Genomic DNA, 71524 nt, shown 5'->3' on the forward strand with positions numbered 1-71524 from the left:
AGTGTCACAGCAAGAAATCAAATCCTGACTACAAACTTAGTTGTAGAGAAGAGCTGAAACTGCTGCTTGACAGAGGGCAGGATTCAGCCACAGTCATATCCAGCTGCTGGTTTCTTTCACTGCCCTTCACCAGCTCCTAGGAAATGCTGCTCCTAGCCAAGACCTTGATTGCCTTCTTAAGGACTGTATTTTAAAATATTGTATATTCTTTGTGCTAAAATCTAATCAGCTAAACAGCCAAACACTTCTCAAGAAGAGGGTGAGTTTACGTATGCATCCCTGAGCTTTTCTTTTTGTTTAAAGATAATATTCTTACTTGAATAAAAGTCTACTGTAAACAAGGGAAATTCAAAAATCTCTAAAATCAAGGTTTAATTTTCAGTTACTGCAGACTAAGATTTTTTTCTTCAGTAAAAGACAAAATGCTTCAGTCAGGGGCTCTGTCTCAGCCTGATGTTGCTTTGCACCTTCAGCATTTATTTTCCCTTATGCATGTGTCAGTGCCAAGAAAAAGTTTTACCAAATAGTGAATGATGCCTTACATTATATTGAGGTTAACTTTAGTGTATTTTTTGTTGATGATTAAGACTGCCTGACCTTGTTGTCTGTTGTTCTTTCCAAAAGGAATATATCCATCGTGTTGGTAGGACTGCCCGAGGAATAAATGGAAGAGGACATGCTCTGCTCATCTTACGACCAGAAGAACTGGGCTTCCTTCGTTATCTTAAACAAGCCAGGGTAAACTTCTGTACAGTTTTTAAAGGCAGAACCTGTTGGTTTGGTTTGGTTTGGTTTTTCAAAGATCTGTTTCATTTTATTTAATCCAAAAGAAGCACAGTCTTCTTTTAAACGTAATCATTTTAACAGAACTGCACAGAGCTGCTTGGTTGCTGTCCTTATGGGCTTGTTTTGTGACTTTTAACTAAAGTGATTTAACTTCTAAAGCAAAAGTGGTAAAAAATGGTGTCATACTGAGTGTCTCTATTACTCTGGCTTAAAGGAAGTGATAATACTGTCATATTGATGTAAAGGTACTTTACAGATACAGCTGTGGTGTTAAAAAAATCTTATCTAGCAGATTGTTTTCTATTTTTCCTTGGTCTTAAACACATTCACTATATTTACACAGTGTAAATCATGTTGATACTTCATTTTTTCTTATGTTTATAAGGTACCACTAAGTGAATTTGAATTTTCTTGGTCAAAAATCTCAGACATCCAGTCTCAGGTATGACATGTTTTTACTCTTCAACTACTCTGAATATCTTTTTTATAATTTGCATGGAGAATGTTGCAGTCTATAATGACTGCAACTCAAAAATATGTTTGCTTCTTTAGGAATATTAATATTTAAGCCCATATGTATTTTTAATTAGCTGGTGTTAATAAAGCCCAACATCAGCTAAACTTCTTTTGTGCTCCTGTGCTACAAAAACAGCCAAGGAACACAGAGTTGAGTGGAATAGCATAGCTAATTCTGAAGATGTGAATTTCTATTGTTGATTACTTATGTGAATCATCATTTTGATAAGAGTTCTGTAAAGCTTCTTTGCAGTAATTTGAATTTAAAATAGCAAGTATAGGAAGCAGTGAAGACAGTCCTTACAGAGAGAGGTTCCTAATTAAGCATAATCAGGAAGAAGTGGTGCTTAATGTTTCTTATTTTTAGAATGCTGAATTAAAGTACGTTAAACATCAAATGAAACACTGGGATCTAATGAGTATTGGGAACTTGGCCCACATCAAATAAAATGTCTTAGTCTGATGTATCTCCATTTTTGGTTTAGAATTAATACTGCTGATGTCACAGTGCACTGGCACCATAATACATCAGACTGTGCATGGAATTGCATGGGATCACACAGTTCAGGTGTCAGGCTGGCTGTTCTCATACACAGGGTTTCATGGTGTGGCTGCACGTGTATTGTCCTTGATTTACTTGTTTGGGACAACTCAGTGTAATATTTCTGTAAATTTTCATATTGCTGAGGCTTTGTTTGTATTGTAAGTCAGCTTCAGGATTTTTTGTCTCTGTACTTGTTTATAAAAGTGTTTTTTACACCTGAATGTGCACTTTGATGTCACAGGGCAGTTTTGCTGTAGTAAAGAGTGAATGTCATTGCCACTCATACAGTAAAAAATGTCTGAATATAATGTATAGACTTTTAACAGCTATAATTGTTTATGTCTCTTACGGTTTTATTTTCCCCTCACCAGCTGGAAAAACTGATAGAGAAGAACTACTTCCTTCACAAGTCAGCCCAGGAGGCTTACAAAGCTTATATCAGAGCTTACGACTCCCATTCTCTGAAGCAGATCTATGATGTCAATAATTTGGATCTTCCAAAAGTCTGCCTTTCGTTTGGTTTTAAAGTTCCTCCATTTGTTGACCTCAGTATCCTTTTACTGCAGTGTTTCAAAGCTGAATTTCTGCATTATAAATGTTCAGTGCAACTTGCTGAAGTCCTATGGTACCTCAAGTTCTGCTGTTTTGTTGTTGGGGTTGGAGTTTTTCTGCTAATAATCATGAAGAGGGAACCATGCTCCAACAGTATTTAATCAAAGAAAATGTAAATACTGCAGATAATATAACTGCAGAAATGGCTACAAACATCTCTTTTAGCACATGTCCATGGTGTACAGGCTTCAATTGCTGTTGGGCGGATTCTGGAATGCATCCATGTTCCAAAGTATTGTTCTCCTCCATAGAAAATTATTTTCATTGAAATATACTTGCTTAAGTTTCATAGTCATGGAATAGTGCCATAGAGAGGCAAGAGCAGGAACCAGGAGACTGTATCTAAATTGCTGTCAAACCTGACAGTGAATGGAATTTGAAGCAGTAGTGCATTGGATAGTTTAATTGGACAGCTGGAGGAATATTTAGAACCACAAGCACAAGGTTCTGGGTTTCTCTGTAATTAGGCAGCTCAGCTTTTTCTCTATTTTTTCTCACATCAATAACCCTTAGTAAACCCAAAATGCAATATTTCAAATTACTCCTTTTTAAGTTCTTTAACCAATGAAATTTCAGATGTGAACAGCAACCATGGCAGAAGACTACAGAAAAGAGGTGGAGGTGGGGGATTTGGCTACCAGAAATCAAAGAATGTCCACAAAGCAAAAATCTTCAAACACATCAGCAAGAAACCTGACAATCGGCAGTTTTCTCGTTAATTCTGGTCATGAAAATGCCTTGGGGCCTTGGAGTAGCTTACCTTGATCAAAACCATCTGGCAGTTACTTCCAAGTTAAACAGCTCCTTTCCCATTTTTAGGTCTCTTTAAGGATTTTTTCTCTTCTGAGAACATCTTTAATTTCTCACCTCATGAAGACTTTTCAGAACTGAAGGCTAAAGGAGAATATGGCCAGGGAATTTTGCCATACTGGTTGTAAGGGAGAAGATAATTTAAATTACCTGAAGTCAATACTACAGAGATTTTTATTAAGGAAAGGGAGAATACCTTTAGGTTTTATAGAAGAATTTGCTTTACATTTACCCTTCTTTCTATGCATACCTCTGAAAATTGTTAGAGTGGACAACAGAAGGACATTGTGAGATAAAAAGGTTTTGCTCACAGGAATCATTGCAAGGGGTTTTAATGCTACAGAACTATGCTTTGGCCATCGAATATGCTGAAGAATATAAGGAGATTCCTTTAGAACTGAACCATGGATGAATAATTAAGGCTGTATGAGCTTGTGAATAATTTCAGACATGGTATCTGTATAACAAGTACAGTGTCCAAAATAAAAGAAATATCTTACATCAGGTCTGGTGCATGATTAATTAATACTGCTTAAATGTGATACAATGGTAACACTATACTGAAATATTTGGTTTTCCTTCATGTCCAATTTAAATCTGAATTTATTAATCTGGGGACATCTAGTGTACTCTGCAAAGAATTAAGGAAAGCAGATTACATAAATTAAAGCACTCAACCAAGGTATTTTCTAAAGATGCTTCATAACCTTGATGCAGTGAGAAGTTCTGCAGTTGTATCTTGTAAATTACAAAAGTGAATTGCTTTCAAGTCTTGGTATATCAGATCAGCAGTGAGCAAAGTTAAAGACACTGCCACAGGACTGGGGAGGTGGAGAGACTCAATAAGTGAAAAAGTGAAATGACTTATAAATATACTAGAAGGGAAGGAGGAATATAAAAACTGAAATGGAAGAGGGTGGAATACACATTGCAGACAGGAAAAAATGTGGAGGCTTCAGTACAAGAAGAGTACATAAGTTAGGTAAAAGATTAATTGTATTACACATTATTTCCATCTCTCTGCCATTGTAGCAGTAGGTAACTGCTCTTAAGAGACTACAGTGGTGGTGAGAAGTGTTCAAAAAGTGTTCCTGTGTCAAGGAAAGACTAACATGTCACAAAATCCAGAAATGTGGGCCATCTGTGATTACCATAAAACAGCTTATTTCTTGGGTCTTCTGAGGTAGCATGTCAGATTTGAAACTGATACATTGAAATATTTTTTAAAAAATAAGTGGACTTCCTTTTCATCCTTGAGGAAAGCAGATGGGGATAAATAATAGGACCTTTCTGTTTCTAGTACTTTCACCATTCAGATTGGAGCATTGTCTGGTTTTGCCTCTTATGAAATGGCTGACTTTTAGACCCCAATGGGCTTTTAAGATTTTTAATGTCAAAATAATTTTGTTACTAGAATTTGAATGTTTTGTGCTTCTAAGCTTGCAATGAAATAGCAAAATCTTCTCTGAAGTGTAAGTAGTGCCAAATATGATGCCTGTCTCATTGAGTTCTAATCTGTGATTCTGGGTTTTCTTAAAAATTTATAAATAATAGATGTCAAACTAATTTCCATGTCATTAATTTAATTTAAATTTCATTAATAGCACCTCTTAGGAGCTCTGAGATCTACATCATACAGTTTAAGGCTTATGTTTATACCTGCCAGCTGTGCAGTTACTGTATGGGAATTATCTTTCATTAAAGCAAAAGAAACGCTGAGGGACTCATTAGATGAACTGCACAATTAATTACTGGGAAAGAGATGTAAGCAAAGCTGCAGTAAAGCACTGTGAAGATCAGTGTGGTTATGTGGGTGCAAGCAGTGGCTGCAGTAGTGTGGACTATTGGTTTGGAACAGGAAAAATTTGGGATATGGAGTCAGTGTGACCATCTGTCTGACCACGTGCTCATGACCAGAACTCGTTGGGCTTAAAAGTGCATGAAAATTCTGCCACTTCTAAAGTCTGATACATGGAAAACTGACAAAGAGGCTGCCCATCTCCTCCCTGTGATATTTGGGTTGTATTTTCCTAATTTTCTAATACAAAGAAATCTTTGACACAAACTTCTGTAGGAGATGGAAGGACTGGATGGTATTGCTCTAAAGTCATAGTAGCTTACACTGAAGAAAAGTTAATGTTACTACTTAAACAAAGATGTGTAATGGCTCCACCCTGCCTGTAGTAGCTACAAAGTCAGCTCTAATTTCCTGATTAAGCAGACGAGAAATTCATTAGCTGGGACGAAGTGGGAATCAAAATCTTCCTGTCTTGTGCAGATGCAATTACCTTTTGCTTTGTTTATGAAATTGTAAATAACAAAGTTTCTGATGAAATAGCTATGTATTGGGCAGCATCTATTCCACCATGGTATTGCAGGAAGTGCAAAAGATTGTCAAACTGGAAACCTAAGGTTTCCTTTGCAGCTTCCCCTGTTATCAATCTTGTGAGCAGTTAATAGACCTCAGCCATCAGGCTCTCAAGGCTTGTCTCATAACAGTGACCAATTGCTTGGGGACTAATATCGTGTGCCTTGAGAAATTGCTTTCTTCCTCTGAGAACCTTGACAAAGAAATTGGACTCTTTAAACCACTTAAGGGGGTGATCAAAACTGTCCTGCTTGAACTGGAAGATGTTTTTGACAGTTCCTGGAACAGGCCCATAAAGGAGCACTCTGGCACCGAGTTACTGCTCATAATTGTGAAAAATCTTGTCATGATCCAAGTTTCCTGTGCCGTAAAGCTGCTGAGTTACAGACAAGCACAACACTGGTCAGAAAGCGTTGCCATCAAATTTTTCAGGGTGAATGTCACAGGTAGAAGGCACCTTTATTGACACTGTAGAGCAAGAGTAGTTGAGAACTGAGTAAGATATTATCTACTGAGGTCTGCTGTAAATAAGAAGTATGTTTATATTTTGGCAGTAATCAGCCTTTCTGTTTGATGTATGACTTGACAACTCAATTTAAGTAAGCTACCAAAGCTCTGATAATTTGCTTTCAAGCCAGTGACTTGAAGCTCAGGAAAAGCAACTCACAGGAAGGGTGAAAAGGGCTATGTGGTTTTTAAAAATAACATTTTAGTAGAGGACCCACTGTGAAGGAAGACATGGTGCTGACACGATACCGCACAGGTAAACTTTTGGTTTTAGTTCTACCACTGCCCTGCTTAGGAGATCATTGTCCAGTCACTTCAAGTGCCCAAAACTTAAAAGGGATTTTACAGAAAAAATGAAAACAGCCAGAAAAGAGCCAGTTATTAGCCCTTGAAAGGTGGGTCGGTTGTTGGGCTTGGTTGTTTTTTTTCAAATTAATGCTGAAAGAAGCCTATAATCAAGCATACAGAATGAAATCTATCACTGCTCCTGGTTTTTGCTCTATTAGCTTGATTTTCTCAGGATTTTAGCTGACAGGAGAATTCATGCAATGCTTACAGAGGCTTTTGTTTGTCTGATGCTTTTAGATTTATAGAAGATGTTGAGCCCTGACAATAAGAATCCAGCTTCTTGAGCTGGAATTCTCTTAGCTGCTAAAAAATCTGCTGGCTTGCATCAAAGTCATAAATACCATGATGTTGCTTCTGTCAAATCTCTTTATTGCACAGCCACGTGGGGAAGAGATTACTTTTGGTTTTTCCTCTTAGCCACCACAGTAAAGTTTTGATATGGAGTTGTGAGGAGAGGTAAAGATGCCATTAGGAGAAGGGAAGACAAATGGAAAGTCAGGGTCCTGTCTAGAAGCACATTCACTTTGCTATATGGGTGTCATCCAGCTTAAGAACTACATTCACTTTTCAAAAAAAACCCCAAAACTTTAGCATACTCCTCAATAGCAGTCCATCTTCCCAGACACTTTTGTAAGCTGCAACACTGAAAAACATAACCATCTACTGTTTTTTTCCCAGTTGGAGAGAAATCAAAGAAAAAAGAAAAAAAAAAAAAGGAAAATTGTAGGCTCTGCAAAATCTTGTATAACAGTTACAAAACTTCCAAACTCTCCTCTCTATTCTGACTATCACTTAAAGATGTTGAGACACCCAGGGCTTTCTGGGCTCCTCTATGAGTGGTTGCACCTGTGAATGTTTTTATTATTAATAAAATCAATACTACCTGGCATCTATATGGTACCTAGATTCTCCATCACATTTTCAATCGTAAAAGTATGGAACCAGCTGTCAAAGGACTTTGGAAGGTTTGTTTTTTGTCTTGAGCTGAAATTTTGCATATATTTATTAAATTAATTGTAGGATTTATAAAACTGATTTTTCTTAAAAATACTTTAAATAGGAGGCTGATTTTCTACTGAAGAGGATGGAATAAAACTGCATCTGCTGGAACCTTTTTTAGCACTTTTGAATCTAAAACAAAAAACGGAAGATATGTAAAGAGTCAAGTTCAGTGTAGTCCTTTTATTAATGGTCTAAAAATAATCTGCCTCCAATGGATAAAAACAAACTTCTGGAAAATGTAACATTACATTTTATATATTTGCTATAAAAATATGGCATCACTTCACAAAATGGGCTGGAATTCTGTTATATCTGGATGAATCATCACCCTCCAGAGCTTTTACTAAGCTGTGTGGTGTCGTTGTCAGTGCTTGGAGATGGTGCTGTGACAAAGCTGGCCTGGGCAGCTGCTCCCTGGGGAGGACAAACACCTCCTCAGCACAGCTGAGCAAAGGGGAGCTTGGACACGAATTACAAGGATGCAGGGAGGGTTAAGCCAAGGTGAGAACTTTCAGACTGACAGAAATAGTATCACAAGTCTGAATCTGAAAAGAGGCAGTTAAAGACAGTCCTGAAGTGATGTTTGGTAAAGTGATGAGGACTAGGAAATATGTTTTGCAATTCTTCACCTTTGTCACAAGTCCTTTTCTCAGCAATTCTGAGGTCAACAAGAAAAAGTGAGAACAGATGCAAAGGAATATGTAAAGTATTTAGACTTACAAGAGATTGCTATTTTCCACCCTTTTGTGTTTTGCATCCCTTAGACTTCTCAAAAGTGCCACAAAGTACCAGACATCCAGATGGAAATACGACATTCTCTTGTATTCACTGTTGATTTTATTGTCCATCTCCAAGCCCTTGGTCACATTGGATTGCTTATTTTAAGAGCAATGAAATGGTTGGAGGGAGCCCTGAGGAAACATGGCAGGAAAGGGCTGTGAAGAGAAGAGGGTGTCCCGTAGCCTCATGGGGTCCATGGGGAGAAGGGGGTGTCTCGTCACCACCTGGGTGTGTGGGGACACAGACTATTGCTGCCTACTCGGTCCTGGTGAGGCCACATCTGAGCACTGTGTCCAAATCGGGGCTCCTCCGTACGAGAAAGGCAAGGAGCTGCTGGAGAGGGTCCAGCAGAGGCCGCAAAGGTCATGAGGGGTCTGGAGCATCTCTCTTACGAGGAGAGAATGCGAGAGATGGGCCTGTGTAGTCTGGAGAAGACAAGGCAGAGAGGGGATCTCATTAATGCACATTCAGATGTCAAAGACAGGTGCCAACAGGATCGTGCCGGACTCTTTTCAGTGGTGCCCCAGCGACAGGACAAGGAGTAATGGCCATAAACTAAAATACAAGGAGTTTAACCTCAACGTGAGGTAGAACTTCTTTACACTGACGGTGGCAGCGCACTAAAAGCTGCTCAGGGAGGGCGGGCGTGGAGTCTCCCTCTTCGGAGACATTCCAAACCCGCCTGGACGTGTTCCTGTGACACCTGCCCGAGGCGACCCTGCCTGGGCAGGGCGCTGGGACGGGACAATCTCCAGAGGTCCCTTCCCGCCCCGGCAGCCCCGAGATCCCGCGGGCAGCAGCCGGGGAGGCGGCGCCTCCCGCCGCCCCACACGGCCCGGCCGCGCCGCCGCCCCCGAGGCGGCCGCTGGGGCGGGGCGGCAGCGGCGGTGCCGCCCGCCCTAGCTGCCCGTGCCGGAGCCTCTCTGCGGTCCCGCCGTGTCTCCCACCCTTTTCCAGCCTGCCTCCCTTCTCCAGCCGCCCGGGATGGGCGTGCGGAGCGGCGGGCGCGGGCGGGAGCCGCGGGCAGCGCTGGGGCGGCGGCACATGGTGGGCAGCCGCTGAGCGGAGGCGCGTCCCGGTGTGGGGCTCCCGCTCGCCGGCAGCGGGGCTGGGGACGGTGCCGTTGGCCTGGGAAGGGGCAGCGGTGAGGGGTCGAGCCCTGACACCGGCCATGGCGGAGACTCTGAGCTCCTGCTCCCCACGGGGCCAGTGCCAGCCCAGCATGGGCGCCAATACCTCGTCTGCCAACGTGGACGCCAACGCCTCCTCCTCGGTGGTGGGCGGCAGCGCGTGGAGGGGCAGGGAGCCCTTCTCCATCTTCACCATCCTCATCCTCACCCTGCTGGTGCTCCTGACCGTGGCCACCTTCCTCTGGAACCTGCTGGTGCTGGCGACCATCCTGCGAGTGAAGGCCTTCCACCGGGTGCCCCACAACCTGGTGGCCTCCACGGCGGTGTCGGACGCGCTGGTGGCGGCCCTGGTGATGCCGCTGAGCCTGGTGAAGGAGCTGTCGGCCGGGCGGCGGTGGCGGCTGGGCCGGCAGCTGTGCCTCGTGTGGGTGTGCTTCGACATGCTGTGCTGCACGGCCAGCATCTGGAACGTGACGGCCATCGCCCTGGACCGCTACTGGTCCGTCACCCGGCAGCTGCAGTACACGCTGCTCGCCCGCCGCCGCGTCTCCAACGTGATGATCGCTCTCACCTGGCTGCTGTCCGCCGCCATCTCCCTCGCCCCGCTCCTGGGCTGGGGCGAGACCTACAGCCCCGAGCAGGAGCGCTGCCAGCTCCGCCAGGACCCGTCCTACACCATCGTCTCCACGGGCGGGGCGTTCTACCTGCCCCTCTGCGTCGTGCTCTTCGTCTACTGGAAGATCTACAAGGCGTCCAGGTTGCACATGGGGGCCCGCAGGAGGAACGCCGTGGTGCCCCTGCCCGAGGCTGCCCAGGTAAGGCTGGGCAAGGGGAGGGAGCCACCGCTGCTCCCCCAGGCGCTGCCATCCTGCTTCTCCTCGGCTCCGGCCCTCAGCCCTGCCATGGAGGGCTCGGCACAGTGAGAAGGCTGCAGAGTGCCCTGGGGCTCCCGTGTGAGTTTGGCTTTGTCGCAGACCGGACGGGAGCAGTAATTAGCCAGTCAAAAAGTGCAGCTCCTGGAGAAGAGCTTTATTCTCATTTTTTCCTTTTGTGTTATAAGAGTAAGGGACAAGTGCATTCACTGCCAGTCGGGAGAGACATTTGAAAATTGTCTCTTTGTTCAGAATTTGCCATTCCTTTTTTTTTTTTCTTTTCTTCTCTATATTTCTTCTCGTGTTGGTGGGGTAAAAAAAGACATAAACAGATCCCCAGGTCCTGTACCGAGATAAATTTGCATTTATCTACCAGCACCGACTTTGTGTGTCTGAATACATTCTGGTAGGCAAATTAGGCACTATTCACAATATAAATTTATATATATTGATGTGCTTGGGCTATTTTTCTTGAATGCTGCTCACTGCATAGTGTTGAAGCAATGAGCAATCGTTTCTGGTTTAAAATTACCTGCTGGCTTCAAAACCATGTTCTCCTTATCCCAAAGTGTCTGTAATCCTGCAGTGCCCTAGCCATCTGGGAGGTTTCGTTCATTTTGGGGACACACTTTGCTGACAGGAAAGCTGTGTCCCTTCAGAAGGGTTGGGGTTGGCTCCTTGTGCTCCCTAAGTCAGGCGCTCTGCATGATGCTGCTGTCGCCCATTCCATGTCTCCACTGTGCTTGGCTGTGCTCTCTGTAAACTTTCCCTGCTTTCTGTCACATTCACTCCTGCCAGTCTTTATGTTCTTGTGAATGCATGTTGCACTTCCTAAGCTCAGTCCCTTCCCAGTAGCCAAAGATGAGCTGTGTGGATGTTAGAGAGCATTTCTGTTCCATTTGGGTTAATCCTGCAGAGCCTCATTCCCCTGCAAAATCCTATCTTTGATTTGCAGGCAAGGAAGCTCATTATTATGGTCACAAGTAAGAGTCTGTAGGCTGTGTCCCCAGATGCTTGCAAGAGAAGCACTGGTATAATTGCATTATTGCACTGGCATAATTGCATAATTGCACTGGCAATTATGTGTGATTAGACTCGCAGATTTGGATCATAATGTCCTGAAGCTACTTCTAATATATATTGATTTATGAAGGTTATCTTCTATGAAAAAGCAAAAAATTTGTTAGAACAGTAGAGGATGTCTCCTCTAGTGGCATTTTTTTCCCTACAATCTTCAGCCCCTAGTTTGCACCAAATTTCTTCCAAATTGTTTTAAGTATGATGAAAGTATTGCTTGGAGTTAATATATAATCTCTTTAAGCACAAAAGCCAGCTGATTATTTGTATTTTGCATACTCTATCTTTTACGTACACACATACCCATACAGGACTAGTCTGGAATCTAAAATTCCGGGAAGTGAAATGAGCTGAGGCATTGGTGCTCAAGCCAGTGGAGAGACACATCACATGACAGTTTTAGCAAGACAGAGTCTGGCTGCAAATTGTCATAGTTCTGTCTGCAGGAGGCCCTGCCTGGGCCCAGCAGGGCTGCCAGGTGAGTGCTTTTTGTCATGCAATGTCTGGGGGCTGGTTTAGGCTGCTCTGACAAAAGGGCTCTGTCACAGTGAGCTACACACCCAGTTTGGAGGGGTTACTGCAATACCAGCAGATGCTCAAGCCAATAGATCTTTCTCATTGTTGTGATTGACATATTAACCGTGACTGACTTCTCCTAACAGAGATTCTTGAGTCTGCAATTGGTGTGTAGTGGCAACCTCCTCTGTTGCCCCAGCAGCTCCGTTTGCTGACTTCTGTGATTCAGATGCAAACTTCGCTCCTCACCTGAAGGAAGAGCTGATGCTGCACACCTGTACATTATATGAACTCGTGGATCAAGCATGCTGGCATTCAGGATGCATTTCTTGTTTTCTTTCTAAATTAAGATACTGAGATTTACTCACCGAGTGTTACCCTGATCCTTTTTTAAGCTTGTGGTAGTAGGATCCATCGCTTTCACAGGAAGAGTAGCAGTTCCCCAGTGAGTTCTGGAGGGGAATCTTCACACATATCACTACTGTTCTTTGGCAAGAACCCTGTTGTTTTTTTAACACACAAACACAAAGGTAACATTGCCAAGCTTTGCTTCTTTGCATGCAGGGGTGATCAGACTCTCAGCATCAGCTCTGTCCTCTCTGATGGGGCAAATTCTGTTCTGCCTCTCATGGTTTACCCATCAGCTCATTCTTTCCCTTTCTTTCTCCCTTGATGTCTCTCCTCCCACTATTTTCTTCCATCTCTGTTCTCAGAGAATGCTCGCCTGTCATGCTCACCCTGGCAACATTTGCCTTCTGTCATTGTGACTCTGGATGTGAATTCCCCTCTGCATCTATGTCAGTCCTCACTCCAGGTGCCCTGCACCAGTTGATCTGAGAAATATTAGCAGGGTTTTTTTGGCACATGATGCCAAAGGCTGGCAGTGCTTCCCGGTCTGGAGGTGAGCAATAATAGCAATGATCCCTGCTGGGAGAGACGTCTGTGTTGCACTCAGGAATGAGCTGTCAGGTAGTGCTGGACTGGAACTGCACAGCAGGGCTGCACTTGGTGGCCTGAGGTACAACCAGCTGGTTAATTCTGGCAAGTCTAAGGACAGAAAAGGTCTGAGTTCATAGCACTCAAATGCCAATAGGGATGTCTTGGAAAAACCAGTGCACCAAGTTGAGCAGTGAGGGTGATACCTTGATGTTTGTCAGGCACCAAAGTGCTTTGCAGGTTGCATATAAATATATATATATATAAATATAATGGTTTGGTTGTTTTCCCAGAGAAAGAGCATTCCTTTCAAACTGGGAGTTGGCATATATACCTTATGTTCCTACACTCTTACAGAGCTGCAGAATAGAATAGGTACAAAATAACTATTCTGAGTCATTCTTTGGTTAAAATTTTACTTGTGTTTTTGAAAAATACTTTTCAAAACCTTTGAAAAAATTCAGGTGAGGGAGATGGATGTGAAACATCTGAGATGCTCCTGGTTTTAATGAAAACTTGGTTCTTGCTTTCCTTTGAAATAAAATAATTGCCACATTGGGATCCTAAATTAAGCTGGTGCTTTTAATTTTTTGTTTGCCAATTATGAAACTCCCAGAAAAGTGAATTCTGCAGGCAACACTGACGTGGGAACCCTCATTAAAAACCTAGTGACATATCATCGCTGACAGAGCTATGTTCTGTCACACCTGGTTGACAGCAGGCAATAATTCTCTTTCCAAACAGTCCAATTGAAATAAATGAGACTGCTTGAAAACCAGCAGATACTTCTGGATAGTGCCCTTTTAAATCAATGAAATCACTTGTAGCATAGGGGATAGCCCAGCAAAACCAAGGATGATGGGATCTGAATGTGTGCATAATTTACATGTAGCAACTGCAAAATCAGGTTTAAATGTTCATGTGAGGAGTTAAAAATCAAGTTCTATTGATGATTGGTGGAGGTTTTGTTGGGTTTTTTAATTTTTTTTTAATTTCTCCCCTCTCAAAATACTTATATAGTGTATAAAAGCATTAGGCATGATCCAAAGCTTAGTTTTGTGAGAGTCCTTCCCATTTTGGATAACATCAGGCCCCAGAGCTCCAGAGGTGCTGTGCTGTTCTGCACCTTGGCCCATTCAGCTTCTCCAATTCACTTAACCAAGTCAGGACAATGTGGGAGAAAGAAACAGATTCTTCTTTTCTGAAGGGGTCATGGGCCTTTTGTTTCCAGACCCATCTCTTCTACTTGTACAGAGGTACCCATAAGAAATAAAGTTCAGCTGTCCAGAAGAGGTGCAAAAAATGTCCAGAAAAGAGTGAGGCAGGAAGCAAAGTGGAGTGGGTAGTGATTTCCTGAGAGAAATACAGTTAGTCCTGCTTACAGCAGAAGAAATTCCTGGGAGAGAAAGCAGGTGTTCTTCTCCCTGTCAAATGAACTGTTTGTCATGTTGGTGGAGCATCCAAGGCAGTGTAGACATTTCTCTGTTTTGATCCTTTGTTGTGCATTTAGCTTCTTGTGCTCTTGTTCAAAGAGCAAGAAGTGTGCCAGGGCTGCACTGAGGCAGTAATGACCTTTGCTGAACCACACTGTGATAGGCAAAGCTCTAAATTTGTGGTGCTAAGCCAGACTTGACTGATGTTTATCATTACTGTTGTTTTGTTATTGCAGGCCCTGCAGGTGCAGGACAGGCACGCACAGAGCACCTGCCACGAAGGAACAGTAACAACAATCATTAAAGCTGTAAGGAACATTGTAAATCAAGGGATTTTGTCAGAAGCTCCTTGGTGGCATGTTTTCTATGACATTCTAGGAACACAGGAACTGGGAACATACAGCTCTAGGAACATGTATCCATTTAGGAGTAGTAATTTACTGGGGACAGACAAACAAGAGAAGAGGCATTGAACTGTAATTGCTTATCAGTGTACAGAAGAATAAATTCTGGAATTAAAACCAAACTCCTTTGTACTGTAGAAGGATTTGTACTTGAGCTCATTTCCTTAATTTACTTTTTATTAGTCTCACAGAACAGCAGTCATCTCTGCAGTTCTCACAGCCCATTGTCCTGGAAATAGCTGATTTTATGAGTTCAGAACCAAATTCTGGCCTCAGAGGAGCAGTCCTTTCATGCCAGCTATTTCCCCAGTGCTCCTGACTTGCAGCTCCTGGAGCAGTGCCTGGGCAGATGGAAGGAAATCTGTGCCCGAGGCAGTGTGCTGCTAGACACCGAGTGAGAGCAGTGTGCAGCACTGCAGAGATGACTCCAGCAAAACCCAAGACATCTCCATGGACTGCTCTAATTTACAGTCTGTGACCCCCTCTTCTGTCACAGCCTGCTTGCTAGTGCTCATCAGTAAGCCCAAAATGGAGGCAAAGGTTCTATACTTGTCCTTTGTTCTGTGTGCTATGGGGATAAAGGTCAGCTGTTGTGACTTACACTGGAAACTGGAGTCATGAAAAGCCTCTCGGGCTGGCACTGGGAACTGCAGATTTGATACAGTTAGAGCTGCATTTAGTTCTAGCAAGTAATTTACAAAACATACCGTGATCTAGTTTCACTTGCTGTTTTGTTTTCAGAAGCCTGACCTAAAAACCAGGGAAGTTTGTAAAAACTCCTCTTCGGTAGGAGCTTGACCTGGTTCATTGTGGAAAACACCTGAGGACTAAGGTATCTTCTAGCAAAGGAAATGAAATAACCTTTTCTCACAATATGTAATTAAGTGATAAAAGGGTCACTGCTAGTAAATTTGCAGTCAGAAGTAGTGAGAAGGCTCTGATTTGATTTTGTGATTTGATGATGGCACACAGCAAGCTCTATCTTCTGAGCAAGAGTTGAAGGTTTAATACAGTACTAAACTGTGCCTGATGCGTGTGAGGAAGTCCTTTGTGTGGCTGCTCCCAAGAGGCACTTACATAACTGTTCCTCAGGGCTAAGACATAATCGTTCAGGGTTGCTTGTCACAGATTTGTCCTCATGTCATACATTCATCCCTTTTTGCAGAGTGTGATTAAGGACGTGCAGAGCAAGTCCTTCTGCAGACAAATGGTGTGCTCCTTGCTACATGAGGGGTGTCCCATTTTAATTGTCAGAACAGATGTGATTTTCATTTTCCTCTGTTATTTGCCTTTGCCCATAATCTGCTGCTCTTACATTCTGCAGCCCCATCTCATGTCTGAAGGTGCAGACAGGGATATCCATCCTGAAGAGTGATTGTTCAGGCACTGCCAGTGCTTCACTGTCTGAATTGCTGTGCTCATACTGAATAGAGGCCCTCCTTCTATTACAAGGTAGCACATGAATGTGCAATATGTAGCTAATTTAACAATGGCCCATATTTGGAGTCCCTGTGAATTATCACTCAGGCAAATTTTGCAGCCTTAAACTGTTGGTTTTATTGCACTCCCTTCATAACTGTAGTGCCTAGAAGAACTTTAATATCACAGACACTTCAATCTTCAGATTAAAATCTCTGGGGAGTGTCTTCATCTGGTCAGACTCAAAGCACACAAATAACTTCTGCCCAGCATCTGTTTGTCTCAGAGCACTGTGCTGTACTCACTGCAGAGGTGAATGCCTTGCCCTTAGTGAGAGGAGACAAGCAGCACTGTTGACAGCCTGGAGTAGCTGAAATTTTTTCTTCTCTCATATAACCTCTACTGAAGCCAGAGTTTGAACTGAAGGTCAGTTGAAATGGTGTTTTTCTGGCAATGGTGTACTTTTTGAGAAAGTACAGAATCACAGAATGGTTGGAATTGGAAGGGACCTCTGGCGATCATCCAGTCCAAGCCCCGCTGAAGCAGTCAGCTAGACTGGGTCTAAAGGCCATGTAGCAGCACGAGTCTGGTGCAGCGATAGGCAGCAGACACAGGCCTTTGTTAGCCTGCCTTAACAACCTCATTTCCCCCTAGGTATGAAGGCATCCAGTACAATAAACTGAAAAAGAGTCCCACAGCACACATGGCACCAGGTACTCCTTATTTAGCTCTGTTTGTCAGTTACACTTGGCAGCTTTTCCAGTGTAATGAGTTTGGCACTCTGGGGCATTTTCTTTCTTTTAGCATGGAAGGAATGAAGTTCAGGCCTTTTGTGGTAGGTACACAGATGTTGTGCTGTCATTTAAAAGTAATACTTCACTCAAACAAACTGTCTTGGTAAGAAACTGTGTTTGCTTTTGTTTGAGGTGAAGGAAGCTTCCCAGGAACCACAGATGGTGTTTACAGCTCGTCATGCAGCTATCACTTTCCAGACAGACGGAGAAACATGGAGAGAACAGAAAGAGAAAAAGGCAGCTCTGATGGTTGGCATCTTAATTGGAGTTTTTGTACTGTGCTGGATCCCTTTCTTCATCACGGAATTAATAAGTCCCCTCTGTTCCTGCAACATCCCACCCATCTGGAAAAGCATCTTTCTTTGGCTTGGCTACTCAAATTCTTTCTTTAATCCTCTCATTTATACAGCATTTAACAAGAATTACAACAATGCCTTCAAGAACCTTTTTGTAAAGCAAAGATAAAAGGGGACACAGAGGAGAAAATTATTATTGCATAATAGGAAACATGCCTGTGCTATGTACAGTCTTCATGCACAAGAGCTACTTGAGGGGATTTAGGAGCAGTGAAAAAGAAGATGGAAGATGTCTGGATATAAACCTGCTGGGAGTTTACACTTCCCCTTTAGAAATACATACGTGCTACACCAGTGTTTGGCAAAGAAGGTGGAAGCAGGGAATGCCTCCCGTCTGCTCTTCAATCACCGCAGGCTGAGGTGTGCCAGCGAAGCGCTGTGTGTCCGCTGTGTGTCCGGTGCCGCGGCTGTCACACCCAGCACGGCTGATCGCGCCCACCCAGCCCGGGGCCGTGCTGCAGCTCTCCTCATTAGCAGAGGCACCGGTGGGAGCTGCTAACTGAGCAATACTGACATGTTTGTGATATGGGCAGGATGCTGGCTTCGGGTTTGAGATTTATTTGGAAGGGAATAAACGTGCTGTAGTCAATCCATTCCTTGAGATGATGTGAAGCTGAAGTGGATGGTCATGCAGCTCACAAACACCCTGCCAGGACTGAGGGGCTGTGTGCTCTGTAAGCAGCAGGCCTTGATGGGCAGGCTTGGTCAAACGACTGTGTCCCCTGGGCTTAAGTGAAACTTAAGAGGCAAGTATAGAATTACTCAGAGCCCCTGAGAATGTGTTCTCACTGCTTGCACAGGAGGATCTAGTGAGGATTTTTCACTTGTGTTGTCCTCTCTCACTCTGCCAGGCTCAGACTCTCCCTGTTTTATGAAAGCCAGGTGAGCTCAAGATAGACACCAACACCTCCAAGTGAAGGGGGACTGTGTGCATGGTTATTTCATGCTACCATAAAACTGAGCAGGCATCTGGGTTACAAACACCCAGCGGGATGTCCAGTCACACCAGGTGTGCTGGCAGCAACATGTGGCTGCTTGGCAGTGGTAGGTGAGTGCCTGAACCGTGTCTAGGGCCCTTGCACCATAAATGTGCTCATCACCCAACCTGGGTGAAGTCCACAATTTGTCAGCTGTCATCAACTTCCTCCTACCTTAACAAAGGTGTTGATGCCATCAGGTCTAAGTGACTCCCCAAGACCCAAAGAGACTCAAACCCAAGCCTTAAATAATTTTCCCAAGATCTTACAAACATTCCTGACTCAACGATATATGCATAAATAATCTATTTCCTTTCCTTGCATAGTGCCAAGTCCAAGTCCATCTTGCTCCATATTTGTTTCTCTGGTGGGTTTTACTTCCTCCTCTGCTCTGAGTGGGAGAGCTGACAGCATCTCTTGAGTATTTCTAGCATGGCAGATTTTTACTGACACAGAGTCCCAGGAAGCTTAAGGGAGCTTGGCTGCATCTCAGGAGCACAGTGTATGGTGAGGTCAGGCAGTGCTGTACCTCACGCCTGCAGTGATGTGACAGTCCGGTGTGACCTGTGCCCACAGCCACCTGTGTGTCTTGCATTCCTGCAGAGGATGCTTCCCTCAATTTCAGTGGGAATCAGAAGTTTTAATAACCTAGAATTTCAAAGAGTTGTTAGACAGTGACTCAGACTTAAATGCTGATTTAAATAACTTTCCCTTGTGACTCTCAACTTGTCTGCATATGGAATAGCTACCATTCAAACCAGGCTTTGGAGGCTTAATTAAACCAGAAGGAAGGCACATATGTAAGAGACTGAATGTTATTAAATCCTGCAGCCTCATTGAGAACCACTGACAAATTTTTCAAGTCAATTGATTTTTTTCATGTAAGAGAGTCACTGCTGTAAAACCTTTAAAATCCAAACAGATGACATGGAAGGAGGAAATGCAGAGGTCATCTTGAGCTGGTGTTGAAAAGCATACACATCTTCTGCATGTGGTACCCCTGAAGTTTCTAATAATCGTGTTTTGGACAAATTTTAGTGCCTGTACTCCCTCAGCCTGCTAAGCCAAACCATTACTCTCACACAAATCCAATGCCAACGCTGGTGCCCTGGCCCATCCCAGTCTGGCTGCAGGAGCTGCAGTGATCTCCAGCTGCACATTCCAACTGACTGGAGCAGCACCTGGCTCCAGTTCCAGGAGCAACACAGGCTGTGCAGGCACCTTCTACTATGGCTTGGCCTCTGGAACTTGGGAGAACACCACAGAGCTGCAAGGCCCCTGTGCAGTTCCTGCAGCTGCACATGTGCAGGGCATGGCTGCAGACACTGACCTGCAGCAGAGTGCCTTCAGCAAGTGGGAGAGCAGCAGCAGGACACTGACACAGCTCTCCTCCTCCTCAAGGATGGATTTAGCTGCCTTAGGAGGCAAGGCTGGGGCTCTGGAATTGTGTTGTGAGGAGTTTTGAAAATAAGCAGCCAGTGCTCTGCCCACCCAAGCATCTGTGCCAGCAGCGAGTGTTACAGTGACGGGCTCACACAGCGGCCTCCGTATGCGCCCAGAGGCAAGGAGAAGCAAGCAGAGCTTTCATTTCACTGCAGTGGCTTTAGACAGCGCTCAACAAAATCAGCTTCTCACACTAGCTCTAAATGCAGACTGCATTTAGAAGAGTGGCAGCACAGATTCAGGATTTAAAATTCTGGTTTTAAACAGCTTATTGTGGGGCAAAGAAAATATGTTATTGGTGGTTGTTGCCTAGGCTGCTGGATGCTCCCATATGAACTAAGATTAATGACACAGTATCTTGACTAGCCAAACAGAAAAAAAAATCAAATATTCTAAAGGGACATCATTTGGCACAGCTTAGCTGTTATGTATTTGTTTCCCCAACAGAAGCTGCCAGTTTGGAGTACACCAATCATCTCTGCTTGTAAGCAGTGGACTACTACTAATTTTAAACTTTATTTCCTGACATTGAATTTACTCCTAGGAAAATTTACTGAAGCCTATTGCTCAGCAGAAGGGCATTGTTGCATCCTGCAGCAAGGCTCTGCACTTCCTGCATCAGCTGCACTGTGGGAGCCCAGACTGTGCAGAAGTGAAAGGGCTTTGGAAGATGAATGTGAGCAGACAATGCTAATAACCCTAATAAAGAAATTAGGTTTCCTGTAAATGTTACTTTACAAGCCTTACAAGGTAACACCAAATGAGTTCAGGGCAAGACCTTTCTCTTTCAACAAGGAAATCCAGCAATACTGAAGAAAAATTCTGAGAATGTCTCAGTTCCTCACTTGCAACCACCTGAGATGCAGAATTAAGGCAGATTTTCCTTGCTGCTGGTTCCTCCCCAGGTATGAGGAGAAATGGCACCCAAGAGCCTGTGCCAGAAAGCAAGGAACTGTTTTCACACCCTCTCCAGCCTACCTTCTCCTTTTCACATGGGCCTCACACCAAAGGTAGTGGCCATCTGCCCTGGGTTCCATCTACAGCAGACTGTCAGTTATCATCTGGACTCTGATTTATACTTTGTGAGCAATAACTGCATTCTACAAACCTCAGATTTATATCTTAGTCAAAATCACAAGCTCCTAGTCAGAGCAAGGTATCTCACATTTTTGTATTCCTTGTGGACCTTTCCAGGTTACTGTGTTTGTAGCAGGTAAACATAAATTTTAACATTATACTGAACAAATAATCACATCACTTATTCTTACATGCAAGTTCATTATTTATCCTACCTAGGAAATTTTGCTTGATGCTAAAAATGATAAATCCCAAAATGATTAAAATGATAAATTCCAAACTGAAATGCCCATTCAAGTTATTTTTTTAGAGTTGCATGGTACACAAACACAGCACAGCTTGAATTCCCAAGCAGGTCTCCTTGGTGCCAAAGCTTAGTTATTCAGTTTACAGTTTTTATAGAGGGCAAAGTTTGTGGACAAAAATAATGCCTCCTAACATCAAAGCTGACTACAGAAAGTCTGCAAGCAGCACTCGATGCAGGTTTTCTTCTTTGAAGGAATGCTGAATCTAAATCTTTCCTTCTTTGAAGGGACTTGGAATCTGATTTTGCCTTCATTATTTTGCTAGCCCTGGGCAGATTGACTTTTTGAACAGAAGCAAGAGGAGCAGCCCAGATCTATTGCCTCACTAACCAGTGTGGGGGAGCAGGGTTCCAGCTGGCTCAGTGGGAAGGTTTTCTTTCTGCGTGTGCTGAAGGAACAGGACGTCACAAACACAGTGACTCATTTGACTGTGGACACAATTCATCTTTTAATGCACTTGTAATGCAGGAGCCTGGGAAAGCTTCTGAGGCAAGTTCCACCTTAAAAAACACAATATCAGAATGTCACTGGATTCCAAACATTCTTTATTTTATATCTGCTGCCACAGACAGTAATCGAACAGCGCTGTCATCAGTGTCAGTGGGAAAAAGGAACACAGGTCTTCTTCTGCTGAAGATGTCATGTACATTAAGAAGTCAGTCCAAAATCCTGGTGTTAAGTACAAAAAGCAACTGTTTGAATTATAAAATACTGTATATACAGATATAAAAATGTCTCAGAAAGTGTCCCACAAAGTTTCTGAACTTTCAAGAGCAAATCTTCAACAGGGTAAGTAGGTTGTTGTCTTCAAAGGTGAGCATCAGTTCATTAGAGCAGAATGTCTCAGTCTTTATCTTCCTATATTACAGGTCACAGACTCTGATTTTCATCCCAGCCAGGGATAACGTGGTGATCCTAGTATTAAGGTGTTTTTTGCCTGGAGCTATTAATTTAACAAGCACACTCTCTATATATAAAAATGAAATTTCAAAGAAATTTATACAACAGCTAGACTTTATAAAAATATAGATCTATAATTTTACACCAGGAATTATCCAAGTTTTCATTTTCTTAGCCATTAGAAATTAATTGTTATCCTTTGTAATCCTATATATGGCTAGAGTATAAACTAAAATAATGTGAAGTTATTAGCTGGAAAAGCAAGTTTGAAGAATCTTATTCTGTGGGGTTTTTTTGGGCCAAAATTAACAAACTACTGCATTCTGCAGTGCTTATCCTGTGGGGTGGTGGATATGCTACACAGTACATGTAAACTTATTCCAGAATTTTCACCTAATTCAGTGTTAAAACCCAAATAAAAAACATTCCCACTGTCCTTACAGTAGGAAAAAAAAGTCAAACCCAAATAAATAAAATTAGACAGTATTTCTGTTTTGCTGTACTGTGTTAACTCTTTACTGTGTAGTGGAGGCAATAATGAATAACACAGCCATGTGATGAGGGAATGTAAACTGAACACATACTGGAAAAAACAGACTATTACAGCTGTGTGTATATATATTTTTTATATATATCTATATATATACATCTACATTGCAGTTATAACTGTCACCTCACAAGAGAGATTCAATGGACTGAACAATCTTCTATAAATTTCCCCAGCTGGAGTTCTTCAGGAAGAACTGGCTTTCAGCTTGGACAGCAGCATTTCATTCTTACGGCATTCCTGTTAACAGAGAGCAAACAAGTAAGCGGGAATTGCTCTTAACTCTGCTACCTGTATCTCCACAACAGAACCAAACCCTTTCTTTCATTTTGAAACATCTCCAAAATCCAAATCAACCTGGAGTGAGTGATGACTTGAAGATAATTCTGGTTCTTCCATAATGTTACTCAAGGGCAATATTCATTAAACTTTATGACATGCAAGCCAGAAGGAACACTGCTTGACCACCCATCTGAAGCTTTTACATGTAGCTAAAGCAAATTCAGCTTTTTACTTATAAGTAGAATAAATCTGAAATGGAGATTACTTGTAGGTGAACTGGAACTTCACAGGACAGTTTGCAAAAGAGTCAGTGCTCAGGGAACAACTCTCAGTCAGGAAATATAGGTACACCTGTGCTCAGTACCACAACCATAACTTTTTTATTTTTAAGAGTAGCAGAGTTGAGCAGAAATTCCCTCACATGGCAAGGGAAGAAAAATAGATAAAAAACCTAACAATAAATCTACCTAAATTCTGCAAGTAGGATGTAAAATTCTGCATGTCAGACAAGCAGCTGAACAGCCCCTGTCATTCTGCTAGAGTATGCTGTCTGAAACAGGAAGGAACTGTCTCAGAACAGAGCAGGAATAATTACACAAAGATGTTTTTCCTCGAACATATGAAGCCAAATGACAATTTTGCCTGCAGCATTCCTTCTCATTCATTCATTCTCATGGAGACAGCAAGTAACAGAAGCCCATGATGATTAAAAACTTGGGAAAGGCTGAATCAATGAAGTATTATCCAGTGCTTTCACAGTCATTAGGCAACAAGGCTGGTTCCTGAAGATTAATGACCAAGACCCTGCATTTCCTCCTTACTCACACACATTTCCACACCCGTCTTTGCTCCAATAACTAACTGCTCACAGACCTTCAAGAGATTACACTTGAAAACCTAAATACACCACTTGCTTGATAACCTCTCCCTGTAACATGGAGAGGTGCCAATCTAGCAGTGAAAGAACTCCCAGAATCAAATTCAGAGTCCAAGATTCACATGGAGAAAACAACCAAGGTACATCATGAACATGGTGTGATAAGCATCATATCAGGAAATCTTGTGCATATATTAATGCACAAGTCACATCAAAATGGGTCACTGAACAGGACAGTTGAACATAGCAAAAGTGTTCATACCTCTTTAAATTCTTTCACTGTTTTGAAGTAAAGCCTCTGTTTCTCTAGAAGCTCTAAGTATTCATCATTCAACTGGTCTCTTCTCATTTTGTTTTCTTGCTTCTTCTTTTCCATCTGTTGGTATGCAGGAAGGGTAAGAGATCATATGTATGTGATACACATGGACATACTGCATAAGGAACATCTCTCTATAACACACAAGGGGAGACCGATACTTCATAAATGATACCCCTGGCTCGTCTTGAAATGCAATGAACATTTAGGTCAGCTCTTAAAAGCCTAATGCTGAAGTCTCAGTAGCAGTGGCACTATAGGTGCAACTGAGACAAGGGCACATGATGGTTGGGACTCTGAGGTGCTGCTGACTCTCTTCAGCAGCAGAAAGCAGCTTCAGTCAGCTCCCACAGTCTGAGGAACTGTGCCTGAGTGCAGGTCTGACTGCACCCACACAGTCCAAATGGAAGAGTTCTCACTGATTTCAGTGGCATTCAGCTGTCTCAGGCATTTAAATCACTACACTGCCAGCAATGAAGTAGAGGGGTATAAGATTCCTGTCAGGACAGAGGTGTTAGAACACCTCTGTCATACTCTATTCATTGGCAGTTGGTGGTGAGAAGTTTCTGACGAATGTGAAAAGAAATAATACTTTTTAGTTGCTTGCTTAATTTGCACCTCATGTAATGGACAATAATTGTGCATAGAAAGATCTAAGAGGCTTTGCTGAGATAATTCCCAGGTTCTAGCAAAGAAAGTGAGAGCAGTCAGACCTTCATTCGATTCTGTTTGATGCCTTCTACAATCTGCTCCATCTGCCGCAAAAACTGCTCCCGAGATCCGGACGATGCCATGGCTCTGGAAAGAAGAAAATGGAACACCTGACAGGGATGTGGGACACTGTGTCCCAGCTGCTGCTGTCTTGCACATCTACCCATGTCCAAAGTTCTCATTTTTTAGTGTTCTGTGTAAAAAATCATCCTTTTAATCACTGACAGAGCAGCTCTTCAGCTGGTGTAAGCTACCAAAGAGATGAGCACAGAGAGAGCTGAGAGCCCATCACAGGTGTGCTCCTATCAGCTCAAGTCTGTTCCTTGCTCTCATGTGCTGTACAGAAATCAACTGCTAGTAACTAAATAAAAACATAATTTTTTTAAGAAAACCTCTGTTGTGAATAGTAAGAAGGTGACTAGAGGTCTAGGAGAACAGCAAATGTACGATTTCACACTATAACAGGGAAAGCCCAGAAGTCATTTTAGACCTCAAAATCATTAGAGAAAAATAAACACTGGCTGATTCAAAGACTGATCTTTGACCATGAACTTCCAAGGCAACCACAATTTTACACAGACTCCACAATATATCAAAATCTCCAAATACAGAGGTAGTTTATAATAAACATGTCTAAAATATGTCCCAGTCTAATGTTTTGTACATAATGTACTAACCACAATTCCACAAAAAGGAGGAAAAGATCTGAATTAACGCCAGGAAAATTATAACTGAATTTCCACATCTAAAGAGTCAGATATTAAAAACATATGCTGGCTATAAAAGTTAGGTAATTCCAAGGTCTGTGATTCCCCAAACTGGATTAAACAGAGTTAATAAACTATTCTATAAATCAGTTTATGACTATAAAATCTTCTAAGAAATTTTTTAGTCTCTACAACTGGTGCCCACTCCCATTTGTCCAACCAACTCTACCACTCTTTGCAACTATTACGAGATAAGAACCATAACTTACTGGTGGAAGTTGTCATGGATAGAATTCAGTAAGTTAACCTGCGAGTTGGAAAAAAATGATGAAAATACACATTTGTCTTTTCTGGTAATGAGTTTTCACAGACAACAAGATTAATTTTATTTTAGAAAATGTTATTATATAGATTATCCCCTCAAAAGCAGACAGATGTACAAAAATCACCATGAATTTTCTTTCAGAAGGTAAACCACAATCCTTTTGATTTAGTAAAATCTATCCCACTGGTTGAATGACAGAAGCAGAAGTGTTGGACCACAACTGATATTTTTAATTTTACTGGCACTCAATTATACCACTGAGAGTTTTCCAGCATGATGCCTTCCCAATCTAAAGCAGTAATTTAAAATGGCCTGTACATGTGTTCAACATGTGTTGGAATTTGACATAAAAGCAGATGCTGGTCCAGTGTTCAGCAGTGACTGTTGACATGTGCACAAGCACATCACAAATAAACAAGAAAAAACCACTTTTGCCTTTGAGATGGGAACCACTCAACAGATTCTATTTCCACACAAGGGCTCTGGAGACTTCAAGCAGTGCAGGAGCAGCAGGTGAATTCCTGCACTGCTCTATTGTGCAGATGAGGTTTACAGATTCTCTACCAGCCACGCATCATTACTCACTTTGCTTAAGTGTATCTTACTGGGTGCTAAAAGGTGAACTCTTAAAAAAAGTACAGAATGGCATTTCAGAGGTGTGGTTTCTCTTACAAGACAGTAACATTGCACTGAATGAAGACAAAAATAGACATTTATAACAGCATCCCAGGAATATTTTGCTGCTTGTATAAATTCCCCCAACTAATAAAACTATATGGAATACATCCTATGTAACTGCCTTTGATTTTTTTCCCATTTTTTACATATTGCTGAGAGCATTAAAATTCAACAACTGGAAATTAATGTGATCCTTTCTCTCAGCCTTGAATACATCTTTTAAGTCTCCTGTGGTTAAGCCTTCCAAGCAGTTTCTCCTTTTGATGAGTACTTGAAGAGTTCTGCACTAAGCAAACCCAAGGGCTGCAAACAGAATCACCTGCCCCACTGCCACAGAAAGCTGAACTCATCTCTCCTAAATCTAAAATCCTCCACCTGAACAAGATAGCAATAAGCAGGCATGGCAGAATCTGCAGGTGTTCCTGACCTTCCCTTGGAAAATTCAAACATTCTGAACAGACTCCCAAGCAGCCAAGGTGCTTAAGAATTCCTGTAATTTACAGCAGTGAAATTATTGCATTACTCATCAATATTTGCCATGTTCACATCCCTGCCTCAAGATACTTCCACTAAGCCTGTGCTTGAGAACATAATTACAATTTATACATATTTATATACACTCAAGGCAGGAAAAGTAACCCTGCCCTGCAGGGAAGAGTGTGGATGTGTTACACTACAGTGAAATCAGCATACACACCCTAAAATTGAAAAATATGAAAAAAAAATTATTTTAAAGCCTTTTAAAAAAATGCATCTTTCTCAAAATAGGGTTAAATATGAGCCATGATCACAGAGACCTTTAATGTCAGAAGTAAAACCCTCATAGCCAAAATTCAACTGTTCTTGACAACAACAATTCTTACTATTGTTGTTTTAAAGCAATGATGCTCAGTGTGTTTTACAAAAGGACTGGTTAGGGGAGGAAAAAGGGGGAAAAAATCTCCCCAAAACCCAGGAACAAGACAAAGTGCAAGCATATTCCAGAAATATTTGTGAAGCACCGATGCCAAAGATATGTTTTATACACTATTAGACAATATTTACTAGCTGAAACCTTGATTCTAATTTTAAATGCATCTCAAGGAAAAACACAAAGATATTATACATTTAACTAAGTTAAGATGGCATCAGAAAACATTCAGAATTCCCCCTGTGAACCCCCCAAAGACATTGAATTATTTTGGCCAGAGTACTCCCAGTTTATACAACAGTGAAGTAAATCTGTTCTAAATTCTGTTTCTATATTCTCTATAATCTGCTTTTTATGCCCAATTTCAAAATCAGTCTCTCTATAATTTTTAAATTTTCAGGTTTCCCCTCAAAAAAAACCAAATCAAAAATAAAACAAAACCCCCAACAAATAAATCTGTATCAAATGCTAATGTAGGGGAGAAGTTATAGTAATGTTAAGTAATAGAGCTTGTACTTCATGCAGTTTTTTAAATATGGTATATGACTTTTCTAAATGAAAACTACCTAACATGCATTAGAATCAGCTGCTTAAGGGAAGGAAATTGGTGCTCATGATCTCCAAAAACAGGATGTGAAAGGGCACTGAAAAAGTGTCTTTACATAGTCAGAAATTTGACCACTGCTTGTCTCACAAACTAGAAATATATCTAAATAATGCAAAACTCACTAATCTGTTCTTATTTTATTAGAACAAACAGAGAAACCTGAGGTATCAAAACATTTTGTATTTTGAAAGTAAAGTTGTAATTTTTATTTCTTCTTGCTCCCTCCTATTTCTCCATCTTTACTGAAATCAGACACTTGTGATTGCAAAAAAAGACTGAAATCACTCAGTTATGCCCAAGAAAGAAGTGAACTCTACATAGATGGGAAAGAGGAGGGAAAAAAAACATTCTTTCATGAAAACTACTCTTCTGACTCAGTAAAATCACCAGCAAATTAAGTGTAGGGAGCTCAGACCCTAAGAACTAAATCTGATGTTGCTAACAGCAGCTTAAATTTGCTGTCCAAAGTTACTGACTATCGTCTATGTTGATAATAAAAGCTACTGACTAAAAAGAGAGAAAAGGGTAATTTGGTGCTGTGATTACAGGTATTTGCTGATCAAATGTTACTCAAGTTTTGAGAGCACAGTGTTTAAACATGCTGTACTAACAGCAATTCCTTTACAACACTGACCATTGCCCTTCCAAGATTACAAATATTCTTATGAATCAGTTGAGTTGTTCCATCTTTGTTTACAAAGACCAGTAAGTCTGCTCTGACAGGACTGAATATAGTGAAAGCCAAGCAAAAACTTTTTATTTCCTTCCCCAAAGACTGAATACTTAGAAAATAGTAATAACATTTTCTTACCTCCTTCTCCAAATATACTTTCTTATCATCCAGTGTATTATAAAGAGTAAAAAACTGCTTTGTTTCTTTGTGAGTTGCTGAGACTGCAAACAAAAAAAAAAGGGGGTTAGAATAATAAAAGAATATGAGGTAAAATGGAATCTGTAAAAATACTCTGTAGGCTTTATATAACATTTTCCACTATCAATAATGGAACTCACTTGCTAACACACAGGCAGAGGGAACATCCTTCCAGAGTTTCTCTCAGCAGGGTTTCCAGCTATCATCTTTTGTAAGAACAACACAGCTCAGTGTCTAAATTAAGCCCCAGCTGCTGCCAGTTCTTTCTGCCAACCCACGTTGGCACCATCAGCTGCCTGTCTGTGCTTCCTTCCCAAGCTTTACCCTGACACCACCCAGGCAGCTGTGCTGCTCACAGTGGCCTTGCCTGTGGTGTTGGAGGGGCACAGGCTCGACAGGGAAGAACAGATCATTTTGGTAATACTGTGTGGAAAAAAAGTGCATTAGACTATAAATGTCAAGCTACACATGTGCAAGATCCCCAACAAAGCTTTTCCTGTTTTAGAGTCTTTTTATCTTATAATCTATGTGTGGTGATAGAATTAAATACTACTTTCTGGTTTAGGTGGTTACAGCAGATGTTGGTCAGAGCTCAGCTGGGAAGGCAAGGCTCAGACAAGCCTTCCCTTTGGGCCTACAAGATGATACTCAAATCTGCTGAGTCTTACTCTAGTCTTTAGTTCTTCCATGCCTAAGAAAATCCAATATATTTGTGACTCCTGAGGAAAGAGTTCAACAGGCAGCAAAAGTAGTTCTGGCTAGAAACCACAAGCTGGAAAAAATGTATGGGTTAAAAATGATAAACCTTGGTGAAATCTTACTCATTAGTCTGGGATTTGCAGAACTGCTGCCAAATGAAAGAGGTCTTTCCCAAACCATTTCCTTCATGCAACTCCTTCTGTTCTTCCAGCAGCTCTGGTCACATGTCTTTCATGAGTGGATTCCACAAAACAACTCGGAAAACCTTTCAAGATTTCACCTGTGTTGGAAAGTTGTGCCAACTTACGGAGCCTTATGGGCACACACCAGAACCCATGGAGGGTAAAAAAAAGGGAGAAGAGGAAGAGGGAACCAATTGGTTCATTGATTCCCTTAAACATTTTCAATGAAGAGGTTCAGTTAGGTCAAAACCAAAACACTAAATATTGTAACTGAAAAGGATTCTGGTACAAAAACCACAAAATCACTAAGGTTTGAAATTAGTGCTGAAGATTGTCCTGTCTAACCCCTTGAAGCAAAGTTCAACAAAAACATGTTTTGGCAACTGAAGGTCACCTGAATCTGGCTAAATGAAAAGCCTCTAAGTACCTCTAAAAACACAACAATTCACAGAAAAACTGCCTAGAGATTTCCAGCTCATTTCTCTAGAAGCTTAGCCCATGCAATGCGGGTTCCCAACCATGACTGAGCAGTGATATCCTGAGATACTACTCATACTTTGTACTTTAGAAAACAAAGTCCCATAAAATTCAAAGCATCTTAAATCTGCACAAGTCTCTTTGATGCTAGTCTCTCTGTACTTCAGATATAAAGGAAGCTTCATCTTTTGAGCAGGTAGCTCTGACCAGACATGACAGAGAATTAGACATGACAGAGAATGTGCAGAAAATTTAAGGAAAAACAACAAAGCTCTTTATAGCTGGACTTGATTAAATAAACTGCATGGGACAGCAAAGAGGGGGGAAGAAGTACTGGACTTGTACTCACATCTATTCCATGTATTTAGACAATACACGTGGAGAACAGCACAGAACTGTGCCACTGGAGATGTCTCACCAGGGCAGGGGATTTGGATCCCGCTCAGATAACCAGTTTGGAGCTGCTCGCCCTTCCAGAGCTTGCTTCACACATATATTTAATAAATGCAGAATACCTCTGAATCATTAGCTAGGCTTTCTTATGCTAACACGTAAGTTAGTTAAATATACACCAGCAAGCATACTGGTCTGTTATCAGTTTAGTGGAACAACTTTGAAATTTTATTCCATTTTCACCTTTTCCCATTTTATAATTTCTGACCATAACAACTAAAGACAATTTGTATTCTGCTCCTACCAAGATATTGCAGGATTGTGTTAATAAAAGATGAAGGAAACCAATCCCTTCAAGAGGCTGTTTTTACTTTGTAGTTCTCGACATAGTTTGGTTCAGAACCAGTTGTGTCATGTCAATGGAAACAATAAAAGCAATCTAATGGCACGGTAAATTAATTAAACACGATCCAAACTTACAGCAATCTCATTTGTAAATGGTGAATTAAGGACTTTCAGAACATACTGGCCATTAACCTAAATGACAGAACCTGCTGCAGACAAAATTTAGTCCAGAGATCTTGTGCATTGAGTTGCACCCTCAGGAGTATTCTTCAAGCCCAGCTTATAAAACCCTGAAAATGTGATGTGTAACATGAATACCAAAAACCTTTAAAATACCACCAAAGTAGTAGGTGCTGTTGTTACATGCCATATGCTTAAAATGCAACTGCCCTCCTTTCAGGGCTTTAGCCTTCAGCAGGATGGTCCTGCTTGATATACATACCCTGACTGTAAAGTTCAATAAATCTCTTCTGATACTGTGTGAGCTCAGCTCGGCTGGGTACTTCATCAATCTTGCGTTGTAAAATGGCTATTTCTCTGTTTCTTCGTGCCTGAATAGAAAGTTAGGAGGGGAGAAAACAAAGCCTCTTCTTGTTCTCTTCTTAAAATGGATGAAGCCCCCCCAGCAACACTTTGTTATTAAATAATTGATTTTAAAAACAAAAAGCTTTGGCTGAGGATCAATTTTTTTTTTTTTGCAATTGATTTGTGACAAGAAGACTTGTTAAAATTAGAACAACAAAACAAAGTATTAGAAGTTACAAGATAAGACAAACACCAACAATTTTGTACATGTAAGGACACAAAGAGTAACTCACCAGTAGCAGGCGAATCTTCTGAAGTTTCTCTTTCTCAGCTTTGTACTGCTCTTCTATAATCTTATTTGGCTCCTGGAAGATGAGGACCCAAAACAATTGTGTATTACAGTAGCATACGAGAGCTGCAGTGCAAAAATGGGCACATTGGGTTTGTTTTCTGGTTTTGCCTATCTTAGGCTCCCACAATAACCACCATTCATTCTTTGGGGCTTTTTTAAATGATAATTCTTTACGTGTATTAAAAGCCTGACATCATTTACTCTAAACAAGAGCATTTAGATGGTTTTTAACTTTTGATATTTTAGTTTTTAAGAGTTATCAATAGCTTTTGCACTGTTTTACAACAGTCACACTTTAAATTAAGATAAAAATTCAAAGATTTCCAGTACCCCTTGTCTGAGTGCTTATACTTTGATTCAGTGGTGGGGTGAAATAAACAAGGCACCTGAACAAAACATAAACCCTCTGACATGTGCTCTAAACTTCCTGCAGTGTGGGCTTCAAGGTAACTTTTTCTTGCTAAAAAATTTAAGATTTCAGTTTGCATTTTAATTTTTTTCATGCTGTGTTGAGGAGGACAGAGCAGCATCATGGAAGTTGTAATCTGCCTTGTTCCAGAGGCATGAATGCATCAAATGTTTATCCACTGAAAATAAAGTGATTGAAGCATTTCCTTTTCTGTTCATTCATTATTCATTGCCATCAGCCTGGATGCACTTGTGTTAAAGTCTAACTTCTGACAGCTGCTCACTGCACGCAGTGCACCAAGCCACTGAAAGCTTGTGCTTTCATCCTTCAGATAACCCCACTTCTAAGAAAAAAACAACCAAACCAGACATTCTTTCTGAGGAAGACATGTTTCTGTCAGAGATATGCTTTTAGCACAACACCCAGAGATTCTTCTCTGGTACTACAAAGAAAGAAGTAAAAGGTACAAAAGCATCTACAAGCAGAGCCCCATGGAAAAGAACAGATAATGCTGTTACTGTTTGCAGCCTCCTGTATTTCTAGGATTATTAGCCTGAACTGTTGCTTTACAGAGCTTTTTAAATATTCCAGCAGATACTTTAAGGCTTACAAGAATGTCCCAGAAATCAGAAAGACTTAAACAAACATTCCAAAATGCAATTTGAAAATAAGAAATTAGACTTTTGCTATTACCTGTTCCTCCCCATTTTCCGCTGCTTCGGCTTTCAAATTCTCAATATTTTGTTGTAGTCTCTCCATTTCTTCCTTTAAAAGAAACAAAAGTTGATTTTTTTTTTAAAACTAAGACCTCTTCTCTTAAGAGGGTAGGGAAGGATCTTGACAACACAACTAACAAAATTTCAGAGCTGACCACACACATAATATTTAAATTTGGAAGATTAAATAGCATTCCCTGCTTAGGGGTAAGGCAGCCATTAATATTCATTACATTAAACTGTCTGCTTTTATGAAACATGGGAACAGATTCATTCCTTACTTGCAAATATACCAGATCCAGCTAAGACAACTAATGAGTGACATGGAAATGAAACAGAAGAAGCAAAGCAACATTACAACTGTTTGACATGGGAAAATGATGTATGGCATTTGGAGAAATGAATGAACCAAAAGTTCCTTGCAATGGAGTGTCCAGTACAGTCCTTGAGAGCTTTTCCAAGGAGTACGTATGGGAAAACAAGGTTCTATACTCAGTCTAGGCCTTAGAACACTATTTATTCTTTTCATTCTATTAAATTCCATCCACTCCTGTTTGAACAGAAGGAGATGGAAACACTTCTCTCTGATGCAATCTCTGGGCAATCCATAAACACAGCAGTAGCAGGACACCAAACACAGCATTTAAGCAGTGAAACTCAAACATGCTCTGAGGACTGCAATAGCTCCATCCTGTTCCTGTCTCCTTTGGTGGCTTGCTCCAAAGGTGAGGCCTTGCTGACCCCTCCTGTTTGGCCCCCCTCAGGTCACTGCTGGCTGCATGAGCCAGGCAGAGATGACCCATGGCAGGCTGTGACAGCACAGCTGGATGTCCAGCACAGCTGGGTGTCCAGCACAGCGCAGCCCCACACGTTGATTTTAGCAGAATGGGAGCGGGAGGGAGAGGAGCCACAAGAGCCACAGCTCTGACCAGGTTAAGGCAGGTGTGCTGTCTAGGACCTGCCCTGTATTAAGGAAGCCACACCAGCTCAGACTCTTCCTCACTCCTCCCTGCTCCAGGGGTGCTAATATTCACTATAAACCTGGAGTCAGCAGTACCTGGGGGTGTGGGACAGACGACAGACAGGGACACAAAGCACAACAACACACCAGGAAAGTGCTTTTTTACCAAGTTTTAAATGACTCCTTCTAGGAGACACTGGAACTTACCCTACAATGTGCTTTGAACTCTTGCTCCTGGCTTTTTAGGTTTTCATTCATGGCCACCAGTGCTCGCAGACTCTGTAATATGCTAAATTTGAAGATCCAGTAAATTATGTTATATCTTTAGTTTCTAATTTAAACAGATCAAGAATTAACATATATTAAAACAAGCTTAGTTCTAAATAAATTTACAATAAAACCTGGGTAAATTAAAAACCCAAATATCAGCACTGATATACCAAGGTCAAAATAAAGATGGAGTGTTACATGGAATATTCTGATGACTTTGTTATGTTTTAACCTCATTACTGTGAAAGTTTTGAGAGACTTCTGTTTAATTTATGTGAGATGAAGGCTTCAAATATGAACAAAATAAATCAAGAAGGCCTCATCTACTTGTCAGATGTGTCTAGGGTTCTTCTGCTTTAAAAACCTACAATTATTTTGAACTACAGACTGACACTTTTCATTCTGACTGAATCCTATTGCAATATTTCCCACTCTCTGGAAAGCAAGCTGGAGAATAATTTAATTTTTAAATTTTAGCTAGTTGTTAAGGTTGACAAACCAAGAAACACTGGATGATTCATTTAAAAAACATTATTTTTCAGAATTTCAAAGGTAACAAAGGAAGAAACTTACCTAGAATCTGCTTGGGATTCTATTGTTTCTAAGGCTGCCAATTCCTTGTCCAGCTTTTCACTGTAACTCTTAACCTAAGGGTTACAATTAATAATAAATTGATACTAAATTGAGTAAAAATAAATTGACTGTCCCACACCATGAAATCAGTGACTTAAGCTGGCAAACACCTTCACTGTTTAATACATGCCTTCACAAACAATTTCTCAAAAAAGTTTCAGCTACAAACAGCACAGAAAAAAACCAAAGATTACCTCTGTTAATGTGTTTTTTGCTTTGGTACATTTTGCCTGCAGATCAGCACATTTAGCTTGCAACTGTTACAAAAGAGAAAAAAAAGAGTTGGATGCTATATTCACACTAATTACACCTGTAATGGAGAACAGAGAATATTTGAGCTGTTCATAATGGTTGTCTGTCAAACAGCAGGCCAAGCATAGCAAACACTGTCTTTTCCTGTCAGCTACTCCTGCAACTGAGTGCAAGAATTCTGACTGAATATTTAATTACTAATAGCAAACATTTACCACCTGATCCTTTAGGTGTATAAAGTCCCAGAATAAACAACAGCTTTTACAAAATAGAGGCCAACAGAAGGGTGACTTATTGGACAGAATCTCTTCTAAACTGCTCAAACTTTTCTAGTCTGGTTGTACTGGCCTAGTTTCACACCAGGCTAAGAATGAGTCCCATTTTATACTTCTCCAAATAAATCAGGGCAGTTCAAGACTTGCACAGAGGCACCATGGCACCAAACCACAGACACTTCCACACCAAATAACCAAGCTGCTTTGTTTTCTTCTGTGTAACTATGAAACGTCTAATAAGCGAGCAAAATATTATAAACAAATATTAGATCTTTCATTTGTCAATTAATTTACAGTGGCTGATTTTAGAAGAACATCCTTCTTTAAATTCCCTTTGATTTAAGGTAACATTGCAAATAGTAACAACAAAAATAGGACATGGTTTACTAAAGTGGAACAAAAGTGAGCAAACAAAAAATGCACATGTAGCTCAGTTCCACTTCCTTTCATGTTGCTTTAGTTTGCTGTTCACAACACAGAGCTGTGACTTAATGCTCCACTCTTCCCTTTCCACAGCCATATTTATAAAAATAAAGCTTTTTCATTGTTTTTCATAATTTTTCACAAATAAATTTTATTCTAACTAACTAAAAAAATTTAAGTCTGCAGTCCACATCTCATGAAAACTGACATGAATTGTTAGTTTTGAGAAATCTTGCCAAAACTTACTGCAGTATTGAAGCCAGAACTCTATAAATATTTTTTAAAAGACAGAGTTCTTGACTGTCACTGCTTTTGGCAAGTGGTAAATAAAATTCAGCCAGGAAATTCTTACTTTAGTACAGTGATAAAAGGATTATATTTGGCTTACAGCTGTCAGTACATTTTTTCCCCATATAAAAACAGCACTGAGATTGTTATGTACTGAAAACAAGCTGCACAGAATTAAAGGGCCCTCAATTGTTAAAATGCAAGGCATGATCCTCCCTAAAATTAAGGCTGAGCTAACTGCCCCCAAGAACACAATCTGTTCTCACAATCCAAGGGCAATACAAGCAGAGAAATCAGTGTTCAGCATGACAAATTGCTGGTGAAGAAGATAGCTTGCAGGTATTTTCTGGATGGCAAAAACTTTGTGATCAACCACTTTTATCAATGTTTTCTTCTTTACTACACACACAATACTTACCTCTTCGAGGAGTTTGGTTTTTTGCAGAATCTGTTTGTTGAGGGATGCCACCTTCCTTCTGTGCTGCTGGGCAGCTCCAAGCCTTTCCGGTCGCTCCTCAGCAGAAAGCTCAGATTGCTGAAAAACCAATAACAACAGCTTTTTGGACCTCACAGCATTGTTTTCTGCTTCTTCAGAAGCTCAGGAAATACCAAAGTGGGACACACTTATGATATTCCTTATCAAGAACTGTGTCCCACTGTCCAGAAGAATGACTGACTGACTTACCTCACAGCAAAATATGGAAGCAGCTGAAATACTGAATTATATTCCAAAATTTACAAATAAAGTAAGCTAAAAAAGTCAGATGCCCTGGAACAAGTGGAAAATACTACAGTACACTAGAAGATAAGACAATTTTTTTTTGCATCAGCATTATGGTTAAACCTGGTAGAGTTCTTCAATGGAAAAAATACAAGCATACTAAAAAACACCTTAAGCCGTGGTATTCCCTGAACTTCTTGAATCAGAGATGTTCCACACCCCAACAAGTAGCTCCAGAATTTTCAGAAGCCTTGAACACAATAGTGTATTCTGAAATAGAGGCTTGGATGCATCTCTAGCTGAATGACAATGATATACTCAGTGTGGTAGATGCATTTACCACTCTGGGTTTTTTTGTGTGTGCACATGTACTGCTGACACCAGCCTTTGAGAACTACTCCATCCAGCATGCATTGCCAAGAGTGTCTCATAAATGCATAACAGACAGCAATCTGGATCCAGTCTCCTCTTCTCTCTGAATTGTGAAAGCAAAGCTGACAGAAACATTCTTTATCAAACATAACATTTAGAATAGAAATTGTTATTTGCAGTAGACAAAAGAATCATTAAAAACCAGCGAGATCTTGATCTGTAAGGGATTATTTGCCTAAAAATTATTTGTACCTATTGGAAGTCTTTACTTTGATACTTATATCCATCTGTTTTTGTAATTTGCTTCATGCACTCAGACTTTTTTTTCACTTAATCCATTTTCCAATATTTCACTAGAAAACCAGTTAATTTTCAAGTACCTCAAATGCTAATTTATAGTCTGTCAAAGCCTTCAATACTAAGTGTTTTTTGAATAATTACCAAATGTTGACAACTGCTACAATGCATAATCAGCTAAAATGCTACAAGAAGTGTAATATACTCTTCACTCATATTTGCTCCTCATTTCACTCCAGGCAGATGGGTAAGCAGCTTAATTTTAAATTAAAATAAGAGGCAAAGCCTGCCTTCCTCCTCCACATTTTCTATGTAATTTATTGAAGAGCAGCTTAATGATCTGTTATGTTTTTACATCCACAGCAAGAAAAGACCAATTCTGATGGCTTAACCCAACAATTCAGAGGCTTTCTTCGCTTTTGTTGTTAGGAAAGGAAGAAATGCCTCTAAGCAACACCTGTGACCCTGAACTACTCAACAAATACACACTCAGTCTTATTTATTCTTCTCATTATTTAGTCAAATTACATTCCTTCATCATGTTATGCATTCCAAAACCTTATCCTTCTCACCACCACATTTAGCCTCTCACATGCATAAGATACAAATGGAGAAAAATGGAAATGCAAGAGAAAGAAACATGAGCTAAACCAGTCTGAGACTAATGTTTGTAGAAATAGTAAAAATTCATGTAGTACAGCTTTGGCATAAAAAAGTGAATCATATTTCAAGAAGTGAACTTTACATCTTGCTTTTTGAAAATGGGAGAATCATCACTACTGTCTCTGACTGTTTAAAGATGATCAATTTGCTACTCATTAATATTTTTCTGTCAGTATTTTCAGAAGGTGAGGAATGACACTACAATCCTTCCTCCAGTTCACTCAGCAGGTTAACATGGCAGCAGAATGGAGGGGCAAATGCAGAAAATTCTAAGCATTGATCTTCTGCAAAAATGCCTTTTGCAAGAAAGATCCCTCCCATAGCAACATCAGACCTAGAATTTGCCTTGTCAGGTATCTTTACTGGGCTTGTGGATTCTATTAAGACTCTGGTAAACAAATAAGCACTATTGTGTTTCTCAGGCTATGTACAATTACCAGGGGCTATTGAATTATATCCAAACATTGCTGATGCTTGGATAAACTCTTTGATAACATCCTTAATTCTTTTCCTGGTGCATGCATACGTGCACAGAAATTCTATTTTTTTAATCACATCCCATAGATTTGAAAAGTGATCTATTTTTGGTTTGACTTGAATCAGTTCTTACTTTTCAGAGTATTAATCACTGCTCTACTATAATAGTCAAGGTCCTGCTCTCTTCTCTCAGAACAGAAGAAATGTAACATTGAAATATGACCCTTGGGCTTCTGTTCTTCCAATCTTTTATAATGAAGAAAGGCCAAGAATTTGCTGTTGAGCTATAGGGTTTATCTCCAAAATGGGAAAGCTCCATACCTCAAATGTGTCAACAAAAAGGAAGAAATATGAGAAGACTATTGGACAAGTAAGAGCGACCTATAACTCATATCTGGCAGTGATGTATTGGATGCATTAATTGCTTGAAGAGTCAGATTTTCTTTTCACATTACTGCAAAAAAACAATCACAGCTGAACACAGTAACTGGAGCAAACACACACATTTAATTGCTTTGACTTCTCAAAGCAACAAAGGTTTGGGTTTGACGAGATGAGATTCAAAACTTGAGATCCAGGGCATGACTGAGAACTGGAGTCCAGTGCAAACATCTGGAAATCTGAATGAAGGAGGCCTAGACTTTTCTCTGAGCAGGCCCACAGAACTGTATTTCTGCGCTTAACACCGAACATTTTAAAGCATATCAAGAATTTAGGCCTCTAGTTTGAACAGATAGAACTTAGGCCCCTCTTCCTCCATGAAAGCATTCAGGCAGGCGCTTAAACCCAAATTAGTCCAAATACAATTTAGGGATATGTACTATCACACCAAAAGCCTGGGTATGTTTAAGCCTCTTTAAAGTACTTTCCTGAATTCTGGCTGTGCTGCTGCCCACAGCATGTATTAAAGTGTGTTTCAAGAGAATCATGGCAATGAAGTTGGCAGCTTAAAGCCTAAATTAAAAAGCTATCAAACACCACATGGTTAAACCCACTCAGGTAACACACTTACCTTCTCAGCATATTCAGACACAATTTGCTTGATCTCATCTGACTGGAGCCCAACAATCTGGCCAACTGTGCTGGCTGTCAGTTTGCCCTGCAATTGTATCAAGAAAATGCTTGGAATTGCCTGTACTTTTACATGACAATATCCAATAAGTTCTAATTGTAAACAGAAATTAGTAAAATGAGTAATAATCTCCAATCATAAGAAAAGTCCAGGAAACATTCCACCCGCCAAACATAATTTTGCTGATAGAAATTTCTCACTTAAATCTTTTTAGCAAATTTTTCTTCATATTTCAGAAACTTTTTATTCTTTATACTGAATTTTGCATTTGCTTAATAAACCTCTAAGCACGCAGGCATGTGCAAGAATTCACCTTTAAACTGCATGCATGTATAAAACCAGTTTTCAAACAGACCTGAATTCTACAATGGATTTCAGCACAAAGCGTGTCAGTCAGCTCTGAGACAAGACTAATTATTACCTTTTTTTCATGACTCCAGCATAAACAGAAATAATGTTTAACAACTGAAATTATTTCCAGTCCTTTCACCCAGAAATCAAAGAACAGACTACAAGTTCCACTATATCGTTAAATACAATTAATTAAGAAGATACCTATCCAGTATTTCCTGTGGCTTAGACTAATGTTGTTGTATTTATAAGTGCTTTGAAAAGAACCTTGAAAGGCACAGTTTTCCAGCACTCTCCTCAGTAATCTTCTGAATAGCTTCACAAGATGAATAAAGTAAGATAGTGCATCTTGGGTAGCTGCAGAGTGATGTCTTTCCCCTGAAATTCTTGTGGAAACCATTTGAACGAGGCATTTATTTATATTGTCATGATCATTTCAAGGTAAATGATGAACTAATTAGCCTTGTAAAAATTTATTGTCTTCCTAATTCAACCATTTTTATGCACTCTCCTTATGAAAATTTAAACACAGTCATTCCATGACTTCAGACCTGAATCAGGAGTCTGATTTTAAGAATAATGACCACAATCAACCATAATTTAAACAAAGCTGTATCAGTTTTAAATGCTACTGACCTCTTCTGTTGCCATTGCAGCCATTCCAGTCATCAGAGTTTTAATGCGAAGCTACAGCAAAATATGAAGAATTATACACAACAATTTAACTCATATTATTTAGCTATTTTTCTGCCAGGGACACACACATATAATTAGTATCATATAATGGGTATTTTAAAATATGTAATAGGGCCCTAAATCTATGAAAAGAAGAGGCAGTTAAAGTTACCAAATTTAAAGTTACCAATTTAAAGTAAACTTTCACTCTGACTATTCAGCTCCCATTGTCAACCAAAACTCAATCTTTTAAACAAATGCTCAGATTCAAGGGAAACAAAAGTCTTTGGATGTTAAACATCAGCAAGCATTAATTTTGTGCATCAATTTCAGGCTCTGTATTCTCCTGTAAGAAGCAACTCTCACTTCAACTAACCATGGAAATTTTCCTTCTTTTGGAGAATGACTGGGCAGTGAAATTGCTGCTCTGACCCCAGGTTGATAACTCCCATGCCTACTGTGTCTGGGGCTCACCTCTTCAGCAGCCTGAAGGTCATCTTCATCACAAGGCTCAGCTTTCCCTGCTGCTGCAAGCCCAGGAGGTAGCACTGCTTTTTTATCTTCAGCCTTTTAAAGAAAAATTAAGACATTATTATAACTAGTTCCAATATTCCAAGGTGTTAAGAAAGACATCAAGGAGAAAAATGGAATGTAGCTGTTCTGTTTAAAAGACTACATTTCAGCTACTGGAACATCCTCACCCTCCAAATCATGCCAGCTGAAATGTAAGCCTTCCTGATTTCTCACAAGTATTCCACCTGTGTCTCTGGCTTCCTATGGACTTATCTGGTCTGAAGACTCCTTATTCCACAGCCTTCTGAGAGCTGCCAGCCTCAGGAGACAACCCAGAATATGATGCCTACTACACAGGACAAGACTGATTTTTTGATTTTTTTTTTTTTAATAAATCGTTTTTGTAACTTAATATTGGTGTAACAAACATACAACATAAAAATTGCAAACATGCCTGGTTCAGTTAGAAGAATTTATACCACTGTAATAAAGAGAACTGGGGACAGCCAGACTCAATTTCTAGGTCACCCTACCACACCACTAACATACTTCACTGTCCACTTCTGCCTTACTGGAGGCTCAGCTGCCACAGCAGTCACGATGAACATCTAATATACAATAACCCAAAGGCAACAGAATTTTTAAAGAAACAAAATAAACTCTATAAACATGACTAGTGGTTACTCTGAGGGGAAAACAGGCATGCCTAGATTGGGAAATATCTCCATTTATAAAGACTTAAATGTGACATTTGTATGTGAAATATTGAGATAATGAAGAAGAGCAACTTTAATCTACTCAATGTATTGCTGGGTCCATGATGTGTTTAATGCATTATCTTCATTATCTTTGTCTGTAATAAAAACTTGTAGTCAAATTAATATCTGCATTGAAATCACAAAACTGCAGGCACCCTGCATTTTATGGACATTTTAAGATCCCATAATCATCAAAAGCATAGCAAGGATGCTAATTTTCAAGGAGGACAATGATTTATTTATAATTTTACTTATTTATAGGTTTCTCTATCACATTAAACAAAGTGTTTTGTAATAAATGTCTATAATATTTCTTACCAAATTTAATGTTTTTTGAAAAGAAAGACCCTTTAATGATCACATCATGGAACACTCAGTTAAAAGATACTAAACAGACAAAATATGTCACTACCTAACAGTAAAAGTCAAACCAAAACAAACACAATGCCCAAACCCTCTTTCTTCTAAACAAAAAATAAGTTTGCAAAATATGATCCGTGAGCAGAGATGAAGGAAATCCTTTAAAAAGTGTAAGCAATTCCACCTTTCATGGCATGCAGATTTTTAGTTCCAGTTAACCATTTTTAAAATCTGTTAATAGTGGACGTTATAGCTGTTTATTCTGCTGTATTCTTTTAAGATTTCACAGTAACCAACACTTCAACAATGCAGTTCTTCACACAATTTGAATATTTTAAATTAGTATATTTTTACCTGTTCTGTTTTTCCTGCTTGTCTGCTAAATCCATATCTCCTAAAAGAACAATAGTAATATAAAGGAAAAATACTGTTGTTTATGACTTCCACAAATACATTAAGTTTTTATCAATTTTCAGCATAAGATATGCACCAAGGGCCAGGATTAAATTAGTTTTGAAATGTTTCAAGCAAACTAAATAAGCAGGTACTGAAGCATATTTATAGAATGGTTTCAGATCCATCATCCAAATATTCCATATTCCTTCCATCAACATTTGCACATCTTGACTTTCCATAAAATACTGTCATGGAAAGTTCATGAGAGGAAAAGGTAACACCCTCTTCCCATTTGAAAGTTAATCCTGAGCTATTACACTACAGTCCATGTTACTGTTAAAAGGAAAGAACTCAAAACAGTGAGACAAAAAAAATCAAAAAATCTGTGGCTTTGGGGGAAAAGAAGCCCCAGAAGATACAAAATGGAATTCAGATGTAATCTGAACTTGTTAAGTATTAAGAGCTCAGACAGCAGACAAGATGTCCTTGCCACTAAACTGTGAAAAGAAAATTGGAAATAGAAACTAGAAATAGAAGCTCTGTAACTTCATTTTTATGTGTTTGGAGAGCTCAGTAAACCAGAGGGACTTTCAGAGATAATGGAAAGGTGAATGCCTTGGTAACTTTGTCTCCAAATGAAAGTTTTTAGGAAAGTGAGAAGACAAAACATTCAACCATGATGCAGCCTCCTCATGCAGCAACCACATGAGAATGAGAAAAAGAAGCAACAGCAACTGCAGGTCCTTTTTCACCAAATTTTCAGTGGATTGCTTGCAAAAACCTAATATTGATTGACACGCACTACCTGGAAGGATGATGCATTTAAGCCATTTTAATAAAAAACTGGTATGTTAAAAAAACACACCCTAGAAGGAGCATAAAACCTGGTCTCCCATTGTACAAAATATGGCTCACAAATATGAGGAATGTCCAGTCCCCAGAGAATTTACAGGGTAAGGAAACAAAATCTGAAACCAAACAGGAGTAAATCCAAAATGGCTCAATTCTGAAGTAGTAGGAAAAACTCTACCACAATCCAAATTTTATCTGTACTGCTTGTAATACACACTATAAAACCCAGAGAGAGCTAAATGAAGCTTCTCACCTGCCATATTCCAGAAGTGTAGCGTGAACCTTTGATTCCTCATCCAGCAGTTCCTCAGCTCCTGTCTGACGTTTGTATTTTCTCTGGGGTTTGTAAACCTCCTGCGAGACAGTGAATGAGTTCAGGGTTTGTAAAAGGGTTTTCTAAAATAAATGAGGAATTGTCAGCTAAAGCGTTTGTTTTCCAACTCAATATACTTACCCAAATAAACATCCTTCACTTGCTCTTTTTGGAATTACATTATACAACCTTACTGAATTAATTTCTAAGAAATTTGCTATAGAAATTGTCTAAGTTTAAATAAAAATCATAAATTACTATTTAACATGAAACGATGTCTCAACCATCTCCTCTGTCATGTTTGAAAGAAGAGTAAAAAGTAACATACACAACATCTGTTAAAATGATTTGGCTAATGCCAGTGTCTAGAAATGTTACCTTCTCTGTGAGTTAATTCTATTTTTAAACTCTGATTAGATAATTAAATGCAATTATTATCTATTCAATGATCACAGGTTATAATGGAATTAAACCAGATTTTATTACAATTTAAGGAAAAAAATGTCTCAAGAAGTTTGATAGTAAAATGACTTTAATCTCCTGCTATCCAAGTGTAATGCAATAGCTCAACAACAGCCCACCAAATAAAACAAAAATTCACAATTACTATTTTGTGCTGATAGAGCTGCTTCCAATTTAAAAACAAAAGGGAGAACATTTATTTTTAATCTGGCTTTCCATACTACACAAACTATTATATTCAACAAACAATTCCTGCACCATAACACTTCTGAAATGGCTTTCCATCTTTTTCAAAGATGTAATCCCAAAGTGGAGATTTCAAACAAGTACAAATTGACAATATTCCTTGGCAAGCTTCTCCTGAATTTCTAAGTTGCCCTTTACAATTTTTACTTCATTTATAGTCTTAATTTCTGTCATCTTTGCTTGCAGCTATTCAGCTTGCTACATTTTTGACTGTCACATGAAAAAGCTTTTTATGACCAGGGATCTCCCACTAAATGCACACATCTAAAAAAGGTAATGTAAGTCATAAAAATAATTCCAGCTTTATGATGACATTCTATTTTATACCTGTGCTACATGAAGCGTAGGCATCACACCATAAACATTAGTCTTGGCAGCAGGTAATTGAGTGGTTGAAGAAAACCACTGCAAGATAACCTCAATTCACCAGCCAGTCACCCTTCAGCAGCAGTAGTCCTTATTCCAATGACCATCACTGATATTTAACATTCCCTTTTCCAACATTTAGATCATGACCTTGAATCTTAGGGTAGAACCTTTCCCCTTGAGGAAAAAGGGTTGGTCCTAAGATCAGTTACAATACTGAATTGACACAACTGACTAATCTTTCACACCTGCTGACCCTCCTTTAGGAGAGTGGATTTCTCTTCCAATTCCAGTGCACAATGATTCAAAGGTGACCTGCAAAAGAACCTTCATCTAATGGCCACCTTCTCCTCCTTCCAGTTCCTATGGATAGATAGGAAAGCTTGTGCACATTCTGCCTTGAAAAATTCATCCTGTGTGCTCTAGACTGCACTCATGCATAAATGTCTTAGGAGATCTCATGAACTAATCTTTCATTAAGAAAAGCAGGTGCCAGCTGTAGAAGACATGATTCTGAGAGAGCTCATCTATTTAAGGAAAAGATGTTCGGCTAATAACACTCCAAGTAATGATGAACAAAAGTAAAAAAATTATGTACCATGAAGTTGCACCTGCAAACTAGAGGTCTGTGAGACAGAGTAGTAGACAGAATACAAATTAATAGAATATAAACACTAAACCCTGCAAACACTTCCGGTTCTCAGTAACCAAAGGCAACCCTTCATCACTGTTAATTAAATATCCTCTTTATTTTTATAAACTACACTGAAAATTTTAGGTACTGGTGTCCCATAACAGTATTGTGATTATTTTGTTTCTGTCTCTTCAGTGACAAGGTCAAGATCAGCCACTTGGATACAGACTCTTTAGTGCTACTTAAAGACAATGCAGGTAAAAGGCAGACTTGAAAAATCAGGACAATTATTCTGAAAATTGAAAATAAGCAGATGAGCTTCATGTGCCACTTGATAGAACATACTTTTGGAATTTGCTTTCTCACACAGGTTAGCATTGTCTCTCAGTTTGAAGGGCTATCCAGATGCATAAATGATGCAATGATACCTATGCAGAGGGTGAGCTAATATGTAAAACAAAATACATGTCTCACTGGAAAGGCAAGTGTTTCTAGTTAAAGACTCATTGTAAGTCTGCTAATAATTAAAAAACCCAATCAAATCATGGGGAACAACACTTTAGAAACTGTAACTGAAATTTCCAAAACAAGGACAATTATTCAAATAGATTAACAAAGGCATTACATTGGTCATCACCTGGAGACTTTCATTGCAATGTTATTCTACAAACACATGCTGTAATTCAACCACATATAGCAGGCTCAGCAGCACTCAGGTTATTTGTACAGAACAACAACTACCTCCTTCCAAAACCGACGAAAGAGTAAGGTGACTTGTCTGAGAGTAAGGTGACTTGTCTGGACCGTTACACAGCCTCTCATGTGGCTCCTTACACCAGCACTGAGCACCTCCACCTAGGCATGAAGAGCTCAGGGTGCCTGGCTAGAGCTGTCTGAAAAAACTGATTTTCTCAAGAGAGCAGGGTTTCACTTTCTATTGAAGAGCCTTGAAAACGTCCCATTCAAAGCAAACCTAGATTTCTCCTCTCTTGTCAAATGCTGGCCTGGAATTTATCAAGATGGTCCAAAAACCCCCAAAGCAGCAGCAAACTACTGTGAGTCAGAAATGGTGAATTGATGATCCCAAGCAAAGAGGGAAATTAGAAAGCAAGGACAGAAACTCCGGTTGCCAGCCAAACAGCTGAATTCAGGTATGAGAGTGAGAGAGCCCAGGTATTTTACTATTTTACCTCTCTGTAGCATTCATGAACAAGCTTTCAAAAAATAAATACAAACAGTTTATCCATGAGTTAGAAGATTTGCATGTGACCAGGGAGAACACAGGTGAGACCACCTTTCCCAACCAACATCTGCTACTTGAAGAAAACATTTCTGAAGTAGGGTGTGTACTTTCACTGCTAATTACAAGAAGTGAAAAAGTCAAGTTCTGAAATGCAGATAATTGAGATCATCACCATATTAACTGATTTCAAGACAAACAGCACAACTGCCGATAGCTTCAAACACACATTTAAGTCTGCTGAAGGTTTAATAGTCTGCAAGCTACCCTGTGACTTTTGTTTGATAGTGTAGGGTTCCACACAGCCCAAGCAGGCAGTGGATATGGTTTATCTACTCATACACTGCATGCCTATGAATCTGATATCAATACTGGCATTTGAGACCTGTCTCAAGAATGAAGATCAACATGTAACTTAATTGGGATCTTCTCGTGAGAAAACCCAATCAACCCAGAATGAACCACCTCCATTTCATTACTAAAACCACTCACCGGCCGTAAAAAAAGAAATCTAACATACTTACAAAGATATCAGTAACTGTTTTGAGTGCTTTCTCTTTTCTTTGCATGAATTCATCATCCTGAAAGACATTAGTGGAGATAATTAAAAATACCAGAAATGCAGACTAAATGTCAAACATTCTAAAGATCCTGTGAAACAAAGCTGCCAAACAGTTTCTGAGTTGCCCAATGATTTGGTGAAATGTTAGTGATTTGCTGTAACAAGAAAAGTACTTGCTTCTGCCTTCAGATGGGAGATAGATCATCAAAACTGTGTCCAGATCAGCAGCCTGGCTGCTCTCTGCTCATGCAGTACCTGACACAAAAGCAGTCCCAGCCCACTACTGGGATCTCCAATCTTTAATACACTATTAAGAAATGAAGCTGGGACAGACTTGATGTGGAAAAGAGACATTTCTTCTACTGTTTAGTTTCTAAGCATTAAAGATAATAATTAAAAAAAATCAAAATCAAAACCACCCCAAGTTAATAAAATCTATGTATTCCAATACTAGGGACATCTGCCTTTAATCCTGTTACTAAGGGACAAAACTTGGATTCTAGATGTTAAAAATGGAATTGCCATGTGATATGTATGAACAGAACTGATAGCTTTGCACTACAGGCACATATCCAAGCTCATTCAATCTCTCCTCCTCTACCAAAGAAACTTCATATCATTGCTGAAGAACAGTTCAATTACTGAATGAAATTTTTTACAAATCTAGTTTTCAAGAACAAATTTTGGGGTTTGGATGCAGGAAGACAAGAGCTCCCTTTCAGCACTCTGAAAGAAACCCCAAATTATAGAGTATTAACAACATATCAGTTCTCAATTAACTACATTAGCTTCTCCACAGCATGCTGTGTGTTTCTGAACAGCTAGAATGGCACAAAAATACCAAATACTGCAGAAAACTAAGGCAATCATTAGGCAAAAGTTAGCCAGAATCTACAAATGCCTCGTTTTTTCCCAGATATATTTGTAGGGAATTCCTTTATGACCCATTCATAAAACAATTGCAAGAGCAACTCTGGCAAAGTGTGCAGGTTTTCAGAGCTGTGAGGCTGGTACTGCAACTGAACATCTGACATATTATAACAGAAAGAAGAACTGCCTTGATCTTACCTCTGGCAGTCTGTGAGTTTTTTGAAACTGTGATATAGAGTAAGAACGGACATAATCTCCCATTTCTTCCCTTGTTTCTATTGCACGTTTCACCAGCCACTGAAAATAAATTGTATTAGCTGAAAACAAAAAAATAATAGCAGCAAGCACCAAACTACAGCCTAATTTTTTAATACATGATAAAAGCTAAAAGCACATTTTTAAGCACAGAAACAAGAGCATGTGATTTATTTGTAAACATGGCAACTCTTTGGCCTAATCCTAACAAAATGTGTCAGTATTTGCTACTTTATAAACATTTCCTTTTCTTCTGTGCATATGTTTCTTCTATGAAATTCTCCTACTATAGATCACTCACTGGTTTAAAAGACTACAGCTCCAGCAGGAACAGACATATCTTCAAGCCTATGAAGTGTTCATGAAGAACCCATGCCTGTGCAAGACAAAAGGCTTCTTCTGACATTTATAAGACCACACAAAAAGCCACAAAATACTGAAGTACATTCTAAACAATGTTGGAGAAGATAAATCTTGCAGGCTGTCAACAGCCTGTGCAGGAGGTCACAAAAGAGTTGAGATCAATTGTGGGATCCAAGTTTGAACCAACAACTGTTTCCTGTGCTATAACCATGAACCCCTGGAAAGTGAGTGGAACATGATGACAACAAGAGATCAAAATGAAGACTGTTAATTACCAAGCACATCTCAACACAAGACTGTGTACATACTTTTGCCTGCGATCATATGCACAATTTATTAGGAAGAACAACAATATTTCTGCCCAACGGAATATTTGTTAGATTTTTTTAAATCTTTTTTTTAAAGTTCTGCTACAGTCTATGGCAGTGAGCCAACTCAGCCTAATTTCTTCCTGTAGGGAAGGATTCATCTAAATTCCTGCACTGTGCAAGAGCTAATGGGACACAATGCCAGACTTAAGAGCAAGCATTTGTAGTATTTGAAAACTGATTTGAAATTTACAGATACCAAGTGGAATCTTGATTTTAACAGGGCATTGAATAAAGTACATGATTCCTGCATGGTGTAGTCAGCATTTTATATTTTGCATAGTCTTTTTCAGAACACAGTATTCTGGTGACACCAATAAGTTTTCTTCAAAGTCTTGGCTAGGATGAAATGAGGAACCTGCAGTATATGGAACAGGCAGAACTTCACAGGGACCCGACAGAAAGCCACAATTTTTAAACCAAGATCCTCTCCATACCAAAAACTAAGCCCATCAAAAAAGACTTGTATGGGTCATCTCTACCACCTACTGGCCAGCCACAAATACTGCTCTTGGAGAAACCTAGAAGTAGATTTCCTCCCTGTTTGGAATTAATATTTCTCCTTTCCAGAAGTAATATCCCAAACCTGGATTTGGGATAAAGCAGGTGAGAGAAAAGAACACCTAGAGCTATTGCTCTTCCTAGGAGGAGGAACATATTTCCTATGAAAGAGGCCTAGTGTTGCCATCCAGTGACCAGGGCAAGAAACTCACTTGGGCTGAATTTTTTTTTTCCTGTGCAGGAAATGAGGGTTCAGAAGAAAGAATTCACACTAGCAAGATACAAACTTTTCACTTTAAGCAGCATCATCACAGCCTGAAAGCTGTGTAAGAGTAGCACACACCACAGAATGTTTTGTGGGGATTGCAGTTAAGTGTGGTTTTCCTTAGGAGCCTCCAACGAGAAGATAACAGGAAAGAGCACCAGGAAGTTTTCCCCACTTCTTACAGACTGAAATTTAGATTATTCTTACTTGCTAAATTCCTTTACAAGCATGAGGTAAGGAGATATTTAATGGAAAAGAACTTAACAATCTTAATTTTCCCTATCTGTCAAAGATACCTTTCTGTGTGTAGATGAAAGGAAAATCAAAAAATGATAACAACATGCCAAGGATTCTCAAAATACCACATGTAACTGGAATACATCAAGTGTTAGCTTAAATCTTTAAACTTAAGAACGAGGCACGTGGTGAGTTAGTGGTGCTCAACAAATACACAGTAAGAGGATCACTTGACAGAGCACAGTTTTTAAGTTATAGGAAATAAGGATGAATTATGCTTAAAGAAATTACCCCAGTGGCTTTTGCCTTATTCATACCCTTCTGATTCAAGGTCTATCTGCATAACTTGCTCCATAAGCTTAAACACAGACTGTAAGGTATTTGTTCTATTTCCTAGTCTGCCAAAGCAGACTATCAGATTCCACAAGAAGATTAAACTTAGGTTTCTTTAAGCAGGCATTCCACAATAGGCACAATCTGACTCCATTGCAAAGAATTCAGAGAGTTTGTTTTGTTTACTTTCTAAACGTGGATCAAACAATACTTAAAAATTCTATCATCCAAAATGTCACTTCATTCTTTAAATGCATTCATTCAAGCTACTTCTCTGTGCTTATTTATTCCAAAGTTAAATAAAGAGCCAAACAATAATTCTAAGCTTTGTTCAATTTTTTATGCAAGTTTTATGAACTTTTTCAGCAAAGTATCAATACACCATGAAATTATTACCTGTACAACAGGAAATATATGAATGAAATCCAGTCCCTGGATCTGATGTGGTTCCAAACGATGTGGACACTTCATTTTTGGTAACACTGACACAATTTTTTCAGTTAAGGCACTATTATAAAAACAACAAAAAGACAGATGTATATTTTCTACAATTTTCTTTTGTAAATTACAGATTATTTTTGCAAACACAGTAGTTCAAAGGTTCCCTCTAGTAACTTCCACTATATATAATGAAAAGAAATCAAACTCATTTACGAAACTGCTTTCACAGGCACTATTTATATCATCAGTCTGTGAAGAGGTGATTAAGCCCCACTTACAGGCTCCTACCTTGGAAATTCATTTAAGTACTACAGAAAATTTCAAGATCTGCATGTCTGGACAGATAAAATATCCATATAAAATACACCCACAAACATCTTTGCATGTTATAGGGTACACCCAACATGAAGAGACAGTAGCTTTAAGAACAGTTACATTAAGTAAGAGATGTGCACTCCAAGGAAGTCCAGAAGCAAATATAAGGACATAAAACTTTATTTAGCAGAACTCTCAAATATTGATGTTACTCCTGAAACTTTTTGAATTTAAATACATACTGCACTTAAAAGCTAAATACACACTTCACATACTTTTCAAGTGACTAAAACTGAATTTGCTGGCAGCAATCTCATTCTAGAGCTCAGTAAGTGAAAGGATTACCCTGCCACAAGGGATCCATCTGCAAGAAATTCATCCTGTTTCCACTGAATACCTAATTTTAAGGCAAGAATTTTTTTTGCTGTCAATGTTGGCAAGTACAATTTTAAAGCAGGTGTAACTACCGAGAAAGAAAACTTTACTTGGAAAACCAAAGCTATTTCCCCATGAAGGAAAAAAATGAACTGGTCCAGTACTGACCTCACTGATATTTAGTACTGTCCAAATGGACAACTAAGATCCTGGAAGAACAAAAGGGGATCAAGAGATATGAGACAGTAAACCAAAATCTGGGAATAGAGCCTGAAACGTTTTACTTCCTAAAGGGAAGTGAAGCACAATCAAAGCAAACGCAATTAAAACAAAAACTATTTATCCAATAGATGCAAGATCCTCTCCTAATGTATGCTTCCATGTTTATTTCAGCCCAGCAATTAAATAACAGGACACCATCACAATGGTGTAACACCATCACTTTGGAATAATACTGAGAAAACAGAGTTTAACTTTTCTTTATCTGGAAATGACCACAGAAGCCCTGAGCCTCAACCAACACAAACATTACATGGACATCAAAACAGCCTATGCTTCTATGATTCTGAACACTTTAGATTTACAAATAAATCATTGTTGCTGTTTTGGGAGAGAAGCCTGGTTTTTTTATTTTTTTGCCAGTTTTGCATTCAGTCAGCTGGAAAAATAACAGAACATTTTGAGAACAACTTAACCATTTCCTACCCTGTTGTTCTTAAGGATAACAGTGATAAAAAACTACCACTACCATTTTCATTCCTAGTCTCCACTTAATTCTTTGGACTCAGCAATGTTTTATGTAGTTAGTTATCTATGGTGATTTGAGTGTCTCCAAATGCAATTGCAATACCCACAAATATTTACTTTGAAAAGCCTTGCCAATGCTCTATGATTTTCAAGAAAACGCAGAAAGATGTTCTTTTTAACTACACTGAGTAAATAAGTCTCTTCATGCCACTATAACTTATCAGGCTAAACTTATTTCCTGCAAATTCTAATTACGGCTCTTTTATCAGAGATACAGATACAGAAATAATGGAGTTTAGAATGTGTTCCCAGCATAAACAATGTCTATAACCTCGCTGGTACAGGAATTAGCTGGCTTATGAGCAAATTCCATGCATAAGAAACGAAACAAAACAAAATGTTCTCATTGGGTCACCCTGAGGAAGGAAATCCTCCTCCTCAGTATGGGGCAGGTAACTATTTTGGCAACAGTGACATGCTTTAAATTCTGTTTGCTGATGCCTACAATTCCAACCCAGAACCATAAAAGGGAATCAGAGGTTATTTACACAGCAGAACTGCAGACACAGGGAACTCAGGGAAGGTCTTCTAATGTTGCACTCCAGCTTCCAGCAGCGTGGTCTCCCTCTGCCCTTTGCTTTGGCCTCTGCATCATCCCCCTTGTGCCAGCACAAGCATCTGTACAGCTGCACAGAGAACTGGATCCAAGAATTCATTCATGTTAAGACTATTTTCTTTTTTTTTTCTTTTGGGTTTTGGTTTTTTGGGGTTTTTTTGATAGGTTTTAATTTGGATCAGTTCCCATTTCAGTTCAGTGTGGAGCCACATAAATGCTTTCAGTGCTTAGTAGGGATATAAGTACATGGCAGCCCAAAGGGAATAGCCCTGCCTTTTTTGAAATAAGCTTCTTTCTGGATTTCAAATTTGTGGAATTACAGTCTGAGAAATGCAGAAACGTGTGCACTGTTTTGTAAACAGGCAGTCCCCAAAAGCAGGAAATTTGAACTAAAACTCTTTCTTAGAAACACAGCAGGTAACTTCCCCCTCCCCACCCACTTTTTATTTTCTAAGAAAAAGAAGAAAAATCCCCCACTTGCCATTTAATCAACTTACATTTTTTGACCAATGGTAGAGTTTTCCTGAAATAATAAATCCACGTCGATATCAAAGCTGCAGGTCGTGATACACCACGTCATGCCTCCCACCACCTGGCAAAGGAACAACAGCATGGTCAGGGTCATTTTAAACTGAAGAGTTAAGCCCAAATACATCTTTGAGGCTTTATTTATTTTAGAAACTACATTTCAGCAGTCTCACCATCCTCAGTATCCCCTCTGCTCTAAGACAGACTCAGATAACATAACCATACCAACTTCATACAATACTATACACAATACACATGTACAAGAAGGCAGAAACCAATCCAGCAGTTATTGACAATCTAAATTCCTCTCTTAGCTTTATATATTAGTTTTGAAAAAGAAAACCAAACAAACAAAAGGATAAAACACAACAGCATGTTAAATGTCATGACCTCTAAAAAGTGACCCTATCAAAGTTTTATCAAGGATCATAATTACTGCAGTCCTATATTTATTTTTTTATACACATCTTTGCTACTATTATATCTTGCTTCCTGACACATGCAACACAACGTGCTAGACACAGTATCAGCACAGCAAAGGAAATCCCCAGCTCTGCAGAAATCTCTTATTTCAGGCCCTATTCTGACATGGGCATATTTAAACTCCTGAGCCATTTCATCAATTTTACATAAGTATTTAAAGACATCCTTGCATAAACACGTGCAAGATAACCTAAACGTACGCAAAGGCAAAGAAGAGAAAAAGGGATTAAAATGTGGAATAACGTCCCATCATCACAGAGCAATTTAGGAACCCTGGTTTCTAACAAGGTTTCTGACATATCCCCCCTCCCACACTCCCCTCTATGATAACCTACATATCCCTTTTGCATTATCAGTGTGATCATTTTCAGTAGCAAGGTTAATTTCGGTGAGGTCGGGCACTGTCGTGAAATGGTAACTTAGCAATTGTATGTAAGTAACTAAAAGTGATTTGTACACATAAATGCAACAAGGTTACATTCTAAAGCAGTCTCCCTGAAACTTCTCTCTCGGTGAGCACAGACTCCTGAGTAGCGACTGTTAGCAATACCAAGGAGTTTGAATAAAATAAAATAAAATTGCAAAGTGAGGCTGTGCTACGATCAAAGAGAGAGCAGAAAACAGAAAAATCCATTTCAAGGCTGCTGTAATTCTGTGTTTTCAAAGCTTGGTTCAGGAATTTCTCACAGAGTCAGCATTAAAGCAATTCAGAAATCTCTCTTCAACCTGAATTTTGCTCACTGTTAGCATCACACACTTCCTGTCTAGGACAATGAAAGGTTAACAAATATGACATTCTAAAGATATGTAAAAACAGCCACAAAATAATCTCACCCGGCTGCTCCATTCTTACACAGACACTTCCTCATTTCTCATCAACGCTGTTTTTAAAATTACCATGCTCTCTCCAAGTATCCAAAGACTAGCTATTCTAAGTGCTGTTGGGAGAGAGAGGAAAATTCCCTGCACACAACTCTAGCATAGGCCATGGCACCCAAAAAAAGCAGACAGCAGTTAGTTTGCATCCAATTGTCTCCTCTAAAACAGGCCTTGCTGCACAAAATTGTCTTTTAAGGCCGAGGAGGTCCTGTCTGTCTGAAATTAGGTCATTTGCAGAATTATTCACACAGGGATGCCTCATAGGTTGCAACTGTCTCTTATAAAGTCTCTTATACTTAAAAGAGGGATTTGAAATATTGTAATGGCCTCACCTTGTCAAATGGTGATAACCCCTTGATTCTTGCTCGAAAATACCCAGCAGCCACCAAGAGTTCCAATATTTCAGTCAACTTGATGTTTTGTTCCTCATCTTCTCTTGTTTCAACCTGACAAACAAACAACAAAACAGTAATTCAGTTTTTCTGAATTCATTTTGAATTCTAATTTAAATTAATTTTGAAGAATGAGTATTTTCCAAGCCTTGGCACAGACCACGTATCAGGGGAAACTTGCCTTCCATTAGCACCTTGGTTGTTAATTTGAAGGACTTTCAAGAAACAGGTAACACATTTCTACATGGACTTAACATCACATATTTTCACCCAGTTAAATACTTTAATCTGCTCTTGCTGTTCAAACTCCTGGTCCACTGCTTGCCTCTAGCTACTAAGATTGTCCTATTGCCATAAGCCAGTTAATTTATTCTCCATTTCACACATTTCTTTCAATTTCAGGGTTCATAAACTCACACACTTCAATTTAACCTCTATCCCAGCCGAATCCAGGACACGCTTCTCTAATCCTTCTACAAAAACAGGAGGAGAAGCTCGCACGGAATTCCACTTTTTGGGCAATGCAATTTCAAAGCACGGCAGTGACAAAAGTAAACTGTGACGGGCAGCCCGCACCGCCACAGTGCTCCGAAGCCTCACCAGCACAGCCAGCCCGTCCCAGGGCTTTTGTCCCCACCTTACAGGATGAAACCCCACAGCTCCGGGGACACGCGTGATTTCCTAGAGGCACAGAGCTCCCAAACACCTCGGCCCTAGGCCGGAGAGCGGTCACAGGGCTCCAGGGACTGCCCCGAGGGGCTGCAGGGACCCACCTGCACACCCTCCCCACCTCCAGTCCTCTGGGCACCCTCCTCCTCTCCGCTCCCTCCCACGGGAACCCGGCGAGCCGGGCTTGCAGCGGGGACACGGGAAGGCGATGGTGCACCGAAGGTGACCGGCACAGCGGTGCCGGCAGCCCCACAGGCCTCCCCGCGTCCCCCGCGCCCAGCCCGCTGCGCGGCACCGACCCCCGCGCTCCCGGCGAGGGCCGGGACCCAGGGGAAGGAGCAGGCGGGGATCCCGGTGCAGCGGGGCCGGAGCAACAGCGGCCGCGCCTCGGCAGCGCCCGGGGGACGGGGGGCTGGGAGAGACGCGGCTCCGGTACCTCCTGCGGGGCCTGGCGCTCCTGTCCCCGCGGGACCCCCATCGCCCTCCGCCGCCGGCCGCGCCGCTGTCACGTCCGCTCCCCGCCGCCGCAGCGCCCCGGCGAAGGGGTGTTCCCGGCCGGCGGCTGCCGGGTTCCCCCGCCCCCGCTCAATGGTTCGCCCGCACCCTCCTTGCGTACGAGCGCATCCGGGCCGTGCCATTCGCGGCCGAGGGGTGCCGCGGAAGGAGGGCGGCGGCTCATGTGACTGACTGGCCGCGCGGAGCGCAACGGCCGCGGCCCCGCCCGCGGGCTGCGCCCTTGGGGGCGCCCCCGGGTGCCCCCGTGGCCGCGGCCCCTCAGAGCGCGGCTCCTCCCCGCGGGCCCCGGGCGCTTCCCCTGCGCGGCGCTGCCCTTCGCCCGCCGCTCATTTCTCCTTTTTTCCCTTTTGCAAGGGGTCCTGAGGCCTCCCGCCAGCATGGAGGACGAGTTACTGAGTGTTCTCACTGCGAGGCGCCTCACGGCCGCTCATGCCCCATTGGGCGCTGACACTTCTCATTGCCAGCCGTGTTTCCTTTGGTGACCTACCAGCTGAAGTGGGGTTTAATTCTGTTTTTTCTCCCCTGCACACAGGTCACAGGATCACTGAATCCATTAGGTTGGAAAAGACCTCTGAGATCAGCAGGTCCAGCATCGAACACCACCATGTCAACTGGACCTTGGCATCAAGGGCCATTTCCAGGCTTTCCTTAAACACTTCCAGGGACAGTGGCTCCACCACCTCCCTAAGCAGTTCATTCCAATATCTAATGACGCTTTCTGAGAAGTTTTTGCTAATACCAAATCTAAACCACCCCTGGCACAGTTTAAGATTACGTCCTCCCATCCTGTCGCTTGTTGCCTGGGAGAAGAGCCCGGCCCCCACCTGGCTGCACCCCCTGTCTGGAGCTGTAGGGAGACAAGGTCACCCTGGGACCCCCCACTCCTCGGCTGCTGCTCATCAGATTTGTGCTCCAGTCCCACAGCAAGAAACCCCCTAAGAAATCTGTGCTGGCTCTGGCTCATGGCACGATGGGGGCATGTCTGAGCATCCCCTGGTGGGAAGGTGGAGCCTGGCCTCCCACCCCGGCTTTGGCAGCACCAAAACATCTTTCTCCTGCTAGAGGTCAGGCAGACCCTGCAGGGGGATGGGTGTGCTGGGGCCTGGATGCTGTGCCCAGGCTGGTTGCCAACACATGTTGTATTCGTGAATAAAATCACACCAATGCACAGGGATCTGATGGGCTGAACAGCTGGATACCAACCACGGCAGCATTTCATGGGTAGCATTCTTGTTGGTGATGGCTTAGGAAATACCTGACAGGGGTGTAATTTCAAGTCTATCACAGGTGTTCTGTTTCCAGACTCTTTGCCACACACAAAATATTAAAAAAAAAAGAACCTTGCACTCAGCTGTGGCTGGAAGCATCTCAATAGGGTAACAGGAGTGCAGCATTCCCATCTCATCTTTTGGAGGGCAGCAAAGCATACATGAGCCAGTCCATTCTGACTGCTGTCCTGACAGAGCAACCAAAATAATAATAATATTAATAATAATAATAATAATAATAATAATAATAATAGCAAAAAATAGGCCAGACTAGCTCAGGCCATGTACTGGTGTAACCACAGGCCACATCTTAATTAGAGCTGCAAAACACTGTTCCACGGCCCCAGAGGTTAATGTGGTCACCACAGTAATATGGGCTTCCTGTGTTTTGTCTGCCTTCTCCTCACAGAGAACTGTATGGCTCTAATTTGAATGCCATGCAGAGGAAGACTGAAGCCCTCAAAAAGCAGGGACAAAGAGAAGGGTTGAAACAGGAGAGTGTTAGGAAGGGATAAAGATGATCTTCAGATGCAGCAGCAAGTGCAGGTTGTAAGGTAACTGCTGAGAAGAAACATCAACTTTAAAAAAAATTTTATGAGCCATGATGCAGTCATAAAATTCCTTTTCAAAGAAACACAATAAAGAAAAATGATAAATAAAAAGCCAAAGGTAGTATTAACTAGGGGCTTAAGTAGTAACTGAGTATCAGAAAAGGGAGGGAAATAAACTACCCTGGGAAATTGATCTGTTTCTCTGGCTTTTTAAAGCACGGTAAGGCAAAGGAAGGAGACAGGGGTAATTAACTCCTATGAACTTTAAAACTCATGCAGCTGGCCCCCGAAATCACAAAGCCGACTTGAAATGATGCAGTTACAGAAATGTAATAGGTTCTTCTAATTTGCGCTATGTCTTTGAGACCACAAGGACTGGAAACATTTTTCTCCTTTATAGGCTGGAATTTTCCTTCATCTTCATCTTTCCTTCATGTAGTTAGGAAAGAAAAGAGTAAGGCATGAAAATACAAAAATCTGTGGTCATTACAATTCATCTTGGATCACTTGAACCTAAATAAAATACTTTGCAAAAGCATTGCTTCCCAACACCTAATTGTGATGCAAATTCACTCAGTTACCCATACAGAGCTGTTGTAGCCTATGACATTTGGATAATCAATCTTCTAAATACCAATTAGTTTTAAAAAGAGTCCCAAGAGGGGTACCATCAAAAAAAGAAAAACCTCCTTTCCTTCAGATTTTTCGATTTTGTGCTTGCAAATCTCAAGCAGATTCAATTTAGGCTTACTTTTTCCTTGCCCTACTTAATTTTGATCTGTGAAGGTAAGTGAGCTCTGGTTCTTGGTGCAGCTGCTTTCAGCAATCCTGTCTTGATTTTTCTATTTCATTAATCTTGATCCCACAAAGCTGAGCTAAAAAGCTTCCTCATTTTTTATATAGCCATGTGATTCATTTTGCTGCTCTGCCTGGACTTGTGACAACATTAAACTCAGTCACCACTGAAAATGTAGCAGTAGATCTCACTGTATCTTTTAGCACATATTTCTTTCTTCTTGTAATAAGAAAAAAAGCATCAGATGGAGTTGTAACAGCAACAGCAAGGGCTCCACTGTTTGTACAGCAGACACAGTTAGATAATGTAACTCCAGTAACTTTCCAATGTTCTCTATTCTGAGAAAGCCTAAGAGATTTATTTCCATTCTGCATGATAGATAAAATAAAGTACGTATAACTTCCTGCGCAATGGTCCTTTGTACAGCATCTTCTCGTTAGGGTGCAGCGTTCTTTTAAGGGTACCATAAAACAAAGTGTCACTGACAAATCTCAGAATAAATGGAAAGGATCTCAGTGGTTGCATCAGGCCATGGACCTTGGTACTGCCATGACTGCATCTTCCCAGTTGGATTCCTACTTGCAGGAGAAGCTGAAGCCACTTGTAGGGAACTAAGCCCAAGCTTTCCAAACTCAGTATCAGATTTTGCATTGTTTTCTGTGGCTCATATCCTGAGTGGGCTCTTTTTTCTACTCATTTTGTTGCCTGGCAGTCCCAGCACAGAGATCACTTCCATCCTGATCCCTAATGAAATGATTCCTGTGATGAAGGTTTTCATCCGGGTTTCTGGAATTAGCAGTACTGTCGGCTAGAGCACAAGTATGTTCCTCTGCATGCATTTACTCTCTTAATTTGTTGTCTTGGTTGTATCCCATCTCCTTACAGCTACTCAGTTCCCCTTCATCTCTTTCCTGAGATGTTGTAGGCATAGAGAACCATTCAGTGGGCAATTGCAAATTCCCAGTTATTGTTAGTGAAAGTGAGACTGTGCACTGTGAAATGAAAAAGTCACAGGCCTGTTACAGAGGCCACTGTGTTAGGGGCAGCAGCAGACCATTGAATCCCATCAGACCAGCTGATATTCTTTGCAAGGTACTGTGCCCTTTCAGCACTCACATATAACAGGAAATAGTGGTGTTTTAAACATGCTCACTGTTGTACCCATGAGTGACATTTAGAAGGTCCAGTCCAGTCAAGGTCCTGCTTAGTCCCTCCTCTGAACAATTCCTGTTTTCAGCTTGTAATAGTTTAAAACATACAGGCAGATAGGAAAATATTTTTTTCTTGAAAATTATGTTTGTGTCATTTTTAATATTGTTTTGTAAGTTTGGCAATATGAACAGAAACATTTTTAGCTCATTTACTTGGAAGAGGAAAGACTTTGTGGCCTGTGGAATTTGTAGAGGAAAAGGTAATCTGATAGTGGAAATATTGAGATTCTAGTAAGAAAAAAAAATCACAGCTCACTCATGGTCTACATGACAGAACTTGACAGAATTGGTGGCTGGTGCTCTCTACAATTTAATCTGTGCCAGACCTAGAAGTCTGCCTGGAGAGTAATGAGAATATTATAATTAAATATGTGATGAATATAAAGTTTTTACCAGACTTCTCTTTCTGTAGTGTCATGATTTTGATAGCATGACTCAAAGACTGTAGTCACGATATGCAAGTAGCCAATCATTTTGGGCATTTCAATTTTTGAGAGGCTGGATTTTCAGAAAGTGCTACTGTGCTGTCTTTGAAAATCAGGCTGCTGAGGAGTTTCTCAGTTTCTACATGGGTGCACACTGCAAAGTCCAGGCAAGGACAGGCACAGCACACCTTGACACAGAGTAGTCACCCACAGAGAGGTTTGTTTGGGACAGTGCCTTTGCACATCTTTTCTGAAAGTCTCAGGTCAACTGTAGCTGTTGTGCTCAAAATAAATTAATCTCCAGGAGAATGAAGTGGATCTTTTAAACTCATATATTATCCATGGGACAACTAATTAAATCTGATTCACTGAGCCTCGACCTGGGAAAGAACAAACAAAATGAGAACCTTTTGCACTGTAAGTGCATCACAGATTCCTTGATCTGGGCCAGGATATTAAATTTCAGATCACAGCTCTGTGAAGAAATGCTTTCCTTCATTTTTTAATTAAGACTGTGCTAATCTGATATGGAATTGTTGGAAAACAAAATGCCCAGGAAGATATTTGTGAAAGGTAAAACTTCTCCAAACAGAATCACTAGTAAGATTTATTTGGAGTTCAAAGAATAAGAGACTACAGGTCATTGGATTACTGAATTACAAATCCTTACAAAGGGGCAGAGAGGTGTATATTTTCACTGTGGCATTCTTAGGCAAAATATATGGATTTAGACTTTACCTTTTACATGCCATAATACTGTGACACATCCTTCACTTAATATAGTTTTAAGAATGAACAGCTAATTTCCCAGTGGAGTGAGAGAGTCTGAAACAGTAACAGACTTCTCATAGGTACGCCTCACTCCCAAGAGAATGATGATCTAAGATGGAGAAGTCTTTTTAGCTTTTCTTCTTCCATGTTGATTTTTTGAAAGAGAATTGAAAAGGCAGATGAGTGGTAAGAGAAGCAAGATAAAATATCAGTGAGGTAGAGATAAAAAAGAACTGTAGAGATTCAAGGTGAGCATTGGAAGTGTAACCTTGGACAGAGCTAAGCACAAAGGAAAATAGCCTGCAGGAAAAAAAAAAGGCTGAGTACCATCTGGATAGACATCCAGTTTAACATCAGTAATTTATACATGTGTGCATTTTGAAATGAAACAGTCCTACCAATATATGTTTTTTAGGAATTTTAGCCTGACTGCAACTTAACCCTAACTGAAAAGCAAACTTGCTGCTATTCACTACCACTCCCTCCGTCTTCAGACTGCTTCTAAGCAGGAGATTCTGGCGTAATCCAAAACTGCCAGTAGAGCCACGTGTCTTTTTAAGAATCAAATCTTGCTTACACGCAGGCAGACACTTGACAAATGGTGGCAGAGCACCCTCTGGTGACAGCAGGCACACCGCTGTGTTCTGCTGCCAGAGGGAAATGCATTCCCGCAGTACGGGCGCTGCTCTGGAAAGCCGCCTGGATGTGGTTTATTTAGTAAGTGTGAATTCATTATTCGGTTATACATAAGGAGTACAAGAGTGAGCGTCCTGGAAACAAATCAGGGATGACAGTGACCTTACTTCTGTCGCTTAAATCACCGAGTTCTTGTAATTTGAATCAAGTATTTTCTGAATTGTTCTGAGACGTTTTTTAGGAGGCTTTGGAGCAGGTTTTATGGGCACCATGAAATGCAGTCCCAAGTTTTATTGCAGAGGACAGTTCAAGGCTTTTCAGTGTGATCCAAGTGTTTTCTTACAGTGTTCAAGAAACTTGGCTGAGCTGTCTTTTCAAAGATTTTCTTTTTCCACAGAAGCAATTATTAAGAAAAATGAATTACCTTTTGCTGTTCTAGCTATTCAGAAGGAAGGAAAAAGGATGGATCTTAACATAACTATTATTTGCAAATCATGCCTCATTTCAGCACAAATAGAACCCAAATATGCTAACAAATAAAATACACAATTTTTCTGAATGGTTTCTTCATCTCAATGCTGACGGCACCCATTTCATTAAAATTCAAGGTCAAGCTAATGTGAGTTTCATCAGGTGTTAATAAACGCAGTTAGTGTTTATAATAACTTTAGGAAACACTTTCTAGAATTTTAGTCTGCAAATAACTGGTTTTCTAAGGCTGGAGTTTGTGCAGACTGATTCTTTCACATTTCAAAAGCTGTGCAAAGCCCCTAAACATTAGGGAACCTTGCCAAAAACTAGGTAAAGGTAAAAAATGTTGAAACCATGGAAGTTCTTAATTGTAATTAAGTATGTAATTCGTGAAAAAATGGTCATGTAATTACCAAATTATTTTTTAATTTATCATATAAATCTGGTCCACATAATATTGATTTCATCTTTTATTTAGTAAGATAATACAGTGTTACATCTCCAAAGTGTAAAGATGTCCTTGGAATGTCACCTAGCATAAAACTGAATAGCATGTCTGAGTAAGTCAGCACAGAGCATCTCATGATTACCATGAAAGAAAAGTGATATGTTGCGCTTCCTCCCAGCATCTCACAACAGTGGGTGGAAAAATTGAAGAAAACCTTTGTTTCTTAATTAAAACAGAGACTTTCACCGAATCCCTTGATTCTGGGAGCTGGGCTATACACAAACATCAAGTATTGCAAGGCTCATAATAAAAATAAGAATTGTCAATGCCTTATTATGCAACTTCACATCCTTTATGCAAGGCCACTTAGAAAGATTTACCTCTAAGATTGTCAGCATTTTTCTTATCAGTCACCTCAAAAGCAGCAGCATGGCTGACTCCAGTGACTGTGTTGGATTTTTTTACAGTTCAAGGCTAATGAAGTCTTTTGTTGTAGAATTCTCCTAGCAATTCCTCCACTGTCTCCAGTAGTTTATAGCCTCATGATTTTGAAATGCTGGAAGTAATACATCTGGAGTTACACTGCTTATCTCCAAGGCATGCCCTCTTATCTAGAACTATGTCTTCTAGGAACAAGGTGGAAAAGGATGCCTTGTAATTTCCATGACTTTTGAAATTAGGAGGAAAGTTCCTACAGGTACACACACACCTGGGGTATGCCATGCGCTGCCCAGCACAGTTTGTTTGGAATGGCTGTTAAAGCCACAGCTCAGTCACAAGGCAAGTGTTACAAACTCCTGCAAGCTCTGCTGCCCACTGCTGCTTCCTTCTTTCTTGGGATCCATGTTAGTTTTACTCACTATAGGAAATAGACATGTAGCTACATCCTGGTTCCTAAATCTGTCTCAGTGAGGGAAAATAACTTCTTCCAGCTTCCCATCTCTCGGCCTTGCTCTGACAACTTCCCATACTACAGGCTGTGATGTCTGCAGTTATAGAGATGTGTTTCTTCTCTTACTCAGACTTTTTGTAAACTAAAAAGCCATGCCAAACTCTTCATTTCCTACAGATGGACTCACCAGAAATGACTTCCTTCCACTTTGGGAAGCCTGGGGCTGGTGGGAAGCTGAGCAGTGAGCATGGAGCAGTGCCATAACTGGAGCCACGGGGAACAGAAATTACTGAATCCAGGAACTGCTTCTAGGGAGGAGGTGAAGTTGGTCCCATTAATTCAGGGACTATCACTTCCACCAAAAGAATAATTAACCTTTTACCTTGCCTACTGTTATACTGAGCTTAAAGCCATTTCTCTGTCTTCATCTCTTCTGCTGAAACTATCTCCCAGTTCCCTTTATACTGCAGATTTAAGGAAAAATGTGACAGTGCATTTTCCTTTTTGTCAGTCTTTGCTTCCCTAACTGGCTGTCATCTAGTCAATCCATTGACTGTACTCTTCCCTTTGTATAGCAAAAAAGAATCCTGCAATTTTTTGGATTTAGAAAGTAGGATGAATTGTGTGCATATGCTCTATCAGAACATCACATCAGGATTCACCTGCCTTTATTTCTGGAAGTGCGTATGAAGTGAAGCAGCATGTTTCACAGTGGCTCAGAGAAAACAGGTCTGTGCTGGTCTGTAAGAGACAGAACAGCCAAGCCTGCTTTCAGGAAGACAGAGTGAACTGGGAGTTCCAAAGTGACAAGGACAGCAGTGGCTCTTGTGACATGCAGTAAGTTAGAACTACCAAGTACCAGTAATTTTCCACGAATTTGCCAACACACAGAATTTCAAATGTTGAGCCAGTTCTAAAGAGATTTTAGCTCATGAAGTCTTCCTCCACATATGCTGGGTGATTGTGCATAAAAGTAGATGTTCTCAGGAGAGCATCCATTTATTTCATAGGAAAAACTGAGGAAACAAAGAAATGCATGGGAAAGGGTTAGATTCAGAACAAGTATTTAAAATATTTTATGGAGAAATAAAGCATATAGGAAAAAAAAACAATATCTCTGGCCTTAGACCATGGTCAATTCTAGCCCAACTCTTTTGCAAAGTGTTTTATATAACCATTTCATTTTCAGAGTCTTTTGTTCCACGTCTCATATTAAGGTTTTTCAGGAGATCTGGACATGAGTTTGACTGTCACTACATTCTGCCCATCAGAACACACTCCTGTGCTAACCAAATGCTGGACTAGACTTTTTCACATACATCTTGTTGCCCTGAGGGAGGTTGTTCTACTAAGGAACCAGCACATTGGTGTTCCATTCTGATGCTTCTTCACTGAACTCCATATCAAATTCACCCCACTTATAAAGCAGAATAAATTTTTCTGACTGCCTGGTCTGCACTTAACACAGTATCTGAAAATTGAGCTACATTTTTTCAGCTATAGAGTTCATAACTTAGCTTTGATGGCAACAGATATTCTGAGATCAGGACTGAAATGCAATTTAATTGTTTGTACTTAAGAAGACATAGACTATATCTTGCTTTTTCTACCTCTGTACTGATCATCAGCCCTTTTAGTAATTAAAAAAAATCAGAAAAGCAAGGAGATTGAAAGCATTGCCATGAGGAAAGATTTAATACCAGAGTAGTAAACTGCCACTGACAAGAACCTATTCTTGACATGGTAGAGTAAAAACATACTGTTTGTAATAAATGTACATAACTGTAATATCATTAACCTTTCAAGGCCATTAGATTAACTATCTAAACACAACATTTATGTTAATCTTCAGGCATCACTTTATCTTCCACTGTGATTTTGCTAGTGCTCTCAAGCCAAAGCCTGCTGTGGTCAAAGGAAGGTTTTATTGTTTTGTATTAAATCAAGCCAAAGAATTAAGTCATTGAGTCAAAGCTGGAAACAAAGGAAGCAATAGAAAATGTTATGCTTTTACAGACTTCCTGTCTCTAACTGCACCCACCAGTAGCAGAATATATTCCACTTTTGACATCTTTTTCCATAAGCAAACTATTTATTTCTATTCATACCCTAAATTTACACATATATTTCTGGGGGGTTTTTTGAGTGGGTGCGGTTCAGTTAGTTGAGTGTCTTTTTTTTTTTTTTTTCCCCAGGATGCAACCCATTATCCACACTGAGTCTTACTTTTTAGATGCAGTGAAAATGCCAGGATCAAGTAACTAGAGTGGAAGGAACTTCCTGACATATGGAATGACAGGAGCTGATGATCCATCTGCTCCGGCCCTCTCTGCCTGATAAACTGGTGGTGCTTCCATTGCACAAAATAAGAGATGGCATAATTACTGATTACTTTTTAAGCCCTTGTTCTATGTACTTTTATGCTGGGTGGAAAAGATGTGATTTTCCAGGATCTGTTTGAAGGAGCACAGGGCAACAGTACTGTCAAAAAGAACATGAGCAAAAGTGGGAGGAAGATGAAGAAGGAAAACGTGCCCAAAGAATGGTGGCATTATTTAGCTTGGTGTTGCTGGAGTATTCACAAGGTGTGACAGGAATAGAACGCTCTCTTAGATGAAGTAAGGAGGCACAGGACACAAACCTTATGAACACCAATTTCCTTCCTGTCCTTTACAACGCAGTAAAATTGTGTAAGAGTTGGAAGGGCTTTGGCAAGCCGTACCTGGGCACATCACAGCTATTTCCCAGGCCTGCAGGCCAGGTTCTCTTCCTTAACAGCAGATGGCAGTGAAGTTAAACAAATGAGTGGAAATAAGTCAACAAAATATGTTTTGCCTGGTAGCTGGTGCTGCTGCAGATAGCTCAGAGAGCTCTGGGCATATTCAGACAGTGCAAAGTTGATTTCCAATGCGGAGATCTCCTGTAGCACATTCAGTAGGCAGAAAATATTAATTCATCCATAGCTGTTTGTAGTCCAAGTCATGTTTATTTTGTTTGTGATGTCTTTGGTGACAGTAGAACAGAGAGAATCTGTTATAATTTCTTTCTTACATCCCTCTTTCATACATTTAAAATCTATGCCTAGCTGAACATATGAAGATGAAGCTCAGTTTCAAGTGAGTAAATTTTTACTCTTTATTATGCCTTGTGCTTCCTTTGAGACAATGAAGATACAGCACCATGGGTTGCTTTAAAACTTTTATATTGCCAATTATTTTTTGCTGCCAAAATCTGTGTGAAAGAGTTATTAAAGCCACAAGAACAGAGATTGAGAGTAAACTTTTACAGTCCTGCCTTACACTTTAAATTAGCCTCACTTCTGGTGGCAGGATGGGAGAGAGGGCTGTTTGTTTTGCAATTTCCATCAGGCAAATGATGGAACTGTCAGTACAGATATTTGATTGCAGCTTCTAAGTTCCTTGCCTAAAGTGAAAAAGGGATGAAAAGATATTAGGGATATCTACATAATGTCATTAATAGCTTAGTTCCATGGCAGTGTCATGAAAAAAAAGGTGCTTGTGTGGTCTGTGATTTCCAGTCAGATGCTAGACCATCAAATAGAGGATCTACTTGCCTTATTTACTGCTTGTGCTCGATCCACCTGAGGAAACCCAGGAGAACTCTCCCTCCCTCACATACCGAGGTAATCACTCAGTCCTGTAGGATCATGCAAAGCACTGAGAAGTGCCTTGAATATGTACCTCAAAGACCCAGAACTTCTTTTTTAAACCCCTTCAAGACAAAGCAAGCTCTGGGTGAAGCCTTGGCTGTTCTCAGCGCTGACCTGGGTGTCACTACTAGGACAGCAGGAGGAGAGGAACCAGAGGAACATTTCTTGCCCTGCTCTTTTGGATCACTAATGCTCTGCAACGCAGACTGGGACTCTGCTGTCCTGTTCTTAAGAGAGGTGCTAGGCCAGTGGGACTGCTCTGAGAAGAGAAGGCTGCTCCCAGGAGTTTGATGGTTTGATGCCTTATTGTGGCACCCATAACATATATTCTCTTTTCAAGCTCATATTCACACATGCTATAGTCTTAATATGCTTTAAATCTTCCTGTTGTATTAAAACTTTTAGTTAAAAAATTCACATGACATCCCAGCAGACATATTTATAACAAGCAAGGGCACAGGCCTCAATCACTTGTGAAGAAGCAGCCCTTCATAATCTGTCAGTCAATCCATGCACAAAATGCACAGAGCATCAATTTCTTTTTAGGTTATTCACTGTGACTTCTGTATCTGCCAATAAATCTCAAATACAGGTCAAAGAATATGTAGCTCAAGTAAATCTATAAATGTAGCAGAAAAGCTTCACTAACTACCTCAGATTGCCAAAGCTGAGGTCATTTCCTTGTTGTGAAAAATACCGAGTCCATAAATTATTTTTATCATCTCTGAGGCAATGAAAACAGTTTCCCACAGATGCTGAAAGTATGATATGTTTTTTATTTGATATCAGAACACCACTTTTACACAGCTCTTAAAATACAAGGTCCAAGATTCTGCTTGTGCTTTAAGGCCCCAATTCAGCAACATATTAAAATAGATGCTTCAGGTCCTGACATTAAACACGTGCCAAAATGCTTTGTTGCATAGTCACAAATTGCTGAATGGGAGCCTAAAGACTACATCTTTTTCCCATGAAATTCTGGATTAACCTTATATTTTTCTTCAAGAAAAATAAGGCATTTATTCAAACATAATATATATAAACATTCAAAAACATTCAAAAATGCTTGTCTTTCAGAGGTCACTGGGTGAGCCACAGCTCTGGAAGTAAACCTTGGACAAAAACTGATGTAGCATTTTTTGCAACAGTTTAACTGGTGTTTACTTAAGATCTAGTTAATGTTTATTTCCACAAAGAAAATAAAAACCCTCTGAACATGTGAAAACATAAGCATGAATGGTGAATGTCCTACAGAGAACTTTGGAGAAAACACTGAATTAACTTACAGTACATTTGTTAAACATGAGCAGCTCTAATAATGACATTTCATTTAACAATGCCCTTTGTCTTTTCAGTTCATCAGTTACCTATTTCAGTAATGAACTGCAGTCATACCATTCTGATTTTCTCCTAATGTAAAGGCTGAGATCACTTCACTTGCAGTGAAGCGTGATGCTATTATTCTGTTTGTGGCTTAGGAAAAAAGCTATAGAATATATCACAATTGCAATTGCCTAACAAATATTAAAGTCTGTGATCAGTGAAGATACCAATAACTTTGTTTAGCTATTAATGGAAATAAGTAAAATTAAAAAAAAATACAGAAATGGTTGAAAATGCTCAGAATATCTATTTCATGAGCAGAGGAGCAAGTATTCATCTGGGAAAAAAATGAACTGCGCATTAAACGTTATTTTAATTTTTTATCAAGAATCCATGCAGAGAATTTAACACCAATATTTTCAGATAGGATGGATATTCTCAGTTGCAAAAATAAAATGGAGTTGCCTGCCTATGTAAGGATTTTCTAAAGAACTAGAAGAAGTCAGATTAAGTGGATAATATCCCACTTTGCACTATGTAAACACAAGAGAGATAAAAAATATCATAGGTCTACTCGATATGATCCATAAGTCTTACAAGGGGTAATGGAGCTTACTTTTACTCATTTGCCTATCTCTTTTTTTGGGTTTCTTAGATTTCAAAAGCTTTTTCATTGCCTTTCTAACTGCAAAAGAGATATTTTACCCAGGCTGCTGTTTTCACTTTTCTATTCATCGTGATCCATTCAAAATATTTTTAGAGCTCACCAAAAACATTTAATTAGCAGCCAGTGGTGTCCAGCATTTCATAATCTTTTCCCAACTGAACCAAATCTGCACAATTTACAATAGATCTTTGGAAAACTGCTTTTTACTGTGTGCTGCATCTATAGATCTCTCTCAATTACCCACAGTAAATTTAGGCATTGTACAAGAGCAAATTTTACAGTCCATGAAGAGATGAAGTGAAATCTAGATGAAATTCATTGTGACAGATTCTCAGTTAGTGCCCTGATGTGTCTGTATTACAGAAGATAGACATTCTATTAGCATGGAAGCTCCCATAATGGACTGTGAATCATTTCAGGTAATAGAGATGCCAACTGGAATGACTGAAAAGCACTATTGAATTCCATTAGAGCTCTTTGTTTTTAAATCAGTCATTTCTTTGTGAATATCCAACTATATACTTCTTGACCTTAGCTGAGAGTAATAATTGTGAACTAATATTACAAAACATTAATCTGAGTTACTGTTCAATTAATGTTTCTGTTTGAGGGTTATTTTTATGCTGCAAATGTGAAGGACACTATGGCTTGTATTACAAATATGTATTTGGACTTGAGCTAGTGCAGAATGCAATTTTCACTTATATTTCTCTCTCCACTGTATTCAGTCTCATCTCATTAGCTGTAAAAAGACTCAGGTATTGGCTTTTCTTTTTCCATGTCATTCTACCAGAATAAAATAACTATAATCAACAAATCTATAAAGATAAACATTTTTATAAGAGATGCCACAAATAGTCTTCTTTCATTTTGGTGCTTGGTTAATTACCAGCAAAATAACTAACACCATATCCTCTTACCCAAACAGCCCCACCTTATCTATCAATCATGTATGATTTATCAGACTTGATAATTGCTTGGATAATTAACACAGAATTTAGGTTTATTCAGTCTGCTGAAACCTCAGAAATGCCTGCATAATTGCCATTTGTGTAGTAGATGAAGTTATGAATAATTCCTTTTCACATAAATATGAAGGCTGGATTGCAGGCAGCACAATTTCCTCACCCATAGCTATTAATGCAGATATTATGTCACACAAGGGCTATGGTATTGTCACATATTAACTATATGTACATAGTTCAAGTAATTAAAATGAAAATAAAGGGAAAATCTTTGCCTTTGTTTGTAGGCACTGCATGCTTCTCTCGTGAAGACGTACAGAAGGAGAATGAAGGAAAATTAGTCTGCTCGGTACAGGAGCAACCAGATTTGAGTCCCTGTAATATTCACACATAAATCCTTTGGGAAGCCTTTAAAGAGAGTAGGTTCTGTATCTTCTGTCTACGATCATCTATTTTCACATCAGAATGAGCAACATTATCCTTATATACCAGAGTTTCTGTGTCTACAGCTTGAAAATGAGCCTCTCCTTACTGCTGTAATGACAGGTGTAAGATTAACTTTGTTAGGTGTCTAGCCACTCATGCAAACTAAATTAAATTAATGGAACAAATTTCTCTCATAATTAAGATAAAAATTCATGTCAGCTGTAACCTTGCTGTACACTAATTATATACAAATGATTTATCATCTGCTTCGCCCAGAATATTAATCCTCAACTCATTGATAACTGCAGCCAGTGTTAAGAGATGAGAGTTGATTAACTATGACAGATTGGGCAACCACAGTACCAAGTGCCTGAACAACCAGTGAAACCAATAATATTCAAATAGCACTTCTTATTTAAAAATGCATTCCCATGGAAACAGATGCATGTTTAATGAGGGATACGGAGATTATTTCAATAATGACTGATATTGGAAGAGTGGGCAGAACTAATCAATAATAATTAAGTCTTTAGCCTGGATAAGATATGGTTTTATAAAGAAGGTTATGTACACATTAG

The 71524-nt window shown here is 40.0% G+C and overlaps 3 protein-coding genes and 1 long non-coding RNA gene across 6 annotated transcripts in view; 3 read left to right on the forward strand and 1 right to left on the reverse strand.

Annotated features, from left to right (window-relative positions):
- Window positions 1–3325, forward strand: part of DDX18 (DEAD-box helicase 18) — an 8853-nt gene extending 5528 nt beyond the window's left edge. Inside the window, exons 11-14 of the mRNA XM_068195268.1 lie at window positions 625–738; window positions 1172–1228; window positions 2218–2395; window positions 3035–3325. Of these exons, the coding sequence (XP_068051369.1) occupies window positions 625–738; window positions 1172–1228; window positions 2218–2395; window positions 3035–3177 (492 nt within the window). The 3' untranslated portion in view covers window positions 3178–3325. The remainder of the gene's footprint in view (window positions 1–624; window positions 739–1171; window positions 1229–2217; window positions 2396–3034) is intronic.
- Window positions 3326–9217: 5892 nt separating this feature from the next.
- On the forward strand, window positions 9218–17354 carry LOC137476865 (5-hydroxytryptamine receptor 5A-like). The gene is made up of 2 exons (XM_068195269.1): window positions 9218–10218; window positions 16987–17354. The coding sequence occupies exons 1-2, from the start codon at window positions 9445–9447 to the stop codon at window positions 17317–17319; spliced, it is 1107 nt and encodes a 368-aa protein (XP_068051370.1). The 5' UTR covers window positions 9218–9444; the 3' UTR covers window positions 17320–17354.
- Window positions 17355–17857: 503 nt separating this feature from the next.
- Window positions 17858–22398, forward strand: LOC137476867 (uncharacterized). Its single transcript, XR_011000674.1, has 2 exons — window positions 17858–20679; window positions 21278–22398. It is a non-coding gene; the product is annotated as an uncharacterized lncRNA (long non-coding RNA).
- A 127-nt stretch (window positions 22399–22525) lies between these two features.
- Window positions 22526–56820, reverse strand: CCDC93 (coiled-coil domain containing 93). 3 transcript variants are annotated; one of them, XM_068195270.1, is made up of 23 exons: window positions 56527–56820; window positions 55182–55295; window positions 53457–53551; window positions 50862–50973; window positions 48342–48440; window positions 47236–47292; window positions 43704–43804; window positions 42557–42596; window positions 41046–41138; window positions 40533–40583; window positions 39486–39572; window positions 36362–36478; window positions 34900–34962; window positions 34646–34719; window positions 34010–34091; window positions 32819–32890; window positions 31658–31729; window positions 31282–31390; window positions 28684–28766; window positions 25622–25659; window positions 24648–24732; window positions 23881–23994; window positions 22526–22699 (listed from the first exon to the last, which is right to left on the reverse strand). In XM_068195270.1, the coding sequence occupies exons 1-23, from the start codon at window positions 56803–56805 to the stop codon at window positions 22646–22648; spliced, it is 2091 nt and encodes a 696-aa protein (XP_068051371.1). In that variant the 5' UTR covers window positions 56806–56820; the 3' UTR covers window positions 22526–22645. The 3 variants fall into 3 exon arrangements, with proteins under 3 accessions (XP_068051371.1, XP_068051372.1, XP_068051373.1); XM_068195271.1 differs by lacking the exon at window positions 56527–56820 and adding an exon at window positions 56347–56502; XM_068195272.1 differs by lacking the exon at window positions 56527–56820 and adding an exon at window positions 55663–55824.
- Window positions 56821–71524: the final 14704 nt, after the last annotated feature.

The sequence above is a fragment of the Anomalospiza imberbis genome, chromosome 7, assembly GCF_031753505.1.
Source record: "Anomalospiza imberbis isolate Cuckoo-Finch-1a 21T00152 chromosome 7, ASM3175350v1, whole genome shotgun sequence".
NCBI classification, from domain to species: Eukaryota; Metazoa; Chordata; class Aves; order Passeriformes; family Viduidae; genus Anomalospiza; species Anomalospiza imberbis.

Excerpts from the sequence above, each read along its gene's own strand:
- CCDC93 (XM_068195270.1), bottom strand. The coding sequence starts at position 56,805 with ATGCTGGCGGGAGGCCTCAGGACCCCTTGCAAAAGGGAAAAAAGGAGA. Across the intron at positions 34,963-36,361 it reads AAACCAAACTCCTCGAAGAG|TTGCAAGCTAAATGTGCTGA; the intron begins GTAAGTATTGTG and ends CTTTTGTAACAG. Across the intron at positions 28,767-31,281 it reads TATTGAACTTTACAGTCAGG|TCTCAGCAACTCACAAAGAA; the intron begins GTATGTATATCA and ends TTTTGTTTGCAG.
- LOC137476865 (XM_068195269.1), top strand. The coding sequence starts at position 9,445 with ATGGCGGAGACTCTGAGCTCCTGCTCCCCACGGGGCCAGTGCCAGCCC. Across the intron at positions 10,219-16,986 it reads CCCTGCCCGAGGCTGCCCAG|GTGAAGGAAGCTTCCCAGGA; the intron begins GTAAGGCTGGGC and ends CTTTTGTTTGAG.